Raw genomic sequence first — 72089 nt, forward strand, 5'->3', positions numbered from 1 at the left:
ATCTCATGTAATCCTCATAATGACACTTTCAAGAAGGTATTATTACCCCATTTGGCAGGTGAAGAAACTGAGGCTTAGGGAGATGTCTTAGTCTGCTTGGCTGATGTAACAAAATACTATAGACCAGGTGGCTTAAACAAACAATACTATTTCTCACAGTATTGAAGGCTGGGAAGTCCAAGATCAAGGTTCCTGCCAAGAGCCGTTTTTCTGGTTTGCAGACAGTGGCATTCTTGCTGTGTCCTCCCACGGTACAGAGAGAGAGGATGCTGGTTTTTGCTTCTTCTTGTAAGGGCACTAATCCCATCACGGGAGCCCCACCCTCATGAGTTCAAACCCAGATATACTTGACCCTAAAGCACCACTCCATTTCAACCAGGATGAGGATTATCATTGTATGCTCTGGGAATGTAGAGGATGGAGGTAGGTGAGTAGAGACTGAGAAAACTGGGAGGAGAAACAGAGATGATCTTGATAAATTCCAAATGTTATCAATTTACTAGGCCCTGCCTCCTCTCAATTCCCAGACCCTCACTCAGCCTGCTGCCCGAAGAGCAGTTATGAGTTTTTGCCTTTGGAATAATGCAAAACTTGGTCATCCTAGGGAAGCTCATCTCCATATTCAAGAGAGACATCTTGCCCCTGGCTTAGCACACCTGGGCTGGGTTCCAGCTAACGAACCTCCCCAGCCAATTACAAAGGAGGGTTGAAAGGCTAAGAATTAGAAAGGGGAGAGTGCCAAGCCCAACACATTTTATTACTGAACTGTTAGAATTAGAAGAGGGCGTCTATCAGATTGGCTAAGAAAACACTAGCAACCACTTGGACCGTGGAATTGCAAAAGGATTTGCAGTAACAGAGTCTGATAAGATGTAGCCAGTGTGGATTTGTGAGGGCAGGCCTAGCTTGAAAGAACTCGTTGCGTTTGTTTTGGTTTTATTTTTTTAAAAGGAATTACTGTTATAGGAGACAAAAGAAAAAAGAAAGTCTAGGATTCTATTTACCTAAAATTTCAAAAAGCATTTGATAAGGTTGCACATTAAAGCCAATTGCCCCAGGTGAGAAATCATGGTAGGGGGTAAAACAGCTCACCATGAAGACAAGATGCTGCCCAAACAGGAAACCAAAAACAAGTAATAAAAGGTATCTAGCTGGAAAGGGGTTACTTGTGGGGCTGGTTTGATCTTTTCTCATTTACACAATTTAATCAGGAGACAAAGACTCTGGTGGCTTTTCATTATTTTGGGGGGGTGGAAAAGAAACTGAACAAGGATATTGACTGCCCAGCACCATCAAAATCTACCCTCAAGTCCTCTTCTCCCCAATTCTTCCTTCAATAACAACTTATGGGATGCTTCTGCAGTGCCAGGCACTGACGTAGGCCCTTGGGATAATCAGTGAACCAAAAAGACAGAAACCCCTGCCCTCCTGGAGTTGGCAGTTGTAGTGAACAGACACTAAACTGTATACACAATGCTGTTTAGTTTGGGCTTAAACACCTATGTCATAAATGTAATTGAATCCCAGGAATGTTGCCATGGTTCAGCTCAGAAGAATCAAAAGGAAATGACTGGAAAAATTGAGTGATTTGTTAGAATTGTCACATATCCCACCAGAGGCTACATGGCAAGGCTTACGGAATCCTTTCATTTCCAGGTTAGGATTAAGCAGTACTTAAAAGTCTTAAATTCTTGATGGGAGTGTATTCGTGCACCTTTTCCCCAGCACAAGTGGAGGTCCTTGAGGGCAAGAATCATGGTAGCTCTTCTGTTTTCCATATCTCTGCCTGGCTCATGGGAAGCAATGAATTCTCAACCCTGCAAATGTCAATGACTTCCGACTTCATTACCAGTTTTCATAAAGTAGAGAAGGAGACCACAGAAACAGTTACAGTAGCATCTCTAAGCCCAGAAAAGATTATTAGTATTAAGACTACACCAAACAGTTCTCCATCTCCACAGAGGCCAGGAAAAAAAAAGAAAAGCAGAGGAAGTGAAAGTTGCTCAGTGCCAGAACAGGTTGATAAAGACATCAGTAGAACTTTTTTCCTCTAAGGATGCTTAAAATGGAAAGAATTCTCATGGGTCTCATTTGATTTGGGGATGGAAATTTCTAAAAACAGACAGTGGTAATAATTGTTTATGTCAATTCTAACTTGTGATAACAACCTAAAAAGCACGAGGCTAGCACTGGGGAGTTGAGTTCACAGCAGGACATTTAAGGATTGAGTCTCCCGAAAAGGATCCTTGTGGGTGGGGAAGACACAAGGTCCCTCTGGGAGTTAGAGCCTTGGCATATTATAAGCCCAATGCTTGAGCCATACTATTCAGTGGATTCAATGAGCTTTGATCAAGTATGGCGACTCTGAAGCCTTAACTGGCCAACGCAGGATAGCAACGATAATGGGAGACTAAAGCTATCCTCAAGGTCAGTCCTGGAAGAAGTCTTCACCTTGGAAGACAAATCTTCAAAAGAACGTGGTTGTGATCCACCATTGTTCTAGTAAAGTAGCCAACAACCATGGCTTGTCAGCTTAAAGCAACAAGATGAGTGTACCCGAGGACAGGGCGGGTTTCCACCCATTGTTTTTGTGGGTTGTGATGGCAGAAGACACGCAAGACTTCAAATGATGCTGCTGAGCCAAAGTAGAACTCCTGTGTACAAAGGCATGGTGGTCAAGTGTTGGCTTTCCTCTCTCCTCTCATCCATGCTGTCCTCCTTGTCCTGCTAATAACACATACACACACTCAGATGAACAGTTGAGTCCTTGAGAATCTGATATTTCTTTGTTCAGTACATTTAGGCAGGTTTCCTGACCACTTATGACTTCCTGATATCCATTGGTATCACACTTCAAAACAGCAAGTCTGTCCAAAATGATCTTGTCTTTGAAACTGTCAGGTTTATGTTAGGCCTTGTAATTTTCTTGTGGCTTCTTCTGAGGACTGCAAACTTCCTACAACAGGGTGTGTAATCCAAAAGAAATCTGCTATGAGAAGCGCATTACAGTTTTTTTTTTTTTTTTTTTTTTTGCGGTATGCGGGCCTCTCACTGCTGTGGCCTCTCCCGTTGAGGAGCACAGGCTCCGGATGCGCAGGCCCAGCGGCCATGGCTCACGGGCCCAGCCGCTCCGCGGCATGTGGGATCTTCCCGGACCGGGGCACGAACCCGTATCCCCTGCATCGGCAGGCGGACTCTCAACCACTTGCGCCACCAGGGAGGCCCATGCATTACGGTTTTGACGGATGACCTTGCTTAGATTCCAAGTGTAGAGATACTTCTAAAATTCTCTCTTCTGAGTGTCTCATGTGTCGTGTCTTTTGCATCATCAGAGGGGGGAATTGGAGCCCAAGTCTTTTAGAACTCAATAGCCAGTGTTCTTTCTTCTATATCACAGTGCTTTCCAAATTAGCAACATTCTCCTGACATTCCTTGCTAAATTAGAGTGCATTTCTTAGTCACTTCTTTCTGAGACTAACTTTCTCCTTCTCTTACAATTTTTATTTTTCCAATCGCATATTGGCAAGTCACTTCTGCCCTCAAGCTCCAGGTCCTAGAATCCCATGGATTTGGCTTCCAAAGGACCTTCCTTGTGCTGTTCTTCCAGACCAGGAACAAACATTGCTCTGGACCTCTCTGTTAGTGAAATCATGGGCTGCCTGGGCTGGTGAGGCCCTCAGAGATCACCATATCAAATGCCCGCATTTTACAGGGGTAGAAATTAAGTGCAAGGGAGCCCTCAGTTATACTGGGCTCCTGACTCACAACCTACGTCCTTTCTACTTTACCAAGCCATCCTTAACAAGCCCAGCTTCAACTCAAAATTGTCCAGAGCACTTTCTCTGTGCTCCCTATTCTCTGCTGATTATGACAGAAGTGCTCAGAAAAATTCTAACTGGTGCAATTTCTCAGCAATAGATTGTCATTCTGAGGTGACAGTGTCTTAACCCAGTAAACTATGCTATTTTACAGACAAATGTTGTGATATGAAATGAATGGTGGGAATTCTGGGTCCTGAGGCAGACAGGAGAGAGACTATGGGTTGAGTCGTTCTGTTGGACCCTTGGATCACACCTTCAGAACTTGTGGAGGGTTGAGAGAGGCTCCCTAAACCAAAGGTGCCCATGCTGTTTCTTTCTAAGTGTAGATAAAGCATGATGTCCTGAGAAAGGGCAGTGAGCCAAGGAACCCCAGCTTCTCCTTGCCACAGATTTTCTGTGAATTTTAGTCACATTTCAATCTCTCTGGGACTAGTTTCCTGGACTAGTTAATCCTAGGGACTCCCCCAGTTTTAAAATGTTACATTTTATGATGATAGTAGAAGAGTAACCTTTAGGTTAGGATTTGCAAACTCAAATATCTAGTGGGCCGGGGAGTTAACATAAGGAAGTAGGACGTTTGTATATCAAGCATTTTATTTACTATTAAACGTGTAGGGCAGCTCTTCTTCCCTATACAATAGACTATGCTGGTCCAGTGTTGCTAGATCCTCTGACTTTTATCAAGAAAAGCCCCAGGGACTTCCCTGGTGGTCCAGTGGGTAAGACTCCACGCTCCAAATGCAGGGGGCCCGGGGTTTGATCCCTGGTTGGGAAACTAGATCCCACAAGCATGCCAATTCCCACATGCCGCAACTAAGACCCGGCACGGCCAAAATAAATAAGTAAATAAATATTAAAAAGAAGAAAAGCCCCAAATCCAAACTTACATATGGAAGTGTTGATTTTTAATGTTGGGAATTCAAATTTTCACAACAAAAGAACCTGTGGGGACAGAAAACATCTCGCAGCCTCAGGCTGTGAGCAGCACTAATTGGCCACTGGGAGACCACTAGGTAACTTGGGCAGTCTGCAGTCCTATGTCCAAGGGATGCTGACGGGTGCTTGGAAGTGTTATAAAGAAAGTTCCGTGCACCTTGGAAGTACATTTCTGTGCAGGAACAAAGAATTACTAGGCCAGGATTTCTCCTGCAGGGGCTGGGCACTGGTGGGAGGGCTCAGAGATCTGGAATTCCCTACCTGGGTGGTCCAAAGAGCTCAGACCGGTTGGGCTCTGCTGCATGCCCCAAGGCTCTGAGCTTTCACAGTTCAAGGAGCGCCTATTGTTAGATTACAGCTCTGCTCAGAGGAATGTGAAAGTGCCTAGAGGTTATCACTTTACAACCCAGAGAAAGGAAGAGGACGCCATTCCCTCACTGCTTTTGGGGGGAGAAGCTGGCCACAGCCCCACCGTGAAACCTGGGCACAGAGAGAAGGCTGTTTAGAGAGGCAGAAAAACGTTCATGGAGTGAACAGACGATGAAGGCACCGAGGACCAAGTTCGATAATAATAATGGTACTAATCCCAAATACTATGCATTGACCTCTGGCTCTGAGTGAGAAGCACTTTATAAGCAAGATCGCACTTAATTCCTACAGCAACGCAACAAAGACTAAGTAAGTTGCCCAAAGTCACCCGGGAAGTGGGAGAGCCCAGATGCAAAATCAAGCTCAGGCAAAATTTCTGAGCTGGCTATTAACTTACAGAATAAAAACACTGCTTAGAGGGTTCAAGGGAAATTCAGTATGGTTTGCTGTCCCTTAATCTGTTTGCCCTGACTCTCCTGGAACTGTTATAACTGGTTTTGATTTTCTGGGTGTCACCAACTTCTCCTTGATTTTATCAGAAGTTGGCTTTTCTCCCTGCGATTTTGTCATATTTTATCCAAATACTTTTCTCTGGAAATATCTCTAAAGGAACAGAATGTTCGTAAATAGTTTTTTATCTTGTCCAAATCCAATAAAAGCTCAGGCAAAGAGCTGGTGGCCAGTGTAGTTTTGAGGGACAGTGATGGGTCATGTACAGTGGCTGGTCTCTCAGTGAGGGGAGCAAGCTGCGTGTTTCCGTGAGAAAATTCATGTTTCTTTTTTCCACAGAGGAGACCCCAATAGCTTCAACTTTCTACCTGGTCAAGCTGAGGCTGCTCTCTTCCTAAAGCTCCCCCATTTCTCTTCGTCTCTAGAAAGTATACTTTAGTGAAACTTTTCAAAACCCAACTTGCTTGCCTGTCTCCCCAGACCTACAAGGAGGCATCTTCTTATGTGTGTAGCTCATCACATGATTCCAATCATAATGAAAGAGCCATGGACCATAGAATGACCTGATTTTTCTGAAAAGCTTTTGCTGATACAGTAACTGATTTTATTTTCCTATTAACAATGAAATTGGAAAGCTGTTCTTAGCAGCTTGCTGCACGGATGACCATCACCTCGGTCCCAATCAACAGCCATGTTGTTCAGAGGAAACAGTACCAGCGAGGACTGCAAATGAACCCAGTGGAAAGGCCTGGCACCTCATGGCATATTACATTATTTGACATTGTTGAGGTCACCACTCCCTGCCATGAAATCAATCTTTCTCTTAATCAGAAGAGGCATAAAGTTCCATTTGAGACAATGGTTAAGGGGGCAAAGGAGGAAAAGGGCCAGATGATTTAGCTTTATGTGCATTTATTTGATGGACATTTCCATGCATCTTGCTATTATCAATCCACAAAGCAGACAGAGGGAGGGGAGGATTTAAAGGGGACAAAGGGGATGAGGTGAAGAGGGATACACCTGGGAGAGACAGCTTAGCCACAGAGAGCAGTGAAAAAACATGGTGAATTCAGGAATCAATCCCACAGTTAATCTCCAGTGTTTTGGCTTTGGTTGCTTAAATATGGACCCTGGGATCTTAGAACTTATCCACAATCAGGGCACCTTCATCTTGAGTTTGGATGGGTGTGTGCTAAGAGCCCTTGACTTGGCTGATTCATTAGAAGGAACATTCTCACCATAGTCAATGCAGCAAAAGCAGTTCAGGTGCTTAGTGACCACTTAGGGTGGGTCTAGGCCCTGCTTGGCACTAGAGTTGAGAGGAAGAGAAGTTATAAAAGCATTATATCTGTTCCCTGCTCACAAGTTTATATTCAGGGAAGAAATAATGACACAAGAAGCATCCAGAGGAGGCCTGAGGAAATGGACCAAAGAATATTATTTAAACAGAAAATGCTGCCAGTAGAGGAAGAAGAATGAGATGGGTGTGGGCCCAAGTAGCTTTATAGCATTATTGGCTCAAGAACTTAATGTTTAGTGAAAAGTTCCTGATTCCAATTATCTTGCTTATTTCCCCCAGCCTATGATGAGCCATTATAGTACATGTGGAAGGAGTTTAAAATGGAAGAGGCTATAAAAATAAAATATTTTTAATTTTTCTATTGTGAATTAAGAAGCCAGCAGTTAGTTACTGACCTGTTGCTGTCTGTATTTTCACTGGGTATTTGCAGAGAACAATAAAAATGTGGGATCCAGACAATACATAATTATTTGGAGCTTCCACCTTCCACCATTCTAAAAAGACTTTATTAAATTGATACAGCCACTATGGAGAACGGTATGGACGTTCCTTAAAAAACTAAAAATAGAGCTACCATATGATCCTGCAATCCTACTCCCGGATATATATCCAGAGAAAACCATAATTTAAAAAGATACATGCACCCCAATGTTCATTGCAGCACTATTTACAATAGTCAAGACTTGGTAGCCACCTAAATGTCTATCTACAGATGAATGGATAAAGAAGATGTGGCATATATATATATATATATATATATATATATATATATATATATATATGAATATTACTCAGCCATAAAAAAGAATAAAATAATGCCATTTGCAGCAACATGGATGGACCTAGAGATGATCATACTAAGTGAAGTAAGTCGGACAGAGAAAGACAAATATCACATGATATCACTTATATGTGGAATCTAAAAAAACAAAAACAAAAATGATACAAATGAACTTAAACACAAAACAGAAACAGACCCACAGACACAGAAAACAAACTTATGGTTACCAAAGGGTAAAGGAGGGGGAGGGATAAATTAGGAGTTTGGAATTAGCATCAACACACTACTATATATAAGATAGACAACCAACAAGGATCTATTCTATAGCACAGGGAACTCTACTCAATATTTTATCAGAACTCATAAAGGGAAAATATATATATATATATGTATATATATAAACTGAATCACTTTGCTGTATACCTGAAACTAACACAACATTGTAAACCAACTACATTCAATTAAAAAAATTAAAAAGTCTTTTAATATGAGTTCTGCTTTATCAGATAGGAGTTAAATACCACTCTTTACGTAGATCATATAACACAGGAATTGTGCCTCTAGGAGTCAGATAGTTAATGTGAATGCGTCATAGGGTAGAGGCAAGTAGGACACTAGGTGGGGATCCTAGGGCCCTGTAGAGGAGGGCAGGTTCTGTCAAAAGCAGTATTCATTACTCAGCAAAACCGTTATTGCCGTGTGGGGATATGCCGCCAATGTCTGCAGTTTTTCAGAAGAAGAAGATGAAATGGTAGTTTGCATGTGAAATTTAGTGATGTCTAAGTCGTTATTTAGCTCACACACACACACTCCAAGGCTAAACAAAACAGAACTCACATCTGGATCTGGTCCATGGATCTCTGGGGTAGAATGCCTGATTTGGAGCAACCTGTTCATTTTACAGATGAAGAAATAAGATCCATAAAAGTGAGATGACTTGCTCAAGGTCACACAACTAGCTCAAGAGCCAAGACTCCATTTTCCTGAATCTTAAATCTCAATTGCTTTCATCATACCATACTGTCTTACAAGAAATAAGCCTTAGAGGTTATAGAAAGATTCAAACTATAGAAGGCCTGAGAAGGACTTTCATTCTCCCCTACCCCTCATCCTCCGTTTGAATGATTAACCACAAACATTGGTTAGTGGAAGGTCTGGGACCTCCATGTGGCTGCATCTCAAGTCCTTCTCAGTTGAGTGTCCCTTTAAGATTTGTCTTGACAAAGGGAATATGTGAGTGATGGAGCCATCTACAAAGAAAGGCAAAGTACTGGGCTCACTGAGGAGTTTCAAAAGAAAATTCCCCAGTGCTTACAGTTTGCAGGATGCAACCTAGGACCAGCAAACTCTTCCCAGTTCATAAGTGGGAATCAGCAATGGACAGCAAGTCCTGGTTTCATTTCCCACCAGGAATAGACAAAGTCTCCCCAAGAAAATCATCCCTTTATGACTGATAAAAATAGAATTGCAATTTATGCTTCCATGTACTCCCTCTGTCTTCAGGCTCTTAAGGTGTATTTTCCGTTGTAATGGCTGATTTAGATGGATCCCTGGGGTGCTGCATCACTGCTGATGACATTAATGGTCTTGGGCTCCTGAAGTTTGATTGACTGGTATGATCTGTGAAACTATTTCAGGACCTAGATTTATTATTATTAAGCCTATAAAATGGTGTCAGGGTCAAACAAGCCCATTATGTGTGTTGTGATGCAAATATGGCCAAGGGGTGGATGCCACCATTTAATAGACGTGAGTAGCTGGAGCAAACCGTGCTTCATCCTCTGCTCATGACCTTTCTCTAGGCCCTCTCCCAAAGGCACAGTGGATTTAGGTCCCGATTGTACAGGGTGGAGGGTTGGGGGGTGGGGAAGAAGGAAGATAAAATGGGTATTACTAATTATTCTCCTAAATTGTTTAATTCCTTAAAGAGGTTTTGAAGATTTTTTTTTTCAGCTCACTTGGAAAGGACTAAAGATTTCCTGTTTTTTTTCTCTGACTTGTAAATATTATCTAGCTTTCCTAGCTCAAACCTGTTGTTTTTGGAGTCTGAGAGAAATATCGATGCTATCTCATTCAACCTCTATCAACGAGAGAAGAAAAGACTAAACAGGGAATTATATGACTAGCCATTTATCCTTTCTTCCTTCCCTCCAGAAAGCTTGGCTCCAGTATTAAGAGCAAGGAAATGGACCTTATATTAGGCTGGGTTCCAGAAAGATAGTCTCAAGAACACCATTGCGAACTCCCTTTTGGAAAGGAAGGGATACTTCATAAAATAATAACCCATACTTTCCATTTATATATGGGATATAGAGAGGTGAAAAGAGCTCCACTCTTACAACAACAAAAAGCCCGACTTGCACATTCACAACTTTCTGTAAATTTATCAGAGAGCTGACGGTACTAGGCAACCAACTAGCTAACCAAGTAAAACTAACTAAATCTAAGGAAGACAGATGATTGCAAGCAGAGATGGGATGTGAGTACTTTCGTACCTTGGGCTGATGCAGCTGGACACCTAAGAATAATAGGGATTCAGCTAAAATTATTAACAAATTGATTGGTAGTGGCCATGTATGAGCTCATGGGACAGTATAGAATCCTGGGGCCACAGATATAACGGGAATTCACGCTGACTCTTCTCCACTGACCTCAGAGGGCACTCACAGAAAAGACGGGTGAGAGTAACGGGAAAATGTCCCTGCAGGTACAGACTGGGAGAGAGGAAGGGCAACCACCATGAGAAAGCTTTGAAGCTTTGCCCAGATTCTTCCCCTGCATCTCCTCTGTAGAACAAAAGTCTTAAAACTGCTGTAGGGAGAAGGCAACAGCCAACTGCAACTAGGGTGAGAAAAAACCCTCTGACCTGTGGGATAAAGAGAAATACTGCATACTGATGAAGGGATTAGTCATCCAAAAGACAATATCCTAAGTGCACCTAACACCAGAGCATCAAAATACTTGAATCAGAAATAGACAGAAATGAAAGAAGAAATTGATCATTACACATAAGGCTTCAACATTCTTCTCTCTGTCATTAATACAAAAATAGGTAGAAAATAGTAAGAATAAAGAAGATGCGAAACTTGAACTAATTGAAATCTATAGAATATTCTATTTAACAACAGCAGAATACACATTATTTTCAAGTGCACATGGATCATTCACCAGGATAGGCCATAAACTAAATCTTAACAAATTAAAAACACTAGAAAATCATACTAAAAAACATTCTCTGGCCATAACAGAATTAAAATAGAAATAACAGAAAGATATCTGAGAATACTTAGAAATAAAGCCATGCCTTTCTAAATTTCCCAGGGCTCCAAGAGATATTCTCAAGGGAAGTTAGAAATACATAAACAGAATAGAAATAAAAACAAAACATATCAAAATGTATGGGGTACAGTTAAGGCAGTAGTTATAGGGAAATGTATAGCACTAATTGCTTATATTAGAAAATGAGAACGTTTTCTAATTGGTTATCAAAGCTTCTACTTTAAGAAACTAGAAAAGAAAGAGCAAATTAAAACCAAAGGAAGATGATGTCAGGAAATAACAAAGCAGAAATCAATGAAATTTGAAATAGAAAAACAATAGGAGAGTGCTACCCCCTTTTTAGTACTTATTGTGCTAAACAGATTCTATTATCCTAAAACACCTTGAAGAATTCAAAGTTATCATTTCCTTAGAGTGGCCAGTAGATTCCTATGAGACTGATTTTCCCCAGAAGTCAGCCAGGAATGAAGAGTGTGGAGGTCAATGTCTGCTTTGGGCACCACCCTCTGCTAGCCAGCAGTGCAGGACAGCTGCAAGGGATTTCTTTCACAATCCTAAACAAAATGTCCCCTGTCTTCAGAGAGCTGCCAGGCAATCACGGGAGACATATAAGCAACGCCTGTCTCTGGTCCAACTGAGATGCTCCCCGGGTCCTTCAGAGGCTGTGCTGACAGCCATCATAGCACATTGTAGCATCATTATGGCATTGTTTACCTGTCTCCCATGACTGAGAAGGCATCAGCATGAAAAAGAAGTAGAAGGAGGATCCACACAAAACAACTGGAATTATTTTCATGTTTAACATAATAAGTGCAGTTTAATGGAACAAAACATGCTAAACTGAAAAATCTTTTAGATTATATTACACTCCTCCAAATTCTGTAAGTAGGGTATTTCATTCTTCACTTAAGCCACTGCTAGAGTCCTGTGTCTTAGAATTTTGTGAATGCTGGCTTTTCAGCAAGTCATTTAAATCCGTTTTTCTATTCCTTTTTTGGTAATTATGTAAGAGACATATATAAACAACTAAAAAAAAAATTAACCCTTTGGGGGGCTTATGAGGACAAAAGGACTCAGAAGACAAGTTAAGGTGATAATTCACCATGTTTCAGTACATTGCTGAATGGATACTTGCATAATGACATACACATATCAGTAAACAAAGAAGTTGCACATCTCCACTAAAATTCAGTGCAACAAGATACCTAAAAGTCCTGAAAAGTATGTTTTTAGGCACTGTATATATAATAAACCAGCTCCTAACACACTGAGTTCAGATGTCTGTTTATCCAATATTCTTGATATGAGATGCAGTTATGTTTAGACTGAAGTCTTATTAAAAGCGTTCTGTAGAAATCAAAGTCAGCTTTTAGAATAACCCCATGTAAGCAGAAATTCTATGGCTGTGTGTGTGTGTCTGGAAAGTCTTCCCTGGAATGTCTTCCCCAGGCAGATAGATGGTTTGCCCCCAATTAAAATGAGGGGCCGTGATGAGAGGTGAGACTCAGGGAGGCCACAAACCTATCTGGGGCTGGAACAGGCATTTGTTCAGTCTCAGAAAAAAACAGGAACTGAAACTGTGAGAGTCAAGGAGCTCTAGGGAGGAAGAGAACTGTTACAGCTGAATTAAGGTTGGAGCCTAGGCTATGGTTCCCAAAAGGAAGTCAAATGCCTTCTGAAAATGTCACCTACTCCATATCTATTATACCAACATGTTCTAGGAGTTTAGGTTTTTATCCTAAATAAGCACTATCCTTGTCTCTTGAAAAGTTTGTTGCCCTCTGGTGAGCACATAGCTTTTCTCCTGAGGCCTCTTAGGGGCCCAGCCTAGGCCCAGACTTGCTGGTCTTGATAGACAAAGTAGAGAACTCAACCAAGGAAACTAATCCAAAGGGTGATTGTGGGTGTGTGTTTCCGGAGGAGTCTGGGGCACTGTCTCGACCCTCAGCTTTGTCTATAAAGCACTATCTCCCGATCTCGTTCTAGTCTTTCCCGTGGTATGGACCAGACACCTGTATTTTTCAAAACTTCCATGATTTTGCTCTTCAGTTCCATGAGAACCATTACATTAGGTGGCGATTTCTCAAAGGACAAAGACTGTATTTTTCTCTATTTATTCAACTAATATTTGTTGAGCATCTCCAACGGGCCAGGAACTGTTAGTGGATGGCTATAGGATAGTGAGTAAGAGGGGCATCGTCCCTGATCTCATGGAATTTTCACTGGGGGAGTTAGACACTAAACAAATAATTATAGTTAATTAAATATTTACAACTGATTTAAGAACTACAGAAGAAAGACAAACTTCTATATCCCAGGCACGTGGCCTAGCACAATACATATGCATAATAAGTATTTGTCAAATGTCTGCTACTCTGTGGGTTACCTGCATTGACATTAAATGCCCGAGTATATTCTGGTAAGAGTTACTAGGCAAGAAAAACTCTCAGAGAATGTTGGGGAAGCCTGGTTTGGGCAAAATCAAACAGGCTTCCTTAATGTAGGATTTTTTCAGACTTTAACCTGCTGATGTGTACTGTGACTCTAGAGCAGCCCCCTGGTGTGCATGGGGGTGTCACAGGCACTTGTACTCTGCAGTGTCTCAAGGAGCCTGATCATCTGGAGACACTCTCTTGGAAACACTTTTCTGAGTGTTTTCAGCTGGAACTTCAATGCTTCCTTTCCATTGCTGGCAGTTGGGCCCTAGAGAGTCTGCTGCTGACCTGGGTTTTTTTTTCTGGTAACACCATCCTGTCGCTTGTGCAGAGAACACTCTCTATGGCACCCAGATACAAAGGGAACATTGCTTCCACTTAGGGTTGCATGGAACATACTTATACCAAAAAAATGATTTGTGTTTATCTGAAATTCAAATTTAATTGGGCACCCTGTATTTTTAATTTGCTAAATCTGCCAGCCCCACTTTGGCGCCAGCCTGCTCTGTCTACCACGAGTTCTGCCCGTGGGCTGCTGGACTGTGAATACAAGGGGCTGGGGAGGCTGCCCTGCAGGTGCCATCCTGGCCGAGCCAATAGAAGCCCAGTCCAGCTGCTGTGCAGATGTGCAGGACAAACCTTGCCGGGAGGCACTCCTGCTGCTGCCCTACTTGGCCAGGGTCCACTGCTGGGGAGCAGGTCAATTTCACACTTCTCATTTCAAAACCAGGAAAATGATGAGTACTGTCAGCAAGTTTCTGTGGCGTGGAATCGACTCCAGCGGTGATTCTTAACCAGGGGCAATTTGGCAATGTCTGGAAATAGTTTTGGTTATCACAACTGGGAGTAGGGGACAGTGTTACTGGCATCCAGTGGGCCAAGTCCAGGATAAACATCCTACAATGCACAGAGTAGCCCTTGCACCCAAGAATGACCCAGTCCAAGACGGAAACAGTGCCAAGGTTCAGAAACCCTGGACGAGAGGAAGCATTACCACGTTTCAGAAGCAAGGCCAACCCTAAGGAAGTTTGCGAAGAGGAGAAAGTTTTAGTCCTCTATCCCTGACCTTTTTCTTTCAATAACACCCTCTCTACAAAGAGTCCAGTGTCCCTAGGTTGCCTTTGGCTCCTTTAGTTGAGGAAAACAATATCTGCATACCGTGCCCCAATTTTTTTTTTTTTTTTTTTTTTTTTTTTGCCGTACGCAGGCCTCTCACTGCTGTGGCCTCTCCCGCTGCGGAGCACAGGCTCCGGACGCGCAGGCCCAGCGGCCAAGGCTCACAGGCCCAGCCTCTCCGCGGCATATGGGATCCTCCCAGACCGGGGCACGAACCCGTATCCCCTGCATCGGCAGGCGGACTCCCAACCACTGCGCCACCAGGGAGGCCCCCGTGCCCCAATTTTTAAGGCAGTATTAATGACACAACATGCTAATTTTTCAAAACATGTTCCTGTTCAAAACACCATTCGAGAGATGGTGTGGCCGACATTGCTAATTCCTTACTTCAGAGCCAACCTCCCCTTTCTCCTTCCTAAGAGAATATCCAGCTTTGTCCAACAAAGCAAGGTGCCCAGTTGAAAATATGGACCCCCTCAAACTTCGACTCAGCTAGAGGTGGATATGAGCCAGCATAGGAAGTTTGCTGGGTGGAGGTTTCAGAAGAAGATTGCTTGTCTAATCGAAGTGGACAGACTTAGCTGGCACTGAGCTTTGTTCCTTTTGTTCTTTCTCCTCTTCTCACCTAGACTGAGGGTGTGATGCGAAACAGAGAAGCAGCTGCCATCTTACAAGTGTGAAGACATAAGCCACACCCAGAAGGTGCTTGAGCAAAAGAGCTCGAATCCTGGGTGGTTTCCCCCAGCTGGGGCATCATCCTGCACTAGTTATCTCCCAACTCCTTGCTACAAGAGAAAAACAAGCAACTTGGTTCAAATGCTCAAGTTGGGTTTCTGTTCCATGTCAGCCAACTCAGTCTTAATGGAGACAAAGGCCTGGAGGGGAAAATGTTTAACCCAAGCATGGAATCTAGTGGTAAGATGCTGGGAGCCATCAAGTTCCTCAGGAATGATGAAGTATTGTACTTAGGGACGGGAAACTCTCCCACCCCTCCCTCACTCACACAGTGTAGGTTCCTCTGCACATAGGTAGCTGCTCTAGCTCTGACCCAAGAAACAGACTATTTTATTTATTTTTTGGTTGAAGTAGAGTTGATTTACAATGCTGTGGCAATCTCTGCTGTACAGCAGTGACTCAGTTATACACATATATATTCTTTTCCATTATGATTTATCACAGGATATTGACTATAGTTCCCTGTGCTGTACAGTAGGACCTCGTTGTTTATCCATTCTAAAGGTAATAGTTTGCATCTACCAACCCCAAACTCCCAGTCCATCCTTCTCCCTCCCTGCCTCCCCCTTGGCAACCACAAGTCTGTTCTCTATGTCCGTGAGTCTGTTTCTGTTTCGTAGATAGGTTCATTTGTACCATATTTTAGATTCCACACGTACGTGATATCATATGGTAGTTTTCTTTCTCTGACTTACTTCACTTAGTGTGATCATCTCTAGTTGCATCCATGTTGCTGCAAATGCATTATTTCATCCAAGGAACAGATTCGATAAACACTTGGCTGACTATTAATGGTGGCAGTCATTGCTACAAAGAGTGGACACAATTCCAAGGAGATAAAGAGTTATAAGAACGGTACTTGGGAGTCCACCAGGGGGCCCAATGCATATAATAACTGACCAGCCTTCATTAGGCCCCTATCTCCTCACACTCACAACCAGGAAGATGCTTTTGATGGGACTGACTTTTGAGAGAACAAGGCCAGCATGGTGCCAAAAAGAGAGGGTCTGGGATCCTCCTTAAAACTGACACAAGGTATTCACTCTCTTTTCATATCCACTTTAGGTGTGGTTGGGGGGGAAGGATTATGGTAAAGAAAAGGCCTTCCTCAATATTAATGGGCTGCTTGCAAAGATCAGTGTTCACACCTACCTTTGCAGAACTTGCCCAGCTGTCTAGCCTCATGGGGATGGAGGCTGTGATGAGGTATTACATCATCCTGACATTATGGACATAATCAGAGGAATGGCCTCTCACCCCCAATTCACACCCCTCTTTGTCCCCTTCCCCTCCAGGCCCTTGTCAGTGTGTCCCGAACAGGACTATGTTGGGCCAAGGAGAAGAATGGCTAGATCTGAAGCCACTCCTTATTAGGATATGACCTTGGCCTTGTTTCTTGATCTCTCTGTTCCTGAAGCTTCCTCATTGGCATAAATGGTGTCAATGGCAGTGCCTATCTCCTAGGGTCCTCGTGAGGATTAATAGGAATAATTCGGAAAAGGGCCAGGCACACAGCAGGGAATACTGGCTTGCATTCTATTAGTGTAAGCCTTACTGGAGTTTCATGAAGCTGCAAAGAGGTGAGAGGATGACTCCTCCCTCCGTGTAGGAAGGTGCGTTGCTGCATCCTCCTTGGGGAAGCAGACACTATGTTGTTTTATTATCAGATCGCTCTATTGACTGATCTGTAGAGAACACAGAGCAATCCAGCCCAGCTCTCAGAGAGGAAGAAACTCACACCCAATAGGCACTAAAGCAGTTACTTCCTTTGGGAGCGGGTGCTGCTCTGTCCTGTCAGGCCTGAGGTGCCCACTGCCCTACCTCTCAGGCCTCGTGATGCTGGCTGGACCCGAGCCCCAGGGCCCTGAGGGCTTGGAGTCACATGCGAAGCCAGCAGTGGCTCCAGCAGGAGGAGGCAGACAGTGGTTGACTGAGGAGAGTGACAGGGAGGGGAAGGGAGGCTTTGCACCCCAGGTTTTAGGGGTGCAAAGCCTCCCTTAAATGAGGTCGGTCTGCACAGATGGTCAAGGAGTCCTCGGGTTGCTCCTGCCAAATGTGAAGTATATATTTAAATTGGAGGACAGGACATGTGTAAACCATTAACAGGCCTCCCAACAAAGTGACAATGATACAATATGGCCTTGTTGGGAGGCCTACCTGAATTCTGCCTTTGTGTAATATAATCTGGGCAAACTGCCTCTGGGCTGGGAGCCACTGTAAGCAGGCTGGGTCTCACCTCAGGTTTTTATCTAAAAGCTTTACCTAAGAAACACAATAGCCCAAGTTGACCTGACGTGATTTCTTTTCAAGGTGTGTGTGTGTGTGTGTGTGTGTGTGTGTGTGTGTGTGTGTGTGTGTGTTGAGCGGGAGGGGAAGCAGGTAAAGGAACCAAACTGGAACTCACATGGCAACTTCTCACTTGTAACATTTGCGGGGGAATAAAGATAGGGGCATAAAATGCAGCGCTTAACATTCCACGTGGAGGGGGATTCAACCAAATGCGGACACACAGTTGCAGGTTGTGTGGTATTTGGACAGGACATTTGTCTCACTGGCAAGCCCTCAGTTAAACAGTAAATAGGTTCTAGGACTTGGCTTTTCCCAGAAGAGAAGAGGCTGCTCCTCAGCTGGGCAGAGCTGGGCAGACCTGGTGACCCGCCCAGCTTTCTTCAGGGATCCTCAAGCAGTCTGTGAACATGGCCTCACTGCTGAAGCAAGCTCGCTGCCCGCTGACATGGTCAAGAGGGCCGGGAAAGCACCAACAAGGGCTCTATCCTATTCCCTCCTCAGTTACCTTGGGTCCCCTCACAAGCCTGAAGAGAACACTGCCAAAATATTTCAGCTGGATTTCAGCGCCTCCATCACTGAGAGAGAATCTCCAGGTCAACAGCAACGGGCATCCCTGACGTCCTCTCTTAGGCTCCTTTGCTTGCTTCTACCCTCAGCAGAATCCCACACACCCTCCTTTTTCTCAAGGTTTATGCCTGTATGAAATTTTGTAGGCCATTTCAAAATATTTTGACTAATTTTAAGGAAAAGCTACAAATAGAACAAACTAATTGTTCATCAATAGGACAGCCATTTAAGCATAATCTTACCATGACATACTACACAGCAGCTTTTAAGAATAAGGCTATGCTACATTGGTTGATACGCGATGATTTCTGTAGGTTGAATGGTGGCCCCCCAAAAGGTAAGTCCATATCCTAATCCCCAGAACCAGTGAATATGACCTTATCTGGAAAAAGGGCCTTTGCAGATGTAATTAAGGATCTAAGATGAGATCACCCTAGATTATCTGGGTAGGCCCTAATTCCAATGACAAGTATCCTTAATAAGAGACAGAAAAGGCAAAAACACCGACACAGAAAAGGAGAAGGACATGTAACGATGAAGGCACAGACAGCCACAGCCAAGGAATGTCTGAAGTTACCAAAAGCTGGGAGATCCAAGAAACAGATTCTCCCCTAGAGCCTCTGGAAGGGGCATAGCCCTGTGGCCACCTTGATTTTTTTTTTTTAATTTCCTTTTTTTTTTTTTTTGCCACCTTGATTTTCATCATCTGCCCTTCAGAACTGTAGAGAATACACTACTGCTGTTTTAAGTCAGCCAGTTTGTGGTAATTTGTTACAGCAGTCCTAGGAAACTAATATAATCTCCAAGATAGATTTAAGACTAGGAAACCAAAACCAGGAAACAAGGTGAAAGACAGTATATACAGTAGGTAGTGTATTGTGTTTTCTACTATTGGTATTTTTAAGAAATATGTTTTCAGAAACACGTTTGCATGTGCATAGAATATGACTTAAGGATATAAAAGACACTGGTAGCAGTGTTGCTTCTGGGGAGAGAAGCACTTTTGTTCTGCTCTAAGTAGCATCCCCTGAGGAATTCCCTGGCAGTCCAGTGGTTAGGACTCTGTGCTTTCACTGCCGAGGGCCTGGGTTCAATCCCTGGTCAGGGAACTAAGATTCCACAAGCCAAAAAAGAAAAAAGCATTCCCTGGAGCTGGGCACTCTGACTGGCATAATAATGGCCCCCCACTAAGACATCCACACCGCAATTAAGATTGCAGATGGAACTAAGGTTGCTAAACGTTGACCTTAAAATAGGAAGATTATCCTGGACTGTCCAAGTGGGCCTAGGAATCACAAGAGTCTTTAAAAGTGGAAAAGGGATACGATGGAATATTATTTGGCAATAAAACGAAATGAAGTGCTGATAGATATTACAACACGGATGAATTACAAAAGCATCATGCTAAGTGAAAGAAGCCAGTCACTGAGGATCACATATTATGATTCCATTCATATGAAAAGTCCAGAATAGGCAAATCTATAGAGTCAGAAAATAGATTAGTGGTTGCCAAGGGCTGGGAAGGAAGAAGAGATTACAGGGGAGGTGATGGGTACAGTGTTTCTTTTGGGGGTGCTGAATACGTTCTAAAATTGATGGTGGTTATGAATTTACAACTCTGTGAATATACTCAAAGTTATTTAAGTGAGTCAATTGTATAGTATGCAAATTATGTCTCAGTAAACTGGCTGGAAAAAAAATGTAGAAAAGGGAAACAGAAAGGAGTCAGAGTAGGAGAAGTGACCTATCATTGATGGCCTTGAAGATGGCAGGGGCCCACGAACCAAGGATGCAGGCAACGTCTAGAAGGTGGAAAAGGCAAGCAAGCCTCCAAAAGGGACGCAGCCCTGAGACACCTTAATCTTAGCCCAGAGACCCATTTCAGACTTCTGACTTCCAGAACTCTGAAAGAATAAATTAGCGTTGGTTTAAGCCACTAATTTTGTGGTAATTTGTAACAGTAGCAATAGAAGACTATTATAAGTACTTCTTATACCCTTTTTTCCTTTCAGAGTTTGTGCTGTGTACATTACTTACTCAAAATTTAAATCAAAACAAAGCAAAACGCCTATTCAGGGCAATAATTTGATGTCATTTCCGAAAATTTTTAAAGTATCTGTAACACTACTCTTCAGTAGAAATACAATGCAGCCACAAATGTGAGCCACATGTATAGTTTTAAATTTTCTGGTAACCACATTTAAAAAAAAAAAAGAAACAGGTGTAATTAATTTTAGTAATAAATTTTGTTTAGCCTATTATATCTAATACATATCATTTCCACATATCAATATAAAATTATTAGAGATATTAATTTTTTTTCTCATATTAAGTCCTTGAAATTGAGTGTGTATTTTAGTCTTAACAGCACAGTTTCATTCAGGTGAGCCACATTTCAGGTACTCAACAGCCACGTGTGTCTAATGCATGACACGGATCTACAATGTCTATCTGGGGTACAGGGTAGGTTTTTTATCTTTTGAGCATGCTACATCATGCCTAAGAATGTGGCTGCAAAAATATTTCTTGGAGCATTGATCAAAGGGTAAAAAAATGAAAACAGTCAAAACACTCTCCACTGCAGTACAGGCACACTGTAGATACTATGTAGGTATTAAAAAGACTTAGTTAAAGCTACATGAATTGACCATAGAATATTGACCATGATCGTGGCATATTACTAAATGAGAACAACCAGGTGAGCAGTGCTTTTTGGGTAAATTTTTGTTAAGAAAACCAACCAACATATAAATACGATATTATTTACATGAAACTGTTAAAGTTGGTTACTCTGTGAAACAGTACTGAGGTATTGCAGATAGTATCGTTAATTTTCTCCTTGTACATGTTTTGTTGTGTATTGCTTTGTAATTTTTTAAAAAATTCATGGATGGAGAGAAATAGATACACAGATAGATAGATGATTGGATAGATAGATAGATAGAGCTGCTAATCAAATCCTTAGGAGGTTCCCCAGGGGTCATACCATTGCCAAAGCATAAGCAACCACATCAAAGACTCTTTCCCCACCATAACCCTACATAGGACTCACCTTCCTTTTACCAGGTACTTTTTTCTTATTAGAGGGAGCATCTCAAAATATGCTCTACGTAACAATACTTCTAAACATACACACAAAGTTACTATGCCTGTAGAGCCTACCAATTGCAATAGAACCAATATCTATTCTGCCATTCAGAGAAGCAGTTTTCATTTTCCCAAGCTCACACTTCCCCAAACCCATCCAATACCCAGATAATAATGAGTGTTTTAAGAGCTTGAGTTTGCAGGGAAAAAAATATGGGGGAGGGAGCCATCATGGACTGCATACCAAATAGAAAGCAAGAGGTTCCACACATGGATTAAAAGAAAAGTCCAGAAGGTTTCAGACTTTGGGGTCTCTTCCATGTTCTGCCTTGATCAGTATTATTCGTTACATGGCACCTTCAGTCTGGTACAAGGTCTATTGTCCTGTACTAGTGGCATGCAACAGGCAACTCAGGCCCTACAATACCCCTGTGCAGCCCCGAAAGTCCATAGAATGAGACCCTTCTAACTTGGGTAATTCCAACACAAGTTTATTCCTACAGCACAGTGCCCCTGTGAAGTAAGCCATCACCTGCTGCCTTGAGAGTCTGTCACTCTAAGAGTCCAGTTCAGGAAGAAGCATACATGTGTTCCTTGGACTGGTCTGTGTGACCAAGTCCCTGAGAGTATTCCCTCCAGGCAAAGGGTGACCTGGTAGAGTTTGGCCAAGACCCAAAAGGTTGTCATAATATTTTTGCTTTATGTCCTTTTTTTCCCTATGGCAAGTATCATTCAAAATGTTAGACTTTCTTTTGTTTTCTTCCTCTTCCTGATTTTAAATATTTGTACAGGGGTATGTGTGGGAAGGATGGCTGAGGAGAAGGGAACCCTGTGATGCACTCAAAAGTGGGGGCTGGCACTTACTGACCTTCTTCCCTTGGCCCTACAGACTAATTACAAAATGGCAGAGAGTATCCAGGAGATAACAAATCTAACTTCAACAAATGTTTATTGGGGGCTGTGTATGTCTCAGGCACTGAGACACAAAGATGATGATGTTAGTTGAAATATAGATTTCATGGCTCTTAAGCTATTTGGAATACTTTAAATCATTGAACAAATAAACATCGTCAAGAAGAGAAAAGTAACCCAATTAACTAAATATAAGAGTATTTCAGAAATTCTTTGAATATTGTTTTAAAAAAATACATTTGAAAATATAAATCATATATTGAAACATGAGGCAAATATTTATATAGAGATGGAGATAGAGTCAGATGTTTATTAATATTAATTTTGTACCATCTCTATTTCAACTATTATGTAAAATAAGTTATTTAGAAACCTTGCTTTTTCCTTACTCATAGTTCATGAAATAATTTTATTCAAACTTTTATATTCACTTAAAAAAATTTTTAATGCTTGCATATTTTTCATTATAGCTATCCTTGTGTGGCATTCAATTGCTATGAAAAAATTTTTTTAAAAGTTTCTTTGAAACTCTTCTTTTTTTTAATTAATTAATTTATTTGGCCGCATCAGGTCTTTTGTTGCAGTATGAGGGATCTTTTGTTGTGGCGAGTGGGCTTCCCTCTAGTTGTGGCGTGCGGGCTCCAGAGAGCAGTTTCAGTAGTTGTGGCACGTGGGCTTAGTTGCTCCATGGCATGTGGGATCTTAGTTCCCTGACTAGGGATCGAACCCACGTCCCCTGCATTGGAAGGCAGATTCTTAACCACTGGACCACCAGGGAAGTCCCTATGTTCACTTTTAACATTACTAATTTCATCATTATTTAAGCTGTGTAGATGATTTTACATAGTTTCTGGAAGATAGCATGTTCTATTCTGTGATCTCTAAAATACTTATTTTCAGTGACCTAGAACACTTCTCTGTGAAGCCACATCCCCAGGATAATGACTAAAACTTTGTAAAATTTTTACTTCTTTTTCACTGATCTTATCAGCTAACCTCTTAAGCATCTCCAAACAAGCAAGTACTGACTTTGTTTCAGGTTAATACATGTTACACAAACAGTACTTGGTTGTTCAAAATAAAGTAGCCCACTATATGAAACAAATGTAAGGACATTTACTCCCTCTTTTCTGAGGGATAATTTTAGGGAAAATATATGCTTCCTATATTCAGGCACATACAGTATAGAACTTAAGACCGTGTTTGGCATGCAGGATATGTGGTGCACTCATACTGTTCTTAAAGCTGAAACACCTTCACAGGACACACACGGTAAACTGTATTCTCCAGAGATGCCTCCACCAATACATCCTATTCCATCTGCTCCTCTTATATGATGTTGACACTCCTCCATTAAGAACTGAGAGGTTTATGTTCCCTTTCCTTGAATCTAGACAGGCCTGCAATGGTGGCAGAGGTAATACCACATGATTTCTAAGACTGATAAGAGTGATAGAGCTTCCACCTGGCCCTCTTGGGACTCTTGCCCTTAGAATCCAGCCACCATGCTGTGAGGAAACCAGGCAACCACACAGAAAGGTCACATGTAGGTGCTCTGGCTGACAGCCCCAGCTGAAGTCGCACCAACAGCCAGCATCAACACAAGTGGATGCTGAGTGGAGCAGAAATGAGCTGACCCCACCAAGCCCTGCCCATATTGCAGATCTGAAAACAAAATAAGTCATGTCATTGTCCTAAGCCTCTAGGTTTTGAGGTGGTTTGTTATGCAGCCATAGAAATCAGAACAACATGGTTTCTCACAACTGATACACACAAAAGGTATTTTTACAAACTTAAATAGAAGACATTTTACTTATTTCTGTCATTCCATTTAAGATGAAAACTGCTGAGATTTTTGTGAATTTTTATTCTGTCATTCATATACTACTTCTGTTTGTGTTTTTTACAGATGTTCCACATTTAGAAAACACGTTAGGCACCCATACATTACTGGCAGAAGTGTAAATTGGGATGATCTTTCTGGAAGATAATTTATACCCCTTCCTCCAAAAATGGGGCAAAACTTTATTTATTTTTTTTTTAATTTTTTTTTTATTTTACAAATTAAATCAGTTATACATATACATATGTTCCCATATCCCCTCCCTTTTGCGTCTCCCTCCCACCCTCCCTATCCCACCCCTCCAGGCGGTCACAAAGAACCGAGCTGATCTCCCTGTGCTATGCGGCTGCTTCCCACTAGCTATCTACCTTATGTTTGGTAGTGTATATATGTCCATGCCGCTCTTTCACTTTGTCACAGCTTACCCTTCCCCCTCCCCATATCCTCAAGTCCATGCTCTAGTAGGTCTGTGTCTTTATTCCTGTCTTACCCCTATGTTCTTGATGACATTTTTTTTTTCTTAAATTCCATATATATGTGTCAGCATACAGTATTTGTCTTTCTCTTTCTGACTTACTTCACTCTGTATGACAGACTCTAGGTCCATCCACCTCATTACAAATAGCTCAATTTCGTTTCTTTTTAGGGCTGAGTAATATTCCATTGTATATATGTGCCACATCTTCTTTACCCATTCATCCGATGATGGACACTTAGGTTGTTTCCATCTCCGGGCTATTGTAAATAGGGCTGCTATGAACATTTTGGTACATGTCTCTTTTTGAATTATGGTTTTCTCAGGGTATATGCCCAGTAGTGGGATTGCTGGTTCATATGGTAGTTCTATTTGTAGTTTTTTAAGGAACCTCCATACCGTTCTCCATAGTGGCTGTACCAATTCACATTCCCACCAGCAGTGCATGAGTGTTCCCTTTTTTCCACACCCTCTCCAGCATTTATTGTTTCTAGATTTTTTGATGATGGCCATTCTGACAGGTGTGAGGTTATATCTCATTGTAGTTTTGATTTGCATTTCTCTAATGAGTAAAGATGTTGAGCATCCTTTCATGTGTTTGTTGGCAGTCTGTATATCTTCTATGGAGAAATGTCTATTTAGGTCTTCTGCCCATTTTTGGATTGGGTTGTTTGTTTTTTTGCTATTGAGCTGCATGAGCTGCTTATAAATTTTGGAGATTAATCCTTTGTCAGTTGCTTCATTTGCAAATATTTTCTCCCATTCTGAGGGTTGTCTTTTGGTCTTGTTTATGGTTTCCTTTGCTGTGCAAAAGCTTTGAAGTTTCATTAGGTCCCATGTGTTTATTTTTGTCTTTATTTCCATTTCTCTAGGAGGTGGGTCAAAAAAGATCTTGCTGTGATTTATGTCATAGAGTGTTCTGCCTATGTTTTCCTCTAGGAGTTTGATAGTGTCTGGCCTTACATTTAGGTCTTTAATCCATTTTGAGCTTATTTTTGTGTATGGTGTTAGGGAGTGATCTAATCTCATACTTTTACATGTCCCTGTCCAGTTTTCCCAGCACCACTTATTGAAGAGACTGTCCTTTCTCCACTGTACATTCCTGCCTCCTTTATCAAAGATAAGGTGACCATATGTCCGTGGGTTTATCTCTGGGCTTTCTATCCTGTTCCATTGATCTATCTTTCTGTTTTTGTGCCAGTACCATACTGTCTTGATTACTGTAGCTTTGTAGTATAGTCTGAAGTCAGGGAGCCTGATTCCTCCAGCTACGTTTTTCGTTCTCAAGATTGCTTTGGCTATTCGGGGTCTTTTGTGTTTCCATACAAATTGTGAAATTTTTTGTTCTAGTTCTGTGAAAAATGCCATTGGTAGTTTGATAGGGATTGCATTGAATCTGTAGATTGCTTTGGGTAGTAGAGTCATTTTCACAATGTTGATTCTTCCAATCCAAGAACATGGTACATCTCTCCATCTATTTGTATCATCTTTAATTTCTTTCATCAGTGTCTTATAATTTTCTGCATACAGGTCTTTTGTCTCCTTAGGTAGGTTTATTCCTAGATATTTTATTCTTTTTGTTGCAATGGTAAATGGGAGTGTTTCCTTGATTTCACTTTCAGATTTTTCATCATTAGTATATAGGAATGCCAGAGATTTCTGTGCATTAATTTTGTATCCTGCAACTTTACCAAATTCATTGATTAGCTCTAGTAGTTTTCTGGCAGCATCTTTAGGATTCTCTATGTATAGTATCATGTCATCTGCAAACAGTGACAGCTTTACTTCTTCTTTTCCCATTTGGATTCCTTTTATTTCCTTTTCTTCTCTGATTGCTGTGGCTAAAACTTCCAAAACTAGGTTGAATAAGAGTGGTGAGAGTGGGCAACCTTGTCTTGTTCCTGATCTTAGTGGAAATGGTTTCAGTTTTTCACAATTGAGGACGATGCTGGCTGTGGGTTTGTCATATATGGCCTTTATTATGTTGAGGAAAGTTCCCTCTATGCCTACTTTCTGCAGGGTTTTTATCATAAATGGGTGTTGAATTTTGTCAAAAGCTTTCTCTGCATCTATTGAGATGATCATATGGTTTTTCTCCTTCAGTTTGTTAATATGGTGTATCACATTGATTGATTTGCATATATTGAAGAATCCTTGCATTCCTGGAATAAACCCCACTTGATCATGGTGTATGATCCTTTTAATGTGCTGTTGGATTCTGTTTGCTAGTATTTTGTTGAGGATTTTTGCATCTATGTTCATCAGTGATATTGGCCTGTAGTTTTCTTTCTTTGTGACATCCTTGTCTGGTTTTGGTATCAAGGTGATGGTGGCCTCGTAGAATGAGTTTGGGAGTGTTCCTCCCTCTGCTATATTTTGGAAGAGTTTGAGAAGGATAGGTGTTAGCTCTTCTCTAAATGCTTGATAGAATTCGCCTGTGAAGCCATCTGGTCCTGGGCTTTTGTTTGTTGGAAGATTTTTGATCACAGTTTCAATTTCAGAGCTTGTGATTGGTCTATTCATATTTTCTATTTCTTCCTGATTCAGTCTTGGCAGGTTGTGCATTTCTAAGAATTTGTCCATTTCTTCCAGGTTGTCCATTTTATTGGCATAGAGTTGCTTATAGTAATCTCTCATGATCTTTTGTATTTCTGCAGTGTCAGTTGTTACTTCTCCTTTTTCATTTCTAATTCTATTGATTTGAGTCTTCTCCCTTTTTTTCTTGATGAGTCTGGCTAATGGTTTATCAATTTTGTTTATCTTCTCAAAGAACCAGCTTTTAGTTTGATTGATCTTTGCTATCGTTTCCTTCATTTCTTTTTCATTTATTTCTGATCTGATTTTTATGATTTCTTTCCTTCTGCTAACTTTGGGATGTTTTTGTTCTTCTTTCTCTAATTGCTTTAGGTGCAAGGTTAGGTTGTTTATTCGAGATATTTCCTGTTTCTTAAGGTGGGATTGTATTGCCATAAACTTCCCTCTTAGAACTGCTTTTGCTGCATCCCATAGGTTTTGGGTCGTCGTGTCTCCATTGTCATTTGTTTCTAGGTATTTTTTAATTTCCTCTTTGATTTCTTCAGTGATCACTTCGTTATTAAGTAGTGTATTGTTTAGCCTCCATGTGTTTGTATGTTTTACAGCTCTTTTCCTGTAATTCATATCTAGTCTCATAGCATTGTGGTCGGAAAAGATACTTGATACAATTTCAATTTTCTTAAATTTACCAAGGCTTGATTTGTGACCCAAGATATGATCTATCCTGGAGAATGTTCCATGAGCACTTGAGAAAAATGTGTATTCTGTTGTTTTTGGATGGAATGTCCTATAAATATCAAGTAAGTCCATCTTGTTTAATGTATCATTTAAAGCTTGTGTTTCCTTATTTATTTTCATTTTGGATGACCTGTCCATTGGTGAAAGTGGGGTGTTAAAGTCCCCTACTATGATTGTGTTACTGTCGATTTCTCCTTTTATGGCTGTTAATATTTCCCTTATGTATTGGGGTGCTCCTATGTTTGGTGCATAAATATTTACAATTGTTATATCTTCTTCTTGGATCGATCCCTTGATCATTATGTAGTGTCCTTCTTTGTCTCTTCTAGTAGTCTTTATTTTAAAGTCTATTTCGTCTGATATGAGAATTGCTACTCCAGCTTTCTTTTGGTTTCCATTTGCATGGAATATCTTTTTCCATCCCCTTACTTTCAGTCTGTATGTGTCTCTAGGTCTGAAGTGGGTCTCTTGTAGGCAGCATATATATGGGTCTTGTTTTTGTATCCATTCAGCCAGTCTGTGTCTTTTGGTGGGAGCATTTAGTCCATTTACATTTAAGGTAATTATTGATATGTATGTTCCTATTCCCATTTTCTTAATTGTTTTGGGTTCGTTATTGTAGTTCTTTTCCTTCTGTTGTGTTTCTTGCCTAGAGAAGTTCCTTTAGCATTTGTTGTAAAGCTGGTTTGGTGGTGCTGAATTCTCTCAGCTTTTGCTTGTCTGTAAATGTTTTAATTTCTCCATCAAATCTGAATGAGATCCTTGCTGGGTAGAGTAATCTTGGTTGCAGGTTTTTCTCCTTCATCACTTTAATTATGTCCTGCCACTCCCTTCTGGCTTGTAGAGTTTCTGCTGAGAGATCAGCTGTTATCCTGATGGGGATTCCCTTGTGTGTTATTTGTTGTTTTTGCCTTGCTGCTTTTAATATGATTTCTTTGTGTTTAATTTTTGACAGTTTGATTAATATGTGTCTTGGTGTATTTCTCCTTGGATTTATTCTGTATGGGACTCTCTGTGCCTCCTGGACTTGATTAACTATTTCCTTTCCCATATTAGGGAAATTTTCAACTATAATCTCTTCAAATATTTTCTCAGTCCCTTTCTTTTTCTCTTCTTCTTCTGAAACCCCTATAATTCGAATGTTGGCGCGTTTAATGTTGTCCCAGAGGTCTCTGAGACTGTCCTCTGTTCTTTTCATTCTTTTTTCTTTATTTTGCTCTGCAGCAGTTATTTCCACTATTTTATCTTCCACCTCACTTATCCGTTCTTCTGCCTCAGTTATTCTGCTATTGATCCCATCTAGAGTATTTTTTATTTCATTTATTGTGTTTTTAATTGATGCTTGATTCATCTTTAGTTCTTCTAGGTCCTTGTTAACTGTTTCTTGCATTTTGTCTATTCTATTTCTAAGATTTTGGATCATCTTTACCATCATTATTCTGAATTCTTTTTCAGGTAGACTGCCTATTACCTCTTCATTTGTTAGGTCTGGTGGGTTTTTATCTTGCTCCTTCTCCTGCTGTGTGTTTTTCTGTCTTCTCATTTTGCTTATGTTACTGTGTTTGGGGTCTCCTTTTTGCAGGCTGCAGGTTCGTAGTTCCCGTTGTTTTTGGTGTCTGTCCCCAGTGGCTAAGGTTGGTTTAGTGGCTTGTGTAGGCTTCTTGGTGGAGGGGACTACTGCCTGTGTTCTGGTGGATGAGGCTGGATCTTGTCTTTCTGGTGGGCAGGTCCACGTCTGGTGGTGTGTTTTGGGGTGTCTGTGGACTTTTTATGATTTTAGGCCACCTCTCTGCTAATGGGTGGCGTTGTGTTCCTGTCTTGCTAGTTGTTTGGCATAGGGTGTCCAGCACTGTAGCTTGCTGGTCGTTGAGTGAAGCTGGGTGCTGGTGTTGAGATGGAGATCTCTGGAAGATTTTCGCCGTTTGATATTATGTGGAGCTGGGAGGTCTCTTGTGGACCAGTGTCCTGAAGTTGGCTCTCCCACCTCAGAGGCACAGCACTGACTCCTGGCTCCTCAATTTGGGATGATTTGTTGTCTATTCATGTATTCCACAGATGCAGGGTACATGAAGTTGATTGTGGAGCTTTAATCCGCTGCTTCTGAGGCTGCTGGGAGAGGTTTCCCTTTCTCTTCTTTGTTCTCACAGCTCCTGGGTCTCAGCTTTGGATTTGGCCCCACCTCTGCGTGTAGGTCGCCAGAGGGCGTCTGTTCTTCGCTCAGACAGGACAGGGTTAAAGGAGCAGCCTCTTCGGGGGCTCTGGCTCACTCAGGCCCGGCGGGAGGGAGGGGCACGGAGTGCGGGGCGAGCCTGCAGCGGCAGAGGTCGGCGTGACGTTGCACCAGCCTGAGGCGCGCCGTGCGTTCTCTCAGGGAAGCCGCCCCTGGATCCCGGGACCCCGGCAGTGGCAGGCTGCACAGGCTCCCGGAAGGGCGGTGTGGACAGTGACCTGCGCTCGCACACAGGCTTCTTGGCGGCGGCAGCAGCAGCCCCAGCGTCCCACGCCCGTCTCTGTGCTCCGCGCTTTCAGCCGCGACTCGCGCCTGTCTCTGGAGCTCCTTTACGCGGCGCTCTTAATCCCCTTTCCTCGCGCACCAGGAAACCAAGAGGGAAGAAAAAGTCTCCTGCCTCTTCGGCAGCTCCAGAGTTTTCCCGGACTCCCTCCCGGCTAGCTGTGGCACATTAGCCCCCTTCAAGCTGAGTTCTCGCCGCCAGCCCCAGTCCTCTCGCTGCGCTCTGACCGAAGCCCGAGCCTCAGCTCCAGCGCCGCCCGCCCCGGCGGGGGAGCAGACAAGCCTCTCGGGCTGGTGAGTGCCGCTCAGCACCGCTCCTCTGTGCGGGAATCTCTCCGCTTTGCCCTACCCAGGTATGTGGGGAGTTTCTTGCCTTTTGGGAGGTCTGGGGTCTTCTGCCAGTGTTCAGTAGGTGTTCTGTAGGAGTTGTTCCACGTGTAGCTGTATTTCTGGTGTATCTGTGGGGAGGAAGGTGATCTCCACGTCTTACTCTTCCGCCATCTTACCCGGAAGTCGGGGCAAAACTTTAAATGTGCATCTCTTATGTCCCAGAAATTTTACTTCAGGAATTTGTTTTAAGGAAATGATAATAGATATATACAAAGAATAGCTACAAAAATTTTTATGTTTTTAACGTATTGGAAACAATCTAAATATCAACATAGAATTGGATAATAAGTTACTGAATACTATTTGGCCATAAAAGAAGTTGAAGATGGAGATGTCTTGACATGGGAACAGGTTGAAAATATATCATTAAGTGAAAAATCAAAACTGTATATAATTCCATTTTCACACTACTAAATATATAAACATGTTCAAAGATACAAAGATCTAAAAGTATTTGCACTGAGGCTCTAACAGAAATGAACCAAAATTGGTGGGATTATGGATTTTGTTATTGCCGTCCTTCCTTCTCTCCCCCATCCTTTTTAGCTTATCTCAATTTTCCACTTACTTTCAATAAAGTTGCATTGCTTTTACAACAACAACAAACATTAAAATAACCTTAGCTTAAAAAATTTTTACAGCTGTGTATTAGGGGAGTCCAGAGGAGAAGAACCAATAGGATGAACCAATAGTTTGTGCATGTGTCAGTATAAAGAGATTTATTAAAAGAAAGACCGATGCTATTACGAAGGCTGACAAGTCCCAAGATCTGAGGGTGAGTTGTCAAGCTGGAGACCCAGCAGGGCCAATGGTTTCATTCCAGTCCAAGTCTGAAGGCCTGAGAGCCAGAAGAACCACTGGTGTAGCTCTAGTCCAAAGGCCAGCATGCTCGAGACCCAGGAAGAACAGATGTTTGAGTCAGAAGGCAGAAAAGGGCCTCTATCCCAGTTTGAAAGCAGTCAGACAGGAGGAATCCCCCCTTACTGTGGGGAGGTCAGCCTTTTGGTTTCATTCAGACGTTCAACTGTTTGGTTGAAGCCCACCCACACTAGGGAGGGCAATCTGTTTTACTCAGTTTACAGATTCAAATGTAACCTCATCCAGGAACATCCTCACAGACACCCCAGAATGTTTGACCAAATATCCAGGCACCCTGTGGCCCAGTCAAGTTGACAAACAAAATTAATCATCACAAATGGAAAAAAAGTGCAATGTAAACTTCAATTGGAAAAACCATGGAGAAATCAAGAGAAAAAAGTGGATTCTTTTAGGACAAAGTCTTTTCTGAGCCTCTTTAAATCACTTGTCAAGTCAGATTATTTGAGTTAATTTTTTAACTTTAACAAAGTTAATATTTTTTTGTTTTAGAACATTTATTTGACTTGATAGGCATTATGGTCTATGTGTGTTAGGGATGAGCAAAGCATGTGAAGTCTGTTTTTCCTCCATATTTTTACTATATTTGTAATTTACCTTTTAGGAGACGTACTCACAATTCCAAAGGCAGTGCCTGACTAGTCTGCACAGCTCGGGGAAGGAGGTTTCAGAGGTGGGGGTGGTTCCTTCCCTCCATGTGCTCCCATATCCCCAAGTGTTGACCTGTCACAGCACTTAATCTTATCATCCTGACCCGTGTGTTTAGGTCCTTTACGCGATGGTGAGCAGCCCCAGAGCTGCTCAGAGCAGAGTGGTGCTCAGCACAAAAGTTGTGCCCAATGTGTTAAATGGAAATAAAACATCTCTTCATCCAAGTCACTGATGAAAATGTCCAACTAAGCAGGGTGGAGTATTGAGCCCTGCGATGAATCACAAAACACTTGCCTCCATTTACAACCGCTCCTTTCAATTATCTGACTTTGAGCCAGGTTTTTCAGTTAGATAATATGCTTTATTACAAAGTCTTAAAATGTAGAATTCCATACTTATCATTGACTTGCCCCACCATCCAGCCCAGCATTTTCCAAACTGCAGGGGCACGACCGATTCAAAGGTTGTGAAACCAACTGAGTGGGTTCTTAGCAGTCCTTAAAAAAGCTGAACAGAGGGAATTCCCTGGCAGTCTAGTGGTTAGGACTCCATGCTTTCACTGCCGAGGGACCAGGTTCGATCCCTGGTCAGGGAACTAAAATCCCACAAGCCACATGGAGCAGCAAAAAAAATAATAATAATAATAATTGAACAGAAAATATCAGAGAACCTCTCACCTATTAATAGTAACTATTGCTGCTGGAAATATTTGTTTCAGATCTATATAGGCCTGTAATGTGTTCTGAGTCATGATGGAGTATGTACTTCTTGCTGTGGCTGGAATCAAAAGCGTTTGAATGTCACTAATCTAGCCCATATTTTTCATAGTAGACAGATGTCTTGCTAAAATTAAGATAAAACCAAGGTCAGCCTCATGGGCATGAGACCTGTGCATTTGATGAATTCAGTTGCACAAGGCTCTAGGCCTAGAAGGGCCCGATGCTTGGTTTAGTGCTCTGTTGTCATCAAAGAATTCTTAATTCTTTGGTATATCTTCTCTGCTTACATGAATATACACACACAACTCTGATCCAGCAGCAAACGTGTGGGCACAGCGAGCAGTGTGCCCGATGGTTGACTGGGTCTTCCTGTACACAGGAGCAGCATCAGGGCACTTGGGCACCATGGACCCAGAGGGGTTGGATGGGGCATGACCTAGACCCAGATTCACGGCAGCCACAGCAGCAGCAGAAGTAACTGGGTCTCAAGCCCAGGAAAAAGGAGGAGACCCGTGGTGGGAGGCCTGCTTGCCCACTGGTCCCCAGAGCCTGAACTTGCTGTGCCTGTGCAAATACTAACTCTCCCACCTGAGCACTAGAACAGGAACCACTGGTGCTTGGGCAGTAAACTTTGAAAGTAAATTATTACAAAACAGAAGCACATACAGGGACGTCGAGGTAGAGTTTCCTATGGAATTATTAGAATTCAAAGGGTTTATAATCTCCAATTTTGGAAATTGCTGCCAACATTGCAAAGAGAATGTCTACAAACTTAGAAAGAGGAATTAATAAAAGTATTGTGGCATGGACATATATACACTACCAAACATAAAATAGATAGCTAGTGGGAAGCAGCTGCATAGCACAGGGAGATCAGCTCGGTGGTTTGTGACCACCTAGAGGGGTGGGATAGGGAGGGTGGGAGGGAGGGAGACACAAGAGGGAAGAGATATGGGAACATATGTATATGTATAACTGATTCACTTTGCTATAAAGCAGAAACTAACACACCATTGTAAAGCAATTATACTCCAATAAAGATGTTAAAAAAAAAAGTATTGTAGCATTGAGTAGAAAAAACCAACACTATTTTCATATGAAGCTTTAGATGAACAGATTATTAACAAGGAAAAGAATTTTAAAATTCAAATTTTCTGTTTAATTGAAGATAAGGCAATAGAATGCATAAATATGTTCAATCTATATACAAATTATGAAGTCACTTGTTTCTTGCACAACCTCTACAAGCTTACAGTAACTATCAGAAGACACATTAAAAGGCCATTGCATGAATTTACATATAAAATTAAATTCAGGCTGACACAAAACTGCTTTGTATAATTAAATCTTTTTAGAAAAATTGTTCCACAAGAATTAGTTCCAGATGTGTGACAAATGTATACTTTGAAATTATCAGAAATGTACCCTAATGTCACAGTCTATAAAATACTCCTAACTCCAGTAACAGCTGCAGATTTCTCAAAATTAAACATTATCAAAAATTATTTTCAACATTGAATTTGTCAAGAACTGACATCACTTCCAACATTAAAATATATCAATATTGTTAAAAGTATAAATTTGATGACCTAATGAATTTGCAGAAATTGAACCAATAAGTAATCTTGTGAGGAATCAAGATATTGCATTAATTTATGTATTCTATAAAATTATATCACCAAAAATACCTTTTTGTAAATTAAGTTTGTGTTATTACTTATGCATTGCTATTACTCCTATTATGTTTCAAAATAAAATATTTTTAAGAAAAAAGTTTTATATTTTAGTACCTTTAATGGCACTATTTTCCTGCTTTTCAAACATGGGCCCTACATTTTCATTTTGCACTGAGCTCTGCAAATTATATATAGCTGGCCCTGGATACAACATTGCATTCAAGTCAACAAATGTATATTGATTGAATTATAGGTTGTATGAATCAATAAAAGGACTGATCAAGGTGAAAAAGATGGGAGATGCAGCTTCAGGAAACTTACATTCTAGGATTCTAAGTCAAATAATTTTAATATATGGTAGAATCTAAGTACCATGTAATGAACAACAAAAGTATTATAAGAATATAGAGGGAAATTCATTTAATTTATGACCTCTTAGGATTTTCAAGTAGCTTTAAGGTATAATTCAAATGTTTACAACCTAAATTCCTTTTTGACTTCTTCAGGAGGCTTAGGCCCATGTCCCACGTTTCAGTTTACCAGTATTCCTAGTCAACTAGCAATTATGTGGTTGGTTGTATCCAAAGGAACAATGCCTTCATTAAGTCCTTCTTCATTACCAGTATCATGAAGATGAATGGTGGACTGAGTCCAGATCTGTCCTAGTCCATGCTGCTATACCTAAGTGTAGAATATACTATTTGATACCCTTCCATTGAAAGTCCTCAGAAGTTTGGAAGATAAATGATCCCATCTAATTTACGCACCACTCCAGATCTTCCACTTGCCTTGATTTTGACCTTGAGAGGAGCAATACCTTGGGCTTATGGAGTCAGGTCCCTGCTGCCTTGGCCAGCACCACAGGCTGCTTCGGTGACTGCTCACCTAGACCCTCGAATCGCTCCCAGGCACAACCTAACAGCACCTGTCCACAGCCCACACCTCTGGCCTTTGGACTTTTCTGTTGTTGTCAAGACATGGGTTGTCTTAGGACCCACTTGGCATCCATGTATGCATGCATGCACCACCCAGAAAGTGTATGCAAGTTAATATCCCTTGGGACAGACTCTGATCAATGGGTGTGAACACTGGCAGATAAACTCTTCTTTTGTTCTGCTGAATGGACTGTTCAGAGATGCAGTAGCTTCATATGGCTTCTCTGGAGACATCCTCTGAGTCCAAGCAATAGTTCCTGAAAGCTATGGGCAGCTCAGAAACACATTTCTTCACATTTGCTTTTTCCTCCTGCCTTGACTTCCTCTCTTTTCCCATCTTTGCTGCTTCCTTAGGATTTCACATCTAAATAAAGTGTTAGCATGTAAGAATTTGACTCAGGCCTAATTTTCTAGGAAATGTGGGTTGAGATATTAATATTCTGTAGGTGTATTTCTGACATGAACACTTAAGCAGCAGTATAAACTGGTTAAGAGCATAGACACAAGCTGGGTTGCCTGGGTTCCACTCCCAATTACTGATTTAGCACCAGTGTGACACTGGGCAAGTCACTCAAGTCTGTGTTTTCATTGTTGTCTGCAAAAATGCATAATAGTAGTAGCTACCTCAAATTTTATGTGAGATTTAATATTTATAAGGCACATAGTAAGAGTTATATGTGTTAAATAATAAAAGGAGAAAAAGAGACAGACTATCATTGAATTTCCCTGCTAAAGAAACCTCCCAATCAACAGATTCCATCAACGGACTTCACCTTTTGACCAAATTGAATTCAAGGAACCAAAGATCGGGGAACCTTGGGGGGTAAAACTTGGAATGAAAAGAACTGAAGCTGAGTCCTACCTACTATGTACAGTGGTGTGGGGGAGAGCTGATTGTTAAATATTCAGGAATTTTTCACCAGCTGTTCAACTGTTGTTAGCTTGAAACTGGCCACAGTAGTATTTACACTGTGGAAACTGGCAAATGCTACAAATTGGGCTTTAAATTTTTTCCTGATTCTCAGAAATCCCGTGAAGAGTAAGTGGAAATATTTGTTAAGATATGAAGTGCTACAAAAATTAGTATTAATATTTGCCTCTCAAACTACTTGATAAGGGCTTTGATGTCTGCACTGTTTGGCTCCACCCAAATCGTGAGCCTTGATGCTTCTGGTGACCTCTCATTTCTCCAAGAAAAGAAAGATGCCTAACAGACAACACAGGGCTTATTAAGAAGTGTGTTATTCATGATCTCAGTTTCAATCACCTCACATAACATACATTATAAATTTCTTCAATTTGTGTCACAGATTTTTCAAAGCATTTAATTATAAATTTTATCTCACATTTGTGTATGATTGAAAGACTTGAATTACAGTCAGTTCCTTGTTCTCAATCCCTAACCTCACCCTTTCTCACTAACGTTGCCCATGTCTCTTCTTCTATAGTGCTCCCTCCTCCAACATTCTTGTTTCGCCCTTCCCCCACCTCCCACATTGCCAAATTCATTTTTCTTTAACAGATCTCTGTTCCCATATCACTTGGGAACTCTCTCCTAATCTTCAGAATTAAGGGAAATGCCTTTCTACCTGTTCCCATTGTAGCCTCCACATACCTAATCTTATCTATTATTGCTGTATTAGAAAAGCCAGCTCATTTTCTGGTCTCCCTTACAAGGCTGTGTATTTCTTGTTTATTATTGTATCCCCACATTTAGTGCTGTTCTTGGCTCACAGTAGGTGTTCAAACACTGATAAATTTCTGCATAGCTTTAAAATTTTTCCCCCTAATTCCTACATGAATACTTATATTTCCATAGAAGACCAATTTTGCTATCAAACAGTTTACTAGAGTGAGTAGAAAATTTGTAAATGTATCACATATAGTTCAGGGATCTACAAGCTAATGTCTAACAGGAGACAGATACATGGATACATTCTAACATAAATCACCCATTCTGGATTCTCAAACCAAAAAGTATCCATTTCCTAATAAATAATGGAGAGGAAAGGAGCCTGAGAACAAAGGGTTCATTTTTGAAGTCTCTGATCACATGCAAGGACACAAGAATCCTCAGATGTCACCATAACCCTGGATTTACTCCTGAGTAGAGCTGCTCATTTTTATTAGATAGGGAACTGTGATCCTCTGTCCTAGTATATTTCAAGGAATATTTTATTTAAAAGGTTTTCAGCATGTATGAGTTAGCTGTGCATACTGAAAATGTAATTTTAACAGACAAAAATTTTCATATACTCTGTGGCTTTGAACCAAGGAGTCCATCACAAATGGAAACTACACCCAAAAAACTATCTTTAGATCTGAAACTTAGAGCTAACGTATATATTTACACTAAGAATTTCTCTTCTTCACTGGGCTTTTATCTTTGGGTTTCTTCAGGAACTTCTCATTTGTCTCTTTATTATCCATTTTCCACCAAAACAGAAGATCATACACTTGCCTGGATAAAGTAGAAAGTCATTAAATTTGGTCCAAGACCATACTACAAACCTACAGTAATCAAAATGGCATGGTATTGGCACAAAAACAGACATATGGATCAATGGAACAGAATAGAGAGCCCAGAAATAACCCCCCACACCTACAGCCAACTAATCTTCAACAAAGGAGGCAAAAATATACAATGGGAAAATGATAGTCTCTTCAGCAAGTGGTGTGGGGAAGTTGGACAGAGGCATGCAAATCAATGAAGTTAGAACACACTCTTACACCCTACACAAAAATAAGCTCAAAATGGCTTAAAGACTTAAACATAAGAAATGGCACCAAAAAACTCCTAGAAGAGAACATAGGCAAAACATTCTCTGACATAAATTGTACCAATATTTTCTAGATCTCCCGAGGCAACAGAAATAAAAGTAAAAATAAACAAATGGGTGATTTATGTTAGAATGTATCCATGTATCTGTATCTAATTAAACTTAAAAGCTTCTGTATAGCAAAGGATACCATAAACAAAACGAAAAGACAACCTATGGAATGTCAGAAAATATTTGCAAATGATGCAACCAACAAGGGCTTAATTTCTAAAATATACAAACAGCTCATACAACTCAACAACAACAACAAAAAAAACAACCCAATCAAAAAAATGGGCAGAAGAACTTTTAGTTCTTTTAGACATTTCTCCAAAGAAGACATACAAATAGCCAATGGGCACATGAAAAGATGGTCAACATTGCTAATTAGTAGAGAAATGTATATCAAAACTACAGTGAGGTACCACCTCACACCAGTCAGAATGGCCATATCATTAAAAAGTCAAATACAAATGCTGGAGAGGGTGTGGGGAAAAGGGAATCCTCCTACACTGTTGGTGGGAATGTAAGTTGGTGCAGCCACTATGGAGAACTGTATGGAGGATCCTCAAAAAACTAAAAATTGAGTTGCCATATGATCCAGCAATCCCACTCCTTGGCATATATCTGGACAAAACTATAATTCAAAAAGATACATGCACCCCTCTGTTCACAGAGGCACTATTCACAATAGCTAAGACATGGAAACAACCTAAATGAATGGATAAAGAAGATGTGGTATATATATACAATGGAATATTACGCAGCCATTAAAAAATGAAACAATGCCATTTGCAGCAACATGGATGGACCTAGAGATTATCATAATAAGTGAAGTAAGTCAGAAAGAGGAAGATAAATATCATGATATCACTTATGGGGAATCTGAAATATGACACAAATGAACTTATGTGCCAAACAGACAGACTCACAGACACAGAGAACAGACTTGTGGTTTCCAAGGGGGAGGGATGGAGTGGGAGTTTGGGGTTAGCAGACGCAAACTATTGTATACAGAATGGATAAACAACAAGGTCCTATTGTATAACACAGGGAACTATATACAATATCTTGTGATAAACCATGGAAAAGAATATGAAAAGGAATATATATATATATATATAACTGAATCACTTTGTTGAATAGCAGAAATTAACATTATAAATCAACAATACTTCAATTAAAAAAATTAGGTCCAAGAAGATGTTTTCAAAACTATGCTTAACGATATAAATCATATCATTTAATTCCTCTGCTTAAAATACACACTCACATTTTTTCTGCCCAATAAGAAAATTCTAGCTTCTAAGTCCATAATGGCCTACATGGACCCACATGATCTGACTCCTGCACATCTTTCTGGCTTATTTCCTCCCATTCACCCCCTACCGCTGGACCTCCAGTCATACCATCATTACTGTTCCTTAAGTATACCAAGCTTACTCTTGCCTCAGGGCCTTTGCATTTACTGTCCCTATGACGAAAGATCTACCTGGTTGACTTTTTATTTGGATCTCTGTTCAGATAAATCCTCTTTACCATTGAGGTCTTCCACAGCACCAAACCAAAACAGTCCTCACTTTGCCTTGCGGCACGAGTCACTATTACAACTCCTGTTTTATAAGAAATACCATGCTCGCCAACTTCAGACTGTACTACAAAGCTATAGTCATCAAGACAATATGGTACTGGCACAGAAACAGAAATATAGATCCAATGGAACAGGATAGAAAGCCCAGAGATAAACCCATGCACCTATGGTCAACTAACCTATGACAAAGGAGGCAAGGATATACAATGGAGAAAAGACAACCTCTTCAATAAATGGTGCTGGGAAAACTGGATAGCTATGTGAAAAAGAATGAAATTAGAATACTGCCTAACACCATACACAAAGATAAACTCAAAATGGACTGAAGACCTGAATGTAAGACTGGACACTATAAAACTCTTAGAGGAAAACCTAGGCAGAACACTCTATGACATAAATCATAGCAAAATCCTTTCTGACCCACCTCCTAGAGAAATGGAAATAAAAACAAAAATAAACAAATGGGACCTAATTAAACTTCAAAGCTTTCACACAGCAAAAGAAACCATAAACAAGATGAAAAGACAACCCTCAGAATGGGAGAAAATATTTGCAAATGAAGCAATGGACAAAGGATTAATCTCCAATATATACAAACAGCTCATGCAGCTCAATATCAAAGAAACAACCCAATCAAAAAATGGGCAGAAGACCTAAACAGACATTTCTCCAATGAAGACATACAGATGGCCAAGAGGCACATGAAAGGATGCTCAACATCTACTTATTAGAGAAATGCAAATCAAAACTACAGTGCGGTATCACCTCACACCAGTTAGAATGGGCATCATCAGAAAATCTACAAACAACAAATGTTGGAGAGGGTGTGGAGAAAAGGGAACCCTCTTGCACTGTTGGTGGGAATGTAAATTGATACAGCCACTGTGGAGAACAATATGGAGGTTCCTTAAAAAACTAAAAATAGAACTACCATGTGACCCACTACTGGGCATCTACCCTGAGAAAACCATAATTCAAAAAGAGACGTGTACCACAATGTTCATTGCAGCTCTATTTACAATAGCCAGGACATGGAAACAACCTAAGTGTCCATCGACAGATGAATGGATAAAGAAGATGTGGTACATATATACAGTGGAATATTGCTTAGCCAAAAAAAGGAATGAAATTGGGTCATTTGTAGAGATGTGGATGGACCTAGAGTCTGTCATACAGAGTGAAGTAAGCCAGAAAGAGAAAAACAAATATCATATATTAACACATATATGTGGAATCTAGAAAAATGGTACAGATGAACCTACGTCCAGGGCAGGAATAGAGACACAGACATAGATAACAGACATGTGGACACAATGGGGGAAGGAGAGGGTGGGACGAATTGGGAGATTAGGACTGACATATATACACTACCATGTGTAAAATAGATAGCTAGTGGGAACCTGCTATAAAGCACAGGAAGCTTGGCTCAGTGCTCTGTGATGACCTAGATGGGTGGGATGGGTGGGTAGGGGTGGGAGGGAGGTCCAAGAGGGAGGGGATATATGTATACATATAGCTGATTCACTTCACTGTACAGCAGAAACTAACACAACATCGTAAAATTATACTCCAATAAAATAAATAAATAAAAAATACCATGTATCATTATCTGAACTCATGTTACACATATAATTGTTTATTATCTATTTCTCCCTTCGTTTCCATAAGATAGAAACAATGGATGATAAGAACCATGGATAACAGAAGAACTTCATCTCCTATTCACATTCCTAGAGCCAAGAAAACATATAGGAGCATGAGAAATAAAAATGAAAGACCCAATCAAGGCACTGAGGTCCTTCTAGCCATGTGGTCACCTATCTTTTCACAGAGACAGAAGCACATGTTGCAGCTTCACCAGGCCAGACTCATTTGAGCAAAGGGCACCCCCGCATACTTGCAAGGGAGCTTTTGTGTTATAAAATGCCCTCCGTGTGCCCGGGGTTTAAATACAACTGCAGAGGTGAGCAGATCAGAGGTTCAAAGGCACAGAAAGCTCCTGGCAATATATTGGGTAGGGTTCTTGCTTTGACGTTGCGAACTGTTCTTGGAAACCTTATATGGAGTCAAGATTCAGAATATTCACCATTTCCATTCAATTTCGTGAAGGTGCTATACTTTTGGAAGTACCTTTGGTTGAGATGGAGAAGTTTCCCCAAGAAGCAATCAGTCTCTAAAAGGGAGTAATTCACATTTCTTGGGAGATAAGATAAAGAATCAGAAGGAAGAAGGTGACAGCGACATCTAAAACACCTTTTTCCTGTAACTTAACACATTCTGTCTGATAAGCATCATTAATCCGAATTTCAGAAAATTGAGAGAAAGAGCCACACAGAACTAGATTCAAATCCCAGTTTCTCAGCTGGGATGGGATGGTCTTCAACTCTGGCTCCAAAGCCCTTTCTTCTGCATCATGAAACCTCTCATGAGGTTCTTGAATAGCAGCAATAAGGGTTCAAGAGAGGGACACAGGCAATTATATCACTGGTCCCTTGGCTCTTGACTCAGCCCCAATATGCGTTATGTAGGAAATGGTTCAAGGGCTCCATTACTATTAATTTATGTCACTCTTTAATAGGTTTTGGGCCAAAACTTATCACCTCAGTGCTCTGAAAACTCTATGAAAACAACTTCACTGTTTACACTAGTGTATTCTTTATCATAAGAATCCTAGATTTGGCCTCCTGTTCTAATTCATATTACTCCTGGTTTTTAAGTTTTTATGTTTGTTACCATATCACTGTATTCATTTTTGCTATAAGCCACCTCAAAGCCATTGTGAAATAAAGGTAAGTATAAAGAAATAAATTACACACCTACTATACACTTACTGTGGTAGATTACAAAAATGGTAATACATTTTCATGCTTTATATCCATGATCTTTGCCATATTACTTAGCTCCTCCCAGAAAGAGATAGAGTCTATTTTCCCACCCCTTAAATCTAGACTGGCTCTGTTACTTGCTTTGGGCAATAAAATATGGCAGAAATGATAAGGCACCAGTTCTGAGCCTAGGCCTCCACACCTTGCATACTTTTCTCCCTCTTGGGTCCTTGAGGCCACCAAGTGAATAAGCCCAGGCTAACTTGTTGGAGGATAAGAGACATAGGGGACCACTGGTTCCATTGTCCCAGTCAAAAGGCAGCCACACTCCAGAAGCAGAGACACTTAGGTGATCTGTCACTAACTCCAGATTCATAAGGGAGCCCAGCTAAAACTAGTAGAACTATCCAGCTGAGTCCAGCATAACTAAGCAAAATAAATGATTGTTTTCTTAAATAACTAAGGAAGCAATTGCTACCTGATACACCTATATTCATAACTGCCATGCATATGCACTCTTGTAATAAGTGATTTACTTACAAAATCTCAGCCATTTTAAGTTTGGTATTGTCCTCATTTTATAGCTGATCCTTACACAGGTTCAGGAACTGGCCTTTCATCTTCTGTAGTATAAAGCAGATCATCCTATTGGATTGTCAAAACAGGAAATGTTAGTTAGAATATTTGGCTAAGTTAGTTCCTTAGCCATGAGCTTTAGATTTTTAATTTCACTTTATATACCTTCCCATTTGGCCCCCAATTAAGCAGACTAAAAATGAAGCTTGAAAAACACAAATTCTTCAAATTTTTGCTTCTAAGGTAAACCTTAGATCATTGAAAAGAATGAAGTCAAATTCTACAGAAGAACCACCTTATCACGGAGGTTTTGCCAAAGTCCTTACAGCTTTGGGGAAGTACTGAGGAAGCCACGTGCTCTCTTAAGGGTCCAGCCTGTCCCCGGGTTGCCTGAACATCCCTGAAGGTTACTCTGTAGATCACTTCTCAGAAGGCCTTTGAGAATACAGATTACTCTCTGGTAAGTTTATGGGATGATGCATCTCAAGAATGTCTTTTAAGGTACACAAATGAACATTCTGTTTTCCTGACTACAAAACTCAGTACCAAGTCATGGGCCAAATTCTGTTTACTCTATTTGTCTTTGTCCACTAAGCATCCCTTCCCAATGGACAGACATAAATCAGCTTCCCAGTGTCAGAGTGTAACAACTTCATGAGATTGAAAAAAAACAGTGTCCTTTCACATTGGCTCTGCAATCTGTAACATGCAAGAGTCCAGATCTCTTCCAGTAAAAGAGATAGTGTAGGTATTCCAGTGGTTGGCTGAAGGTTGTATTAAGTAAGAATGAAATAAGGTGAGAGAATAGAAAGCTGCTCAGTTATCCCAGCTGTGCTCAGAAGGGCAAATACAAATTCATAAACTAAAATTAGAGCAATTAAAAAAATTTCTACTTGATACTCAAAGAAAACAAGATACATTCAATTTTTCTCACTCTCATCTTGCTTCTGGTTTGTGTTTTGCCTCGTTGTTGTTGTTGAGTATTTTATATACTCTATCAATCCCTTCCTTGCCCAAGGATTGTATGTGTGTGTGTGTGTGTTTGTGTGTCTGTGTCTGAGTGTACACACACAGGGGCAAGGAGCTTTGGGGACAATGGAGGCAGGGATGGATGTACCCAGAGAATAAGAAGGGGAAGAATTCATAAAGTCAAGGAAAACTAAAAGCTGTTTGATAATTATATATATATATATATATATATATATATATATATATATATACACACACACACACACACACACACACACACACATACACAATTGGGCAAAAAATTCAATTTATGAGCCTTAGGAAAGACTCAAAATTATAATGGGCCACATTAAATTTGATAGTCACAAATTTTCTAGAGAACCTTCCTTATACCTCAGTTCCTACAATGACAGTTCTAACTCAATTTATTAACTCCTAGCCCTGTAGGATTGGCCCTCTGACAACTAACTCCCCTTATCATCTTTGTTTTCTGGTGCTCAATATGAATTCTTGCACCTTGTTTATTAGACTAAGCTTTTGACATTTCTCTAGTAGTTATTAGGCTAAAAGTCAATCAGCCTCCTCTGCAGAAACTTTGACTTTGAGTGAAATGAGGTTCAGGCTGATTGGGTACAACTGTGGTGCTCTTGAATGACAGGGTCAGGAAGGTAAATGGGCCTGAAAGTTCAAGTGGGAGATGGTACTGAAATGTGGACAAAGGGAGACATGAAAAACTTGCCTCCTGGTTCTGCATTTTGCAGACTTGTTTTATGGTCTCTTTTTAAAGAAAACCATTCTGAGGAGTTTTAGTGTTGAGAAATGTTTTATCATTTTACTTCAATAATTATGAAAAAAAGACAAACACTGAACATATGTATATAGCTTTAGAACTACACTGAAATTCTAAGAAATGTTGTTATAAAACTTTATAAATTTTAAATCAGTAAAAATAAAGAAATGAGGGATTTTGTTTTTGTTGTATTAAGATTTGCTGTATTTAAGACTGTACTTAAGGATAGAAAGATGTGTTTATATGCTTAGTGCCTCAGTTTTTGACTTGATTCTTTTGCTTTTGATAAGCTATTGTTTCACTCATTGTTGTTACTTTTTGTTAAAAAAAAGTTTTAGTCATCAATTTATTAGGTTGACAGGCCATTTAAAACTGTGTGCCAAAATGCACTACTGGAAAAAAATGTTAAATTCCATGTAATAAAAAGGTTTCCAAGTGTTTTTATAACTCCCTGTACTGTCTGCTTATGAACTGCTCCACGTACGTGAATAAAAAGATGGGGGCCGCCCTCAGGCTTGCCAGCAGCAGTCGTGGTGTTGGCTGCTACGACGGAGGTTTTTTTTGTTGTTGTTTTTTTAACGACTGAGGTCTTTTTGAGCTAGGCTTGCCTAGGCTGCTATTTCCTGAGAGTATTGACTTTTTGGAAACAAATGCAAATTCAGATATGGAAATTGAGTAGCAGGACTCAATTACAAGGTAACTGCGTAATGTCTAGAGTTGCTTATAGTAACTTGTATGACAACACAAAGCTAAAATTATCACAGAAAATCTGCACCTTGGAGAACACATTCGAAGTCTGCAACACATCATCATGGTTTACTGTTTTGCCTGGGACAACCTGGCCTTGCTAATAGACTTCCTATCAAAGCATCATTAATAAAATAACTTTTGGGGCTTTAGAAATGGGGTAATGAGAATTTACTCATATAATGGGGCTTGAGAAGGACAAGATATATAAAGGCATCCAATAATTGAAGGTAAGAAGATATTTTAAGAACTGTTCCTAATTTTTATTTACTTTTCTGCCTTAGATAACACAAAATAATAAGTTAAAAATGTTATTACTTTTTAAGAAGTTTTTTTTTTTTTTTTTAACTTAATATATCTGCAAACCAACATTCAAAGACTATTTTCAAGTGTTTTTGTTTCTGGTTTTTCTGGTCAAGCCACAGGATGCTCCCTCATGCCATTTTAGTATCTCTTCGGGGGTGGGGGGGAAAGCCAAATCCTTTCTTTTACACAGAAATGAGCAAAGAACAAAATTAAGCAAAAATATTTTATGTCCCCTTTTAAAAGTTAACCTAAAAACCCAAAGATCATTTTGAGTTCTATTAGATAGAGACCATCCCCCAAGGGATAGGCTTGTCCACAAGGGTGCACCTTATTTCACCTGATGCTCCATGTATCTCACATAAACAGATGTCCCACCTGTGCAATTACTCCCTATACATATGGGCCTTCCCCACACCTTGCTGTAATTTGTGTCAGAATCCCCCCCAATATCCTGTTTCTTCCGTAACAGATATGCAGACTTGGTAGCCACGGGACATTGTTTCCTACCACTAGGTTGAAATAATCCTGGCAACTGGGACCCCAGAGATTCCAGAGATTTCACCATCTGATTGCCTGACAGAGCTGCTTAAGGTCACTGGCCATCTTAATGGTTCAGAGGATTACTGCATCTTGGGGAAAACATTTTAGGAACAAGTCATTGTTATTTACAGAAATAGCTTAAAAATGTTCCCAATATATAACTGTCTACTTGACTTGAAATATTATGTAAGTAGTGACCTATATAAATGTCCATGTTTGTATGTTTATCCGGATAGGTAATGATTTATATTCTAGGAGTCAATCATTTGGTTTGCTTTTTAGGAACACATATTCTTCATTCTACAAAGAGGACCCTCCCCCACCCCCAATCTATTTTAGAATATTTCCGGCAGAGGCTGCTCGCTGTCCTTGACTATCCTTTCTCCTTAGTAACACGCCTGTTAGCAGGCACACGACTGTCCTGAAGAAAGGCCATGTTTCCCAGACTCCCTTGTGGCTAAGTGTGGTCCTGTGATTAAGTTGCGGTTAATGAGAAGTAAGCAAAAGGATCAGAGAACAGCTTCTGGGAACCTAACATGAGACTTGGGTGACATGTGGCCTTTGCCTCTCTTTCATTACTTCACCCCTCCTGATGCCCGGAAGCAGATGCAACCTTGACCATGAACATGAGATCATACCATACGGAAAGCAGCCCAGAGAACTGTTTAAGGACTTCCTGGAGCAGATCCACCCTACCAGCCCTGCACTGCTTTTGTCTGCTTTTACCTGCGAGACATCTCCTATTGGCTTGAGCTCTTTTAAGTTTTTATAATTTTTGGATTTTGCTGTTACTTGGACATAAACCTAAAGTTACAGAATGCAATTTGGTATGACTCAAACTGCTAAGTTCCCAACTTATAGCACTGATATAGCACAAAGATATGTGAAAACACAAGAAGAGGCAAGAAATCTATCCATGAATGATAAAGAATTTCTAAGGCATGTACATTAAGGCTAAGTCGATCATTTGGATGGCTAACCAGGAGAAGAACCATGTTCTGAATCCACATAGGATAGGGTGAGGAAAGGTCATCGGCTTGCATAAAGGCTTGAAGGTCAAATGTCAAGAGTTGTTTGAACAGTTGTGGGCTAAAATGATGTAATCCAGACCCATGGCCTCTTGGGAATCAGCTTAGCCGTTGAATGGGAAGACCAGACAGAAGGGACTTTGAAAAGGTACGTGGGCCAGGCTGACACCAGCCCAGCTCCCTTCCCCTGGAGCTGACGCAACCTGGCCTACTCCACCCTCACCTCTGACCTCCTGTACAGTCCCACACAGAGGAAAGCCCTGGGCAACTGCACTCTTGTTCCTTTTCCACCCCGGCTGCAAAAATAACCCCCAGCTGCTCCAGGAGTGCCGGAGGGCATGGGGACGAGCCTGACCTCACACTTGGAGTTCTGAGAAGGAAGACAGCCCACTCAGGCAAGCATCAGATGCCTGAAGATCCCTCTTCCTTCTCCAAGTGTGGCAGCTGCGACGAGAAAGGAGGAGACCCTGAGAATGCTCAGTCCTACGTGCTTGGACTGATAAGCACACAGGAATGGCAGCAGAGGAGGCTGCCATTCCTGGGCACCCAGGCTCCACTCAAGGGGGAGTGAAGAGGCCAGGGGCACAGAGCTAAAAAAGCCCATGGAAAGCCCCCAGCCCTGGGCAAGTCAGGGTGCCACTGCACAGCTCCGGTCTCGCCCAGTGTCAATACCAGGAAGGGACAGCTGGTGTGACCTGGGCATGATAACAAGAAACCAAGCTGAAACCAAAGCAGCAGGAAGTGGAGCCCAGCTCTGTCAAATAGACATGGAAGCCACGTGGCCCCTGGGGAGAACAGGGCGGGGCAGGAAAGACTAAGCCATGGTCTACCTAAACCAGAAAAGAGGTAGGTTTTTAAAGCTCCATGCTAATTCAAGGTAAAGGGAGTTTATTTATAGCAGCTGAGTCAAGCCCCTGCTTCATCATTTTCTTAACGGGACGCAGATATCTTCTCTGAAGGGATGACACACTTGGATGCTCTGGTGCCCCTTTATAACATGACAGACTTCCCCCTTTTCAGTCCTCTAGATTCTCAGGCTAAGACCAAGACTTCCGATGCACACAACCCTTTCCGTTTCTCAACCTGACAGTCCTCCACTCATTAATCTGTACACTGTTTCTATGAAAGTGACCAGAGTATCTCTGCCCGGTAGGCAGAACAGTAACCTAGAGCAAGTAGACGGAAATGCAAGGGCCACCAGCAAAGGGTTGGCGGAGTTCCCAACCCGGGCTGCCTGTGTCAGCTTGATAAGTCCTCCAAAGCACCGCACTATCATCATCGAGTAAGGACTGGGGTGGTGATGCTGATGATGCAAAATGCCGTTAACCTTGACTAACCCAGCTCTTAAATGAATTAATTTGAGTATCTAGAGAGCTGCCTTTCTTCTTTCTCTCTCCTCTTCTCTCCCTTTAGTCAGCTCATAGCTTTTAAGCACCACACCACCTGAAAGCATTCTCTTAGATTCTCTCCAACAAATATATTCAAGGAATCCTTTAGTCAATGCTATACAGTATTAGATCCTATCTCATCATTGGACTAGTCTCTGCCCACTCCTCACCCCGAACTAAACTCTCTCAGATTTTCTGAAATTAAATCAACAAGTGTTGAGTCCATATTAAAGGTATCATGGGTGTAATGAGATGAATAAGACACAATGGCTGTCTTCAAAGAGCTCATATTCTATATGGGGAGGGTAAATATATACACTCACTCACACACACACACACACACACACACACACAGTCATTGTTCAAAGACAACAACTCAGGAGACGCAATAGAGGTTTAGTTTGTTCTTTTCCCGAGTGAATGGACAAAAGCTGCTGTATTATTTAGATGAAGGAGGGTCTTTTAGCCTAAGTTGCAGAGGAGGCTAAAGACTTCAGGAACCAAATAGGACTGTGATATCCTAGTGTTACAGGGTGAATTGTATCCCCCTCCAAACATTCCCACACTGAAACCCTAACCCTCAGTACCTCAGAATGGGACCTTACTTGGAGATAGGGTCTTTACAGAGGTAAGCAAGTCAAACTGAGGTCATTCGTATCAGCCCTAATCCAATAGGACTGGTATTCTTATAAAAAGGGGAAATTTGGAGACAGATATGCAGAAAGAGAAGACAATGTGGACAGACACAGGGAGAAGAGGGTCGTCTACAAGCCAGGAAGAGCAGTCAGTCTGGTATAGACCTTTCTCTCACAGCCCTCAGAAGGAAACAACCCTGCTGACACCTTGATTTTAGACTTCTAGGCTTCAGAACTGAGACAAGTTTCTAGGTGTTTTTTTGTTTGTTTTTTTTCCTGCGTTACGCAGGCCTCTCACTGCTGTAGCCTCTCCCATTGCGGAGCACAGGCTCTGGACACGCAGGCTCAGCAGCCATGGCTCACAGGCCCAGCCACTCCGCGGCATGTGGGATCTTCCCGGACCGGGGCACGAACCTGTGTCCCCTGCATCGGCAGGCGGACTCTCAACCACTGTGCCACCAGGGAAGCCCTCTAGGTAGTTTTTTAAGCCACCTAGTCTGTGGTACTTTCTTATATCAGCCTGAGGAAAAGAATGCAGCTTGGCACATGGGTAAGACCTGAGTAAGCACAGGACGATAAGGAAAGCCTTACATGTCAGTGAAACAGCACCAACAAAATAAGCCAGTCAGAATGCCAGGCACAGTCTGAGAAAATCAGTTTACCTGAAGCAAAACATTCATGGACGAGAGTGGTAAAACATATCTTGTTAAGTAAGGAGTCTTTGGGTCAGTGCACACCGGGCTGTGTTCTCCATGAAGGTGTTTGGAATGTATTCTAAAGACAGAGGTAAACTTTGGTGGCATTTCATCAGGGGCCATGTGATCATAGAGATGGTGGGTGTATTAGGAAGATGGTGAGCAAGATGGATTGGACAAAGGAGCCCAGTAGAAGATTGTTCAGTTATGACTGATTCACAAACATCACTACAAATTAGAATCACCTGGTGTGATAGGCGGACTAATGGCTCCCAAGGATATTCACAGCTTAATCCTGGAAACCTGTGAATGTTCCCTTATATGGCAAAAGAGACTTTACTGTTGTGCTTTAGGATCTTGAGATGGGGATATGACCCTGGATTATGCAGATGGACCCTAAATGTAATCACAAGTATCCTTGTTGGGAGGGAAGCAGAGGAAAACTTGACTTACAGCAGAGAAGAAGGCCATGTGATAACAGAAAGAAGGAGATGGAAACAGGGAGAGAAAAGGTCACGTGATGTGCCACCGCCCTCAGCAGATTGGATGATGCCCACCTGCGTTGGTGAGGGTCACCTTCTTTACTCAGTTTATGGATTCCAATGCTAATTTCTTCCAGAAACATCCTCACAGACACCCCTAGAAATAATGTTTTACTAGCTATCTGGGCATCCCTTAGTCAAATTGACACATAAAATTAACCATCATAAAGAAGAAATCTTCAGAGTGACAGAAGGAGACTCGTAAAAGCCCCGTGTGTGTGGAGGTGGGGGGCAAGCTTGGAAGGGAAGGGAAGTCAACACAGTCACATGCTGCACAAAGGTAAAGAGGAGGCTGACTAAGAAATGACGGCATTGGGCTTCCTGGTGGCGCAGTGGTTGAGAGTCCGCCTGCCGATGCAGGGGACACGGGTTCGTGCCCCGGTCCGGGAAGATCCCACATGCCGTGGAGCGGCTGGGCCCGTGAGCCATGGCCGCTGAGCCTGCACGTCCGGAGCCTGTGCTCGGCAACGGGAGAGGCCGCGGCAGTGAGAGGCCCGTGTACCGCAAAAAAAAAAAAAAAAAAAAAAAGAAATGATGGCAGATTAGAGGCCATCTGTGACCTCTGAGAAAGCAGTTTCGAGGGTATAGAAGAGGTGGGGAGGGGAAGCAGAAACCAGATTACAGGAGGAAGTGGGGGGAGAGGACGTGGAAGCAGTAGTAGAGGCCAGCTTTGGCGGCTCCAGCAATGAAAGCAAGCTGAGAAAAGGAGTGATAGCCTAGCAAACTAGACAGAGATAAGTTAGCATAATGGGCTTTGGAGTCAGACCGACCCGACCCACCCCCAGCTCCTCCACCACCTCGAATTTGCATTAAACAAATTGTTTAATTTTGCACAGACTCAGTTACCTTGCTTGGAAAATAGCTGTAAATAATCCCTACACCAAAGAGTTGTAAGAATCAAATGAAATAAAATAGGTAAATTGCCCATTTTAAGTGTCTAGCTCATAGTAAGTACCATAGGTTTCAAGGCAGAGACATAAAAGAGCTTTGGAATCCTACTTTCTGATCAATAGGGTTGACAGGTAAAATATAGGATTCACAGTTGTTTTAACTTCAAAGTAGAAATAATTTTAAATATGTGTGTCCTAAATATTGCATGGCCATACTTACACTAAAAAACTCTTTTATTATTTTCCTGTTGCTGCCGTTAGCAAATTATCACAAACTTAAAGGGTTAAACAACCCCAATTTATTATCTTGCTGTTGAAAAGTCTGACACGGTTCTCACTGGGCTAAAATCAAGGAGTCAGCGGGGCTATGTTCCTGCTGGAAGCTCTAGGGGACAATTTATTCTTTTACCTTTTCCAGTTCCTGAGGCCACCCGCACTCCTCTGGCTCCTGGCCTTCTTCCACCATCTTGAAAGGCAGCGATGTTGCAGCTCTTTTACTCTTCTTCCTTAATCACATCTCCCTCTGATTGCAGTTGGCAAGTGTTCTCCACTTTTAAGGACTTACTTGATTAGATTGGGCCCAGCTGCATGATTCAGGAGACTCTCCCCATCTCCAAGCCCATTAGCTTAATCACATCTGAAAGTTCTTTTGCCATGTAAGGTAACACGTTCACAGGTTCCAGGGATTAGGAGAGGAACATCTTTTGTGCAACGTTATTCTACCTACTCCATTGTCAGTCTAAAATTCGAATGTAACTAGGTGACCTCTTGTTGTTCTTTGCGAAATCTGGTGACAGTGACCCCACCTATAAAACATTCTTTGATTAACTGGAAGGAAAAATGCTAATTTCCCCTGCTCCTACACATTTTATTACTACACATTTTATTACTTCCTTTCCATTCTACGATCCCCCCACATGCATCTCCCTCCATGCTATGCGATGTGAAGGTGTTTGTGTTCAAAATTTTACGAAAGAGATCTGTAGCTGTTTAAAGAGAAGAAAACTGTGTAAAGAGAAATTATACTTTATCTTGACTTCCATTATAAAATGGAATTTTATAGGCTTATGCAATAGGAATTAGTAAGAAAAACAGAAACCATCTTAGGTATTTCAGGCAATAGAAGGAATTTAACACAAGGAACTGGATGCACACAAAACTCCTGGAAGGTCTGGAGGAGGGCAGGTCAAGGAAAGCAACAAGCTTTCAAGTTTGCTGCTAGCTTTACAGAGACAGGAAGCTTCAGGGACTACAGGAAACGGCTAGTGATGATTTCATCTGCTTCCAGCACTGACAGAGGTGGATGATTCAAAGGGAAATGTCTGGGATCTAATACAAACTCCGATGTCTGTTGAACCCCACACATCTGCCCACTTTGACAGAGGAGCAATAATGTGGCGTCTACCTCTCCTCCACCTTCCAAATCCCATGCAAGTACCTCTGGTTGTCAGCATCAGACTCAAAACTCTTCAGGCAAGGGATGCCGAGGAATGTAGTGCCCAGGCTTCAGCCTTAACAATTAGAAGGAATTGCATAACAGGCAAGCTGGCCTATATAGTTAAAGAAAGAAACACCCCCAAAGGATTGAAGGGAGAAAACTTTTCACAAAGGAAAAGGCAAAATAAACACCAGTGCTCAGATTCCTGGTTACTGCGAAATACCAAAATCCCTATGTGTTTTGTACCCATCTGCAACTTTTTCTTTAAAAACAATACTTTGTAAATTTGCTGTGTCTATCCCATTGTCTTCTGGGCTTACCCTAGCCCCAGGATTTCACTGACTACAAACCCTTGGCCATCAGAATTTTGTTTTCTTGTCTAAGGTGGCAACATGTGAAAAGAAGAGTCTTAGTAAACATGTTTGTTTCCAGGGCTAATTCCTGAACCATAAGATACGACTCTTTTAAAAATTATCTGCTGCTGTGGAACAAACTACACTCTAAAATTTCATGCCTTAGGGCTTCCCTGGTGGCGCAGTGGTTGAGAGTCCGCCTGCCGATGCAGGGGACACGGGTTCGTGCCCCAGTCTGGGAAGATCCCACATGCTGCGGAGCGGCTGGGCCCGTGAGCCATGGCCGCTGAGCCTGCGCGTCCGGAGCCTGTGCTCCGCAACGGGAGAGGCCACAACAGTGAGAGGCCCGTGTACCGCAAAAAAAAAAAAAAAAAAAAATTCGTGCCTTAAAACAATAATCCCCTTTTTTTCAGAATTATCTGCTGGGCTCTTCTGCCCCCGTGGCATCAGTTGTGTCACTCACTCAGCTAAAACATTCAGTTGGTGGCTGGCTGGGCTGGAAGATCCAGGAGGGCTTCTCATGCATGTCCGGTGCCTCGGTGCCCCTCGGGTGGCTAACTTAGGCTTCCCCACAGCTCAGTCTCACGTGGTCAGAATCTGGCTGCCCAGAGGGAAGAAGTGGAAGCTGCCAGACCTCTAACAGCCTGGGCGTGCAAGTCGTAGAACGTCACTTCGACCACATCCTATGGGTCAAGGAGAGTCACAAAGTCCTGATTCAAGCCGAGGAGAAATGGGCTCTACCCCTCAAAGGGTAGAAAGCTCATGCCTACAGAGAGGGAAGGAATTAATCAGTGGCATCTTTGCACACTCATTGGATTCTATTCTCCCAGATGTGAACTTTGATACTAATTCTCTGATTCTATCTTCACTTCACAACTCGGAGCATGCAGTTGTTGACCTTAATTTTTATCTTTTGCTTCTTCTCCATCAATGGCCTCAACGTTTTTTGCTTATATAGCCAATGAATAATAAATGTCTGAGCAAGCATTTCATATATGTATCCATAGACAACAGGTTGACTGTCCTACACCATTTTATACAAGGGACTTGAGCATCCACTGATTTTGGTATCCACGAGCCAGTCCCGCGTGGATAGCAGGGGAGGACTGGATATGTATATGTAACCTCCCTTGAACAACACAGGGGCTGGGGCAATGACCCTCAGGATAGTAGGAAATCCATGTATAACTTTATACCAGCCCAGATCATGTAGTACTGTAGTACAATATTTAGTGAAAGAAATCCTTGTATAAGTGGACCCACGCAGTTTAAACCCATGTTGTTCAAGGGTCAACTGTAATACACGTATACATGTATATTACATATTATATAGTAGTATATATAGTATACACATATACTACTGCCAATCTATTTGTTAAATATTAATAAAGTTTAATGTCTTTTTTAATTTTAATAAGCATAACTATGAACAGAAGATCGTCTACTATTTTTTTATACTCCACTCTGAAGATCACTGATATTTCCTTCTGTCTTGGTCTCATCATTGCTTTCTTGTGTTTTCTCATTAACTCCCTACCTTTGCAAGCTCCTTCTACTACCCTCAAGGTGACACTGAGATTTTGCTCCCCCTTTTTATCCTCTTCCTGTTGCCTAGAAGTATCAAATAGAGCTCAGTGTTGTTCCACATTTCACAGTAGATAGCTAAGAAATGTGTCATGTACTCAAGCATTGTGAAATCTGAAGGCTTATAGTCGGGTAAAGCAGATTTGCTCTTCTTTTCTAAATGCTGTCAGCTACAAGGTTAGACCCCCAGTGTTTGTGTAAAAATCAATATACACGGGTACTCAGGCACCCTCATCCCTCTGGGGAAAAAAATCATTTGAGGATTAAGCATTGATTAGAATTATGTTCTCTCAGAGAGTAGAAGACTGAGAATCATCTCAATTTATAGGAGGCAGGTGTATGCCTTGTCATCTCTGTGTCTCCAGAGTTCTAGCACAGGGGCTAGCAAACAATAGGTGCTTAATGAATGTTTGTTATACCAAAGGCTGGCCCCTTACATATAACTATCCAAGTACAGATTGCCTTTTTTAGTTTGCAAGTGGAAATGTACAGTTTGATTTCCAAGTAGTTACCAAGAAACTCAGAGACACACAAAAAGGTACATTTTATAATACACAAACTAAACTCCCCGATCATCACATAAAATGTCAGATAGAAGGCAAAGCAGAGAAAAACAAAGGTTGGACATTGCAGTTATGAGCGTTCTATCCTTTTAATTTTGAGTACAAATTAATTTCCTTCTAATCTTTAGAAAAAAACGTGTGTGGGGTGTGGAAACAGAAGGGGAGACTTGAGGCAGTGAGCAAGGGTGGAAGGATTTTAAGTGATCCGCTGTGATCCGCAGTGCGTATCTTGGCCAGGATTATCTCCAAACAGGCCTCAGTAGACAAGTAGATGGAGATGGAGGCCAGCTTCCTCTTTAATCAAACATGAAGCTGCTGTGTGCACAGCCCTGATGTCCAGGCTGCTGAAGGCTCTGATAGCTGAGGCAGAAGCAAGGGAGAGGCTGATAATGGGGCAGGAGCCGGGGAAGGCTGTGGGCTGCCCAGGGCCTCCCTTGGGGTGATTCTAGTGCTTCTGGCTGCCAGATGTAACGCATAGCTCAGGGGCCTGATTCAAGGCCTGGAGGTAGTGCAGGGAGGGGCGCTTTCCCTTTCTCAGCTTGTCTAATTTAACACAGTTTTCTGTCTGACTGCTCTCAGCTTCAAAAGGGAGTCTGCAGTGCTTGCCTACATGACATAGCCCTATGGAACGTTCTCAGTCGGTATTTCAAAATAAGCACTGGAGGCAGCATGTCAGGCAAGTGCTGAGAAGCAAGAAATATGTGCAGGGGTGTGTGTGATGGGGGTGGGGGTGGAAGGGAACCTGGGCTCTGACTGGATGCCATTTGTTCCTTTCAGTTCAGGCTGCTGTTCCTATTGTTTTTACCAAGACATTTTTCTCCCCCAGATGCAAAAGCTAGAGCTGTATGACCCATCCATCCCTGGCCCTTCATACAAACAAACCCTGGGCTGCACTCTGGCCAGGAAGCAACAGTCCAGCTTCCGCAGAAGGTGCTGACAGCTCACCTCAGGGCTCCCTTCCAGCAGGCAGGCAGGGGCTTCTGCCACATGGCACTGGATAGTTACCCTTATTGAGACCTGAGGAAAAAAATCAGGAGAGTGTTAAGCAAATTTCAGGCCTGCTCATCAGTCAGTTACAGAGAAGACATTTCTTTTAGGTTTTTCAGAGCCTGTGCTCCCTAAGCGGGGTCGTGCTCCCCAGCCTCTGGGCCCCTCGCCTCGTTTCGTGTGTGAAACGAAAAAGTTGGGCCAGAGGGTCTTCAAAGCTCCTTGCCGCTCTGACTTCCTCTGATCCCATGACCTTTAATTGCCAGGACTATGGAGACCAGCGGCCTGGAAAACCCAAAAGAATGGAAAATGCCCAGATAGATATCTTTTCACCTTGGAGTATCATTCCCTGAATGCGCATTGTGCTTCCTCGTGAAGCCCACATAATAAAGATCTGACTCCGAAGGCTTCCCTGTTTCTCCATCCTGACCCCCGAAATCCTGAAAAGGTCTGTTTACCTTTCCAAAGAGACATAACTGCCTGCTTAAGCCTTAGCTCCTCCCCTACCCCCATCCTGACTAGTCTTTCTGGTTTCTCTAACTAGTTAGCATTTTCTCTGACTGGGAGAGGGGGTGATGCTTGGTTTAAAAGCCCTCTCTGCAGGAAAGTGCTGCACTTCCTCTCTGCATCCCTCTTTTTTTTTTTTTTTTAATGACTGCACCCATGTATTTAACAGTGCAGTTTTACATAGAATGCTAAGAGTACTTTTCTTCATATTTTATAGAATGTCTTGAAACATATGAACTTTCTATTAATATTCATACCATAGCACAGCCAATTCTAACTCCTAAATAGACGCATTACAATTTGTTTAGAGTTTAAAGGTTTAATGGCAAAAATGAGGAGAGAGAAAAGAGTAAGTGTATTTTATATAATTGAATGAAAAATACATTCATGAAATAGCAAATAAAATTTAATACGGTCTCAGGCACCTTGAATGAGATGGTGCCTGATTTGGAGGGGTGATTGCTATGTCCAAATAATCTCCATTTGGAACTTCTGTGACTGCAGAGATGAACTGCAGTTTAAGTTACATCTTAAACAGTGCACAGAGAGAGAAAGAGATACCAACCAGGTTTTGAAACAACAAACATGATACACAAAATACACCACGCCATCTCTTGTTTTGTTCCTCTTACAGCTCTGTATACAAAGGCTAGGTATTATTAGCCCCATTTTACAGGTGGGAATACTGACTCTGAGATAATTGAGTTACTCAAACTATCAAGACTGTTTAAAAGGCCAAATGAAGACTGGAAACCAAGTCTTCTGATTCTTAATGCCCCTCCACAGTACTGTTTAAAATATGGATCATCTTTCTGGAGGAAATGGCTAGACCTTCCATACTCACCTGTCCCTGGATTGAAAGAGTGGAAAAATGGAAGAAGTGGGGGAGAGGTCAACTCAGGATTGAAACTCTTCTCAAAGCGATTTGACTGTTGCCTTGCTGTGCTCAAAAGCTGCTTCTGCTTCCAGGATTTGCCCTGAAATCAATAATCACAAAACCTGTAGCTCCTTTTGTCATGTGTATATGCTTAAAAGTGTGCAGGCAGAGTCCAGTCCAAGGGTCAACTTTCTGTTGTCCAAGATGATAAAGCTGCAGCATTCATGAGGTATTATGGCGGGTGGGACACCCTCTCCAGTAGCATCATCTCAGTGGCCATCTTCCTTGCTTTGACCACATCCTTTAGTAGATAAAGAAGTGTTAAAACTCTTGCTGCCAACCAGTGGGACTTTTTCATGTTTAATGTGAAAGGGAGAGAAACTAAGAAACTTGAGCTAATTGCAATATGGATTTGGAAAATATATTGATGTACTCATTTTTTCTAATTCAATACTTATGAAAGGGTATAATTTCAGTTCTGATTCTGCACAATTTACTCGTGGTTTCATCGGGCGAAACTCATTTTGATTTGTTTTAAAGTTCAGTGCAAAGCATTTTGTTGATGTGTTTTATTGGGGGTTCTTGTCAAGGAATTTATTTTTTCACAGTTCTGTTTTGTTGAGGTCCTGAAAAGGTCTATGAATATTCAGAGTATTAAGTAGGTCTAAAAAGAAAAGAAAAAAAAAAGCCTTGAGAATGCTAAAATTTTTTGAAAAATACTAAACAATAGGCTTCTGATGGTCATGATTTAAACAAGATGAACTGAAAAGTTTGTCAGTCCACTTTGGATTGAAAAATTGCAGATCCTTCTTTTTCTAAATTTCCGAAATCATCTCCTTTACAATGTTTTTTTTTTTTAATGCCCAAAGCCTACCATTTCATTCTCTGAAGACCTCTGTCCTGATGTGAACTTTGAACTGACATGACAGAAGCAGTTTCTGGTTCTGTATTTTGGAGGGATTGTTGGGGGAGGTTTTTGGGGAGGTCACATTGAAAAATCTGAAATGTCCAAGGGTATATGAGCAAAAGTTTTCCCTGTAACATGGAGGCACAGAACCTGAACAGCAGAACCAAGAGGGGGATGTGCAAACAGGAGGCTGTGTTCCGGGGATGTCCCTACCTTTGGCCAAATGGTTCATTTTTCACACAGTTATCTGGTGATATTATTTTGGCAAAAAACAGTGTGGAGGTTTTGAGTTCTTTTAGTGTCACTGGGTTTTTTTTTAAATTATAAATGTATTTATTTTATTTATTTATTTTTGGCTGCATTGGGTCTTGGTTGCTGTGCGTGGGCTTTCTCTAGTTGCGGCAAGTGGGGCTGCTCTTCGTTGCGGTGCGCGGGCTTCTCATCACGGTGGCTTCTCTTGTTGTGGAGCACGGGCTCTAGGCGCACGGGCTTCAGCAGCTGTGGCACGTGGGCTCAGTAGTTGTGGCACACGGGCTTAGTTGCTCCGCGGCATGTGGGATCTTCGCGGACCAGGGCTCGAACCCGTGTCCCCTGCATTGGCAGGCAGATTTTGAACCACTGTGCCACCAGGGAAGCCCGTCACTGGTGGCTTTAAATGCCTTTTCCAAAACCCAGTGTAGTTCTAACACAACATTTCTTAGCCACAAAAGAGTTCAACCAAATGCCTTAGAAAATGAACACTTCCTTTGGGCTCTTTGGCCACCATCATCACACATACACACATACCCCCTCATGGGAAACTTCCCATTTCTTCTATTCTTCACCCCAATAGAGCTGGTTGTTTGGATATTATCATCGACTGAATTGCTTCATTTTGGTTACAAATCATTTACTGTAATCACTGAAGATGTCTACTCATTAGAGGCCTATTAAGCTGGCAGCTTTAATTTTTTACTTGTATGTATTGCATTTTTAAACTATTTAAAAATTGAAATACAGTTGACGTACAATTTTGTGTTAACTTCAGGTGTACTAAAAGCAGCAGCTTTTAAATCAGATTTCAAAGGCTTTTCTGTGCCTCAGTTTTCTCATCTGAAAAAATGAGGATGGATCTCACTCAAAGGGGCTGAGAGAATTATACTGAGAAGATTCCAGAGAAGCCCTTGCTAGGTGTTCTATAAGTGTCTGATGCGATTATCCTAACTTCAGACAGGCCTGTTTCATTCTTTGGACTGGGGTCTTGCTGGACTGGGAAGGGGGGTGAGGAGGATGCTGAGATGTGCATACCCGACACCTCTGAGAGGATGTGGGAGAGAACTCAGTGATTCGGTGTACGGTTGACTGTCCTTCAGGGAAATTTCCAGTCTCCCTCAACTTGTCCTAACTGCAGAAGTGTAAGCGTTTCCTTTCAGATCAAGGAATAAAAAGGTGCCCCAAATCTCCACCTCTTCTCTGCCAGTCCCAAGCTCCACACTGGCCTGATCTGTGAGGGGAAAACTTAAACCTCCTCTTCCACGTTAATTTGAACAGCTGCATTCAAGCCGCAGACAAAAAGAAGGCTTTTCTCTTCACTTTGTAGGGTGGCCACTCTGGAAGGAGGAGAGAGACTCAGGATAAGACTGGCACCTAGAAAGAGGATAGGACTGATTGGTCTTGATTTATGGAAGTACCTGTACCAGCACCATCTTGCCAGATGAAGTGAGTCACAGGCTCTCTCTCCTGTCCCTTGTCATTGGGGGAAAGAAGTGACAGGGGCAGCACCCAGGCATCCTGGGATGCTGTGTGTGTTTGCAACTTGAAGAGGAATTCCCCACCCCTCCCTTGTTCTCTTTCTGCACGCCTACTGCTGAAGCACCTCTGACGCAGCCCACCTGTAACCCCCAAGATCCTCCTCCGTGTGGCCCCAGGAGCTGCTTTGTTTCCTTCTTGGTTGAACGTTTTAGGATCTGAAAAGGCTCTAGCCAAAGGCTTGTTTGTTTGGGTCCTGTTCATGTTCTCACATTTTTGTCAAATATGGAAAATGAGGAAGTTAACTGCTCACTCCCTCTCTCTGGAACTCAGCCGGTGCCAGATGAACATGGAATTAGGAGTCCTGAGCTCAGGACCCAGGCTTTGTCTCCAAGATCATCCAACCTGTAATGAACATCAGAAGTTTCCTGAGATCCCTGCCAGATGGACATAAAAATCAATATCTCGCATACAAGAGGTGGGTTCTACATCAGATTTCATAGAGTCATCAATGAACTAAACATATTCCCCTGCCTTCAAATATCCACTTGGAAAAAAAAAATTTATTCTTACCCTGAGTCACAGAGGTTAATGCTTAAGAGGCAGCCTGCGTGGGTGTACACTTCACCACCTGCTGGCTACATGACCTTGAGCTCAGGACTTCACCTCCTGAGGAAACTTCACTGCAGTTTCCTCATCTGTAAAAGGGAGACAGGAATTGTATGACTGGCAGAGTTCATGGCAGGCGCACTGCCCGGCTATAGTAAAGACTGATGATACAGGCCATCAATCACCCTGTCACAGAGAAGAAGGAGCTTCCAAATTCCAATTTAGCTCAATGTTTAGGTTCGTATCAATAAGCCCAATGCATTCTCCACTCTGCATCTTTGTCCAAGCTTCTCATAACCCTGGCTCTTCTCCCCGGGACCTGCTCCCTGTCTTCTGCCTCGTCCCCGTCCCCTCCCAGCTTGAACTCTCCATGTGCTTCTGACCAAAGAGATCTCTCCTGCCCCCTCGCTTGTCTGCAACCCTCATCCTTGCTTTTCATTTTACTGCGTCCTCCTGTACATTGAAAGCAAAGCTCCAGCACGATTTCTTTTGAGCCACCCATAAAGGCAGGCACACTGCTGGGCACACGCTGGAGACACGCGGTTGATGCTCCTTGGAGGATGCCGATATGCCTGGCCTAAGGAGACCTTTCTTAGAAACTTTCCGACCTGAGTGCAAGCCACCTTGTGATCGCCCAGGTGGAACCTCGGGCTGCGCGGAGATTTGCAGATCCTGAGCACAGGACTGTGAAATCCGGGAAGCAAGCGTGCGCTGCGTGCCGCAGCATTCCAGTAATAGTTGAGACTGGGGAGGACGCTGCGGTGACTCACGTCCCGGCGCACGTCCCCAGGCAGCGGCGTGGGCGGGGCCGCGCACCCCGGGCAGAGGGGGATTTACCTGGGGAGACGGGGACGGCAGCCGCCTGCAGACACTGACTCCGGAGGGAGCCGGGGTCACGAGGGCAACCACTCTGACTCACACGGGAAAGCCAGAGGGCGATGGAGAAATTTGAAAGAGCAAGTCGCCTCTGTCAGGGAAGCTCTTAGAGAAACAGGAAGCGTGATCAGCTGCTACCAAGCTCAGAAGAGGAAAGTCAGCTGTCGTCGTACCTCTGTGCTCGCTGAAATTTATCACGATGAGCGTCTTCGGAACGCAGCACTGTGCTTCTGAGAAGTGAGATGCATCACTCCCACTCAGCGTGGGCACCCGTCCCCACCCCCATCCCCGCTCATCCGCAAGGCCTGCCGTGGCAGAAGCCCGGTTCAAGCTCATTCCTACCCTCACGTGGAATTACCATAGCTAACATCTAGTCACAGCCTCCGTGTTGGGTTTTATGGGCTGTGATCAGCTGAAGGGTGGCCAGCTGAGAGGGTACTCTGCCCACCAAGATAAGAGCTCAGGCACCAGCCTGAGCCAGCCCAGAGGAAAGGCATTTTTTCTATGTGTCTACCCAAAGGAGGACAGCTTTTTTTTTTCGAATTAGCACGACATTCTACATGTTGGCAGTGGTCCTGTTTACTGAGCACTTACTGTATGCCTAACTCTGTGTTAAGAATTTGGTGCACATTGTCACATTTAATTCTTATGACAATCCTAAGAGGCCAGTTCTCTCAGTATCCTTTTTAGGGATGAGGAGATGGAAGCACAGAGAAGAGAGCGATCTGCCTCACAGCACACAGCTATTTCTGTCAGATTTGGACTTGGAACACAGGACATGCTCCCACCTAAACTATGATTTTGTTTAGTCCTTGATGATGATGATGATAATTTAAGTCTTGGGTCCTTGGGATGCCTTTTTTGTAGGCTGTGTTCTCACAGGTTTTGCAGTCAGCCTACTGTGCCTTTAGGGTGAACTGGGAAGGCTGAGTGTTGGGGAATTCTAGGAGAGGTTGGCTCCATCCTTCTAGGGCCAGGCTGCCTCAGGGCCTACCTAGGGGTAGGATGAGGCTTAAGTGTCCCTGGCTGAGTAGCAGGTCTGTGTGGGAGGTCCCAGGCAGCACAGGGCAGGGAGCCCCCTTGATGAATGTAGCCTTGCCACTGTCCTGTTCCCTCAATGCCCTGAATGGGGTGGACCTTGCTGCTATGCAGGGGATTAATACGGCACTCTCCATAAGATGACAGCCAGGATAACCTGCAACTTAAACGGAGCTGTCGCTCTCAAGAGAGAGAACCTTTAGTTCAGAAGCTCTCAAGCATCAGTGCCCTTAAAATCATATTCCCAGCCTAAGAATTGGCATGCTAACAAGTTCCCCAGGTCATTCTCTTGTAAGTAGTTCTAAGGACTATTCTTCATGAAATACAGCTTTGGGTATTTTATACTGTGGGATGTAGGCCCTCTTCCCAGTTAAATAAAATGAGGAAAACTAACACTGAATGTCCCCTTGTCAAATGAAAGCCAACAACCCTTGGTGTCTTGGCTGGCCACCATAAGTTTTCAGGATACTTTTTTTGTTTCCACCAGCAAAAATAGTTTCTTTGGGAATAGCAGAGGAATTACAATTGGGGACATGCAAACTATGATGAAACATAGGCAGGTCCAAGGAGACAATGGGAAGGTCAGCTTTTATTAGGTTTTTGGAGGAAATCAGGAGGGCTGTGGTGGTTCTTGTTGGTGGCAGGTGGTGGGCGAGTTGTTGATGGATCAGAAGGAAATCTTTCTTTCTGCTAGGGTCAGTAAGCTGCAGCGAGTGATACAAGTGTGAGAGCTTCCTGACTCCATTTTAAATAGTTTATTTTCACAAGTGTCATACTACTACTACTGGGGGTGGGGGCCGGAGGAAATCGTTCAAATGCACCAGCTTGTTGCTGATGTCTTAGTGAGTGAAAGCCCAGTCTGCTTCTGCAGACCATGCATGGGTATTAGTACTATGTCCCATTCTTAGAGACTTCACATCTTCTGAAGTCACCATGGGCTGGCTGTGGCACCTCTCTTCCTTTCCACCGCCAGGGCACATTTCTCTCTTTGGTATCTGGCTATATACTTAAAATAGGATAATTTAATTTTGAAAAGGAGCTGGAAACAGTTCGCTCACAACCACAGGTAAAGGTTCTTAGTTGGGTGGCGGAAGTAGTAGGGGGGACGCAGGGCAACCTGTGACGCCACGAACTGCCCTGAAGAAAATCTTAGGGAAAGAATATGTAAGTATGAGTGGCCTGAGCCATATTTTTTTAGCATGTTTCCCAATGGTTCTGCTAAACAAAAGATTTTCATGTGGAAAAAAACAAAAGATTTGGGAATTGAGGGCCGATAAGGATTTGTGTTTCAGAGGGTAGCTTACACCTCCAAGTTCAGGCATGGAGGGTTCCTCGGGCCAAAGGGTGAGATGCCTCCTCTGATTTCCCACCCAGCCTCCCTCCTGCTTACAGAAGTAGCAGGCTTGACCTGGGTTGTGATATGAAAAGCAACGTGAAGGTGTGTGGCCCAGAAATTTCTCTCTAACCTGTGTGACACTTTATCCTTACATGGTTTCCCTTGGTCTCCGGAGGCAGTGGGAACTATAAGACTACCCAGATGAAAGTGCATGAGAGGGAACACCTTCCTCCCTTTGGCTCTGCCCTCTTGGTAGGGATTTACACACCCTGGCAGCTGGCCGAGAGAATTAAGGCAGGTAAGGAGGCATCAGATGGCTAATGAATGGGATGGAAGGCTGCTAATGAGATCAGTCAGGGCACCTAAAGAGGGGAGTGGGGTCTTCCGTGTCAAAGACCAGTTCTGCTAACTCCCTTCATCCTTATGATTAGAGTTGGAATTGTCCCCCCACCAAAAAAAAAGTCATGAGCACCCTCTCCCCAGCTTGCCCCATTCCCAAGAGTCAATACTCTAGGAGTCTAAACAGCTGACCATGTCATATATTTTGCCTTCTTCCTTTTACAAAGAAATAGGGCATGTGTGCCTTGTGTGTGTGTGTGTGTGTGTGTGTGTTGGAAGGTGTGTTGGGCTCTAGAACTACAGATTCATCCTCTTTTTGCACCCCTCGGGCCTTTTCATGGGGCCACCAATTTGGACAATCTCAGGAACTGCACAGACAGGCAGCTGGATGGGAACCTGTTTGCTGTGGGCAGACAGCTCCTACGTGGAGCCAAAGCTGCAGCCAATCACCCTGTGAAAGGAGCAGCCTCCATGTAAGATGCAAAGGCCAGACCTCAGCTACCTCATACCACCTCACAGTTCCCTGTGTTTGGTTCATCAAGTCCGCAGGCCCTCGATGGGCAGAAATAAAGAGAAGCAGGTTCCTGTTACTTTCCTTAGGAGCAAACCCTCGGAGTCATAAAGCATCAGTGAAGATGGGCAAAGGACAGTCTCTTGGGGCCTCTGTTCCCTCAGATATAAAACAAATCACAGCAGTTCCTTTCTCTGAAGTTGTGTTGTTCTCTAACATATAACCGCTGGTAATCTGGCACACATTCAGACATGTGCATATGTAGAGAGACACCATATAGGTGTTTAACTGATGTGAATTCAATTATATAAGTGCTGTCTCTTTTACATACTTAAAAATAAAAATGCTGTAAGATTACATTTTGCATACACACAGGTGGGGCAGGGGCTAGCTCACCTCCTGTGGCTGCACACCCACCCTCATGCTCCCCTGCTTGCCCTCACTGCCAATATCGCCTGCTGTGGCCTGTACTAGGAAACATGTAACAAATTCAGAAAAGTTGTTGGTGATTTACAGAAGTCTGATTCCCCTCCCTCCAGGGAATGTCTACTTTATCAAATGCAGAAGGAAGGGGACATTGGTGGAGGCTGGGGCCCTCAGACCATTCCTCTGTCTTTCACCTCTGGCCTCTTCCAAGGCTTGCTGAGCAAAATTTCTGGTTGAATCAGATGGTGTTGGTTGAGAAAAAGGAGGGTGATAAGTGAGGGAAAGGGCCCAGTGATTTTCAAATGGCATCATTCCAATCTGATCAAATACACCAAGTAACCTTCCCTTCCAAGTGCAGTGACTTACGAAAACTCCCAGTTCCTCCCCTACCTTGCCCTGCACCACACATGCAAGCTATGCTCTTCTCCATTTGGCAAGACACATGCAATTGGCCAGCTTCTCATATAAAGGACACCTTTTCCTCTTTAGCTAGCATTTCCCCTGAAGAATCAGAAAGGAACAGGCATCAGTGTTGCATGCTCCATGACTCCTCCGCACATTCCCATGACTGGTATCTGCTTTCTATCCGGCCCCATGTTCACCTGTCAAGCAGAGCGCAAGTGACACTTTCTGACCACCACTGAATTCCAGCTGCCCCCATCTGGAGAGTTCTGGCTTGAGTTTCTCTCTGTTCCTAGGCTATCTTTGACACAGTGACCCATTTTAGCGCGTTCTGTCCAGAAGTGGCTGTTCCTCAAAGAGGAATGAATCACTTTGTATCCATAACAATGCAAGTGATTCCCAAACAACAGATGCTTTCCACTGGTTCAAAGTTTTGAACAGGCATTGAAGGAAACTTCACAAGGCAGGTACCCCTGGGGTAACACCTGGTAGGAGGCTGTACAACCTGAAATGTAACTTACAAACCACCTCAAAGCCACTGGAGGCAAAGATTTGGAACAGAAAGACCATTTCTCTCTAAGTAGTCCAGTATATTTCCTTCCAGCCAAGCAATAAGCCCAGTGTAACAGCAGAATTCCAGCATCTTCCTGAGTTAACACAAAGCCGCCATGTTGACATGGCTCCATTGGAGCCCTTTCACTAGTCGGCCTACTTTTATCATATCTAAGAAATGAGGTAGGTTCCCTGGTGGTGCAGTGGTTGAGAATCTGCCTGCCAATGCAGGGGACATGGGTTCGAGCCCTGGTCTGGGAAGATCCCACATGCCGCAGAGCAACTAGGCCCGTGAGCCACAACTACTGAGCCTGCGCATCTGGAGCCTGTGCTCCACAACAAGGGAGGCCATGATAGTGAGAGGCCTGCACACTGTGATGAAGAGTGGCCCCCACTCGCCGCAACTAGAGAAAGCCCTCGCACAGAAACAAAGACCCAACACAGCCAAAAATAAATAAATAAATAAAATTTAAAAAAAAAAAAAAAAGAAATGAGGTAGAGGCTGGTTACTTCCTAAAAGATGGAATTTGCCTTGGTTCTCTATTCCACATGAAAGCAAGCAGTAATTTATAATTGCTTGGAAACCAGTAGCATAGACACTGATGAGTAAGTGCTCAATTGAAGCCAAATTCCCCCTCCTATTCATGAAAGGAACTTGGATGCCCACTCTCAAGTGTCAGTCATCTTGAATCACACTGGTGTTGAATTGAGCTACTGTTTTTTCCAAAGTAGCATCTCCCGTTGAGCCAAATGATGCCTTCGGGCACATTATTCCTTTCACAGTGTACTGTATTTGAATAGAAAAGAACTTAAATGTGAAAAAAATGTAAATCTATTTGGGTGGTTGGTTATATCACCAGGGTTAAGTGTTTGTGCTTCAAGTTACTATCTTGAATCAAGAGTTTTCATATAATTACAGCCTAAGGAAAACCATAGTAAAAATTTGAACCAGAAATTTACTTACTGTAATGGATGATTACCAAAGAGTAAATAAATCGCATTTAGGAACAGGAAAGAAAGAAAAGTGACATTGTTAAAAGCTGTCAACTTTGCAGAGCAGAATCCCTTCCCCACAGCTCCCCTCCTCCACCCCCCCTCAGCTTCCCTTCCCATCTCCACTAGGAGCTCAGTGACTTTATGCACTTCCTCACCATTTCTCTTTCCAAATTTGCCTAATGGAAATAATCTGAAACTCATTTTCATTATGATATAAATGATTGATAACTTAAGTGTTACATGTTTTCAGATTATTCATTTATCTTAACATGCTTGATAATGCTTTAGTCTAAAGGCAGGAACTCTAATGGGAATTTGAGCAGCCAGACCATAGGTGAAGGATTTTTGTCAGGGAGGGCGATGGTGTTGGGGGAATGCCTTCCCAACCCAAGAGAGATCTTAATAGCAGAGAAGTTTTGGAGCTATTAATGAGGGTATATCAATGAACATGGGCTAAAACAAAATATTTGACAAGCATATTAAAAAAAAAATAGTTGTGTGCCAGGAATTTAAGTGGCCTCAGCACATACGATTTGGGCGTTTGGTAAAAATAGTAAGATATGAAGATTGAGAAGATACGTACACACACACCACACTTTTAAAGAGTTTACAAAGAATGTATGTTGGTATAACTGAATCACTTTGCTATGCAGCAAAAATTAACACAACATCGTAAATCAACTATATTTCAATAAATTAAATAAATAAAAGAGTTTATAGTACCTCCTCTTACATTAAGGAGGAAGAAGAGGAATGGGGCAGAGCCCTGAGGTTCCTGGAGGACCTGGAAACTACAGGACCATGGGACCCAAGGCCATTGCTCTCAGGGACCCAGACATCTGGGGAGGAAGGAAACTGGGGAAAGCCTGTAAAACTAGGTAACTAGTAGGTCACTGGTGACCTTGGTTGAGGATAATTCTGGAAGCCATTGTTCTCATGATAAAGACCAAATATCTCAAGACCCTGGATAATCTGGCTCCTGCTTACCTGTCATATCTCTCCACTTCCTCCCACCCCCAAACGGCTTCAGCCAAGGATCTTTGAACTTGGCATTTCCCAAGTCTGAAACACTCTTACATTCCTCTAACTGCCCTAGTTAACTCTTACTAACCCTTCAGGTCTCAGCTCAATAGTCATGTCCTCTGAGAAGCCCCTCTGACTCCTCAGACTAGACAAGCTTCCCTGCTCTCATAACTACTATACTCTCCTTTTAAAACTACATTTCCTAGTTTACAGTTAGGTATTTGTGTGACAATTGATTTACGTCTCTCTCCCCTACGGCTCTGTAAACACCATAAAGATGGGACCATATCTCGCTGGTTACCTTCGTGTCCCCAGTGCCAAGAACAGTGTTTGGCACATAATATGTGCTCAATAAATGTTAATTGATTGTGTAACTGAATCAACTGATTATGTAAAAGGATCAACAATTCTTCTCATCAGTTGCTTTGTACTGAATGTTTATGTCCCACCAAAATTCATATGTGCATTTTGAAGCCTAATCTCCATTGTGATGATATTTGGAGGTAAGGCCTTTGTGAGATAATTAGGTCATGAAGATGGAAACTTCGTGAATGGGATTAGGGCCCTTATAAGAAGAGATCTCTCGGAACTCCCTGGCGGTCCTTGCTTCCACCACAGAGGGCCCAGGTTCTATCCCTGGTTGGGGAACTAAGATCCCACATACCAGCCATCACGGCCAAAAAGAAAAAGAAAAAAAGACATCTCTCTCCACCTTGTGAAGACCCAGCAAGAAAGTGTCCGTGTGCAAACCAGGAAAAGGCTCTCACCAGGCACCAAATTATCTGGCATCTTGCTCTCAGACTTACCATTCTCCAGAGCTGTGAGAAATAAAGTTTTGTTGTTTAAGGCACCAATCTGTGGTATTCTGATTATAAGACATCAAGGCAGCTCAGGAGAATCAACAAGCTGGGAACCGTAAGCAAGTAGCTTATTTTCTTCAAACTTCAGTCTCCTTACCTCTAATATGGCATTAGCAATAGCACCTATTTCTAAGTATTGTTTTGAGAATGAACTGAAATAATACATGCAAATAACTTAGTATATATGTAGCACAGAAAACACACTCAATAAAGTTTTCTTATTATTACTATTACAGCTTTCTCATCTATAAACTGATGGTTTTAGAGGTTCCTTCTGCTTTAAACATGCTATGACTCCTATTTAATCCTAAAAGAAAAGTTCTTTGTTTTCTGGACTTGTCAACCTGGCAATTTTAACAATCAATGTATTAACTTTTATTTTCCAGTAAAATAATGCTACAAGAACCAGCAATGATTCATCACCCTGTAATAATATGCATGAATTTAGGGCAGGGCCATAATTATTTTATGAACTTACATTTAATGTACAAAAGTCTTCCTTCGTCTCACAAGATTCCAGGAAGTACAAAGAGGGGGTGATTTGGAATGATAAAGCTCCCTTTTGATCTACAGTTCTGAAGAGAGGCATGCTTTTTATTTTGTTGGTCTAACAACAGGGTAGATATATATGCCCTTACTTAAGAGAGAAGAAAAACAGAAAACCAAAAGTTAAGACATTCATATTACACAAGCCAAAATGTTAAACAGAAGCCTGGGTGCCACTCTGTGATTTTTTAACCCTATTGAATATCTTTCTGGATTTAAACCCTCACGAAAGAAGTAATGTTCATTACCTAATAATGATAAAATATGTATGGCCTTCTACTTCCAGTGAAAAACATGATCTTCTTTGCTCTTATAAGGTGTAATGGAGAGTTTTATGCCCACTTTATGCATGGGAAAGTTGAGGATCCATGAAGGAAGATAATTACCTAAAAAATCACATAGCTAACCAGGCACGAAACCAATGCCAAATGAGCCCAAAGGTTTAGGCCTCGTGATCAGACAACCCACTTCCCTTTGCTTACCTGCCAAGTCCCGTAAGTGTGAGCAATGCTTCATGTTTGTTTCTCATAAATACATCCTTATTGATAATGTCAATAAAGTAAATTTCATCACTCACTTGGAATGGCTCCGTCTTCATCCTGGCAGTGTTTTGCCTTCCAGAAGAGCAGAACAATGCACCATAGTTTCCAAGTGCCTTTCATTTGTCACTGGGACCTTTGCTATTTGGATCATACTTCCTCCTTGCCAGACCTTAGCAAATATAATATCTTGGTCCAGATAATTATCTCTGTAATGGAGGTAATTGCAATGGTAAGCATCTTTAACCCAAATTCCCATGTTTTTTCAGTGCTTTATTTTAGGCTGACCCATACTATCGAAAAGTGTTCCAGTGACGGCTAAAGCTAGAGAGGGACAAGGTATTAACCAAAAACTTATTAAAACCAACAACCAATGTTTGTATAAAGCTTTAAAGTTTACCAAGTTTCAATCCAGGGAGGTAACTAGGGCAAGTCTCATTATTCCCATTTTATAGATGAGGAAATAAGGTTCATTCAGATCTTTTTACTTCAAATTCCATGCTAGAGCTACAATACCACAATATCACAATACTACAATTCCTGGGCGCTTCACTATTATTGTTATTATTACTCTTACCATTCAAAACCAGAGGGCACTTGCTTGAACTTGCCCCCACATGAGCAGTCAGAGATATCAGAATTGGGATCATCAACCAAATTTTACTTAAAATAATTTACTTATTATTTTCCAGACATGCTTTGGACAAGCTATTTTAAACACAATTGCACATCAGTAAAAGTCCACAGGAACAATGGTCCCTCCACAGGCTTCTAATGGAGAAAGTGAATTCAGAACAGACCTTGTTACGGTGTCAAAATGAAACAATGCCTGGGCAAGTTCCATTACCATTCCACAAACAAAACTAAGGAAACGGGAGAAGAAAGGAGAAAAGTAAAGTATATTTATGTCCTGCAGGGCTCTAGCTCTGGCAGGAAATTCTGAGTGAGAGCTCTTGTAGGTGCCCTACTGCTTGACCCTGGGATTGTGGGACCTTTGCATGGCCATCTCCAATCAAGTGTGTGGTTGGCTCCTGCCATAGGCTTCAGAGGCTGAAGGGGCCTGAGCCTCACTCAGCTTTTCCATATCTCCCCAAACCTGGCCACTGCATATGTAGGGGAGCTTCCCTTCTTGCTCCTACAAGCCTTGTAGACTTCCAGTTCACAGCAGGAAGAACTGCTTCTCTCCCCTCACCCTTTACATCACTTCTACATACATCATTCACTGATCCCTGTCTTAGTAAGTCTTTAAATAAGTGCTTATTACCTACTGACTGGGAACAGACAACTTGAAGAGACATGCTATGTGCCAGACACACAACAACAG

The sequence above is a fragment of the Mesoplodon densirostris genome, chromosome 3 (genome assembly GCF_025265405.1).
Source record: "Mesoplodon densirostris isolate mMesDen1 chromosome 3, mMesDen1 primary haplotype, whole genome shotgun sequence".
Lineage (NCBI taxonomy): Eukaryota > Metazoa > Chordata > Mammalia > Artiodactyla > Ziphiidae > Mesoplodon > Mesoplodon densirostris.